Below are 72089 nucleotides of genomic sequence, written 5' to 3'. Positions count from 1 at the left end.
AGTATTCCCCATAGTCATCCTGCAAAAGAGCATGATTCCAGGAATCTGCACAAGATAGTTCCCCCTTATAAGGAGGGGGATGACATTAACAAGTGGTTTGCTGCACTTGAGAGGGCCTGTGTTGTACAGGATGTCCCTCAAAGGCAGTGGGCTGCTATCCTATGGCTATCATTTAGTGGAAAAGGTAGGGATAGGCTCCTTACTGTGAAAGAAAGTGATGCCAATAATTTTACAGTTCTTAAGAATGCACTCCTGGATGGTTATGGCTTAACCACTGAACAATACAGGATAAAGTTCAGAGAGACCAAAAAGGAGTCTTCACAAGACTGGGTTGATTTCATTGACCATTCAGTGAAGGCCTTGGAGGGGTGGTTACATGGCAGTAAAGTTACTGATTATGACAGCCTGTATAACTTGATCCTGAGAGAGCATATTCTTAATAATTGTGTGTCTGATTTGTTGCACCAGTACTTGGTGGACTCTGATCTGACCTCTCCCCAAGAATTGGGAAAGAAGGCAGACAAATGGGTCAGAACAAGGGTGAACAGAAAAGTTCATACAGGGGGTGACAAAGAGAACACTAAGAAGAAAGATGGTGAAAAGTCTCAAGATAAGCATGGGGATAAGGGTAAAACCAAAGATCCCACTTCAAATCTTAAACACTCTTCAGGGGGTGGGGATAAAACAAATTCTTCCTCTTCTTCTCAACCTACACAATTTAAAAAGCCTTGATGCTTTGTGTGTAAAAATAGAGGCCATAGGCCAGGGGATAAGTCCTGTCCAGGTAAACCCCCTGAGCCTACCACCACTAATACATCAAGCTCTAGTGCCCCTAGCAGTAGTGGTACTAGTGGTGGGACTGCTGGCAACAGTCAAGTTAAGGGTGTAGTTGGGTTCACTTATGGGTCAATAGTAGAAACTGGGGTAGTCAGTCCCAAGACAGTTTATGTCACACCTAGTGGCATTGGCCTTGCCACACTGGCTGCTTGTCCCCTTACAATGGATAAGTACAGGCAGACAGTTTCAATAAATGGTGTTGAGGCCTTGGCCTACAGGGACACAGGTGCCAGTATCACTTTGGTGACTGAAAACCTAGTGCACCCTGATCAACACATCATTGGACAACAGTATAAGATTATTGATGTCCATAACTCCACTAAGTTTCTTCCCTTAGCTATAATTCAGTTTAGTTGGGGTGGAGTTACTGGCCCTAAGCAGGTGGTGGCATCACCTAGCTTACCTGTAGACTGTCTCTTAGGTAATGACCTAGAGGCCTCAGGTTGGGCTGATGTAGAGTTTTATGCCCATGCAGCCATGCTGGGCATCCCAGAGCAATTGTTCCCTCTCATTTCTACTGAAATGAAAACACAAGGGAGAGAAGGCCTGAAAACTCAGGATCCCTCTCCAACAACAGGTAAAAGGGGTATCACAGTATCCCCTAACCACCCTACCATTCAGGATACCATTCCTGTGGTGGGAGAAACCTCTCCTGGGGTGGCACCTGTTCCAAGGGAATCATCAGTTGGCAAAACTGTACTCCCTGAGGTAGAAGTACCTCTCTGTGGGATAACTAACATTGGTGAGAAAAAGAACACCATTTTAGTTAACATGGAGCATCCCTCCAACCCTCCCAGAGAAACTCTAGTGCAGAAAACCTGCACTGCCTCACAACACTTAGGACAGTATCCCTGCCCTAGTGTGGAGCTCATAGGACAGCATCCCCGCCCTGCTCCAACTCAAGAGAAACAGCATCCCTGTTCTCTCTTCCAGCCATATGGACAAAACTTTTGCCCAGCTATGGCTTTATTGAGACAGCATCCCTGTCTGGCATTTCCGTCATTACATGTAGGTTCAGTGGACAATTCCCACTGCTCTAAACTAAAACTTACTGATAGAAACTCTGAAAATACATCTTCACTTTGTTGCTTAGCTAAAAAACTTCAAACAGGGTGGTTTACATCCCCAAAGGGAAGTAACCATATAGTGGATGATAAAGGGAGTAACCAGTCTATTGCAGAGCTACTCTCTACTTATCACCACTTAGACAATAAAGTCTCAACTGGCCAAGGTTAGCCTTATTGTCCTTCGTTTGGGGGGGGGGGTTGTGTGAGAAAGTAGCCTCTTTCTAGCCTGGTTACCCCCACTTTTGGCCTGTTTGTGAGTGCATGTCAGGGTCTTTTCACTGTCTCACTGGGATCCTGCTAGCCAGGGCCCAGTGCTCATAGTGAAAACCCTATGTTTTCAGTATGTTTGTTATGTGTCACTGGGATCCTGCTAGTCAGGACCCCAGTGCTCATAAGTTTGTGGCCTATATGTATCTGTTCCCTGTGTAGTGCCTAACTGTCTCATTGAGGCTCTGCCAATCAGAACCTCAGTGGTTATTGTGGTGTGTTACATTATTTCTTTATTGAGTTTATTACGGAAATGTTCCTTTTTTCTGTATAGTGTTTCTTTTAGTTATATCATTTTTCTTAGTTGGTTTCTCCCACTGCTTCTCCTCCTTTCTCTTGTGTCATGGACTCTCCGGAATGTTGACGGAGTGGTCTTGGAAGCACTAGGAGTGGAGACTGGATGCTCTGTGTCTTGGTGGTGGATGAAGTTTCTTTTATGGATCAAACTGGAAATAAAACTACATCAAATCATTCAACTGGTGTCAACTTGAATCTATGCTTGGATGACAGCCTTACTACATTTTTGGCGACGAAGATGGTTCAAGACCCATGAAACTGTGATCTTTGGAAACTTCAACACTCTCATTATTCTGTTTCTACCGTTAAAAAAAAAGGTACTGTGATATTTATTCCTGTGGCTCAATTTTTTTTTCCTCAAACTATTTCATGTGCCACATATTTCTTTTGTCGTTCGTGTTTATTTATAAATTTCATTAGCGTGTATGCCAACTGTCTCCTTATCTCGTGCCTCCGGAGACGCGCGCTTCATATGCCGTGTTTATTCTGTTTCCATAACAACGTGTACGCGAGCTCTTTCTCTTCGGCCGCGCTCAAAGGAAACACGCGCGGTTTGTTTATTCAGCCGCGCTCTAAGGAAACACACGCTGTTTGTTTATTCAGTACGTGTTCAAGGGTAACACGTACTGTCTACACAGTTGCACTCAGGACAACTCTATGTAATTGAAGTAGATTTTAACTAATGAAATTGCGCATATATAGATATATATATTTTTCTTCTTACATGTGCTCGTACAACATTTTTTGTATTCAACATATAAACAAAGAGTACAGTTTTAAACTGCCTGTTTAAAACTATTTTGTTCAACTTTTGGAAACATTTTTTATTTGCTCGTCATTGTTGCACTCCTGGATATTCTATTTTGTTTTGTGTGGCACGTTATATTTTGGTGTTCAACACTATTTCTCTGCAATAAGAAGATATAATGCAGAACATTACACCTCCACCATTTTTCCTTGCTCTTCCTGGAGAACCACCTATACCGTGGCAAAAATGGAAAAAGGTTTTTCTGACCTACATGCGCGTCTGTGGCAGCAACTTATCATCTGAAAGAAAGACTTCTGTTTTACAACATTGTCTTGGTGCGGAAGGTCAGGAAATCTTGGAAACTTTACCTACAATAACAACGTCAGATGGTGCTGAGGGTGACAACTCTCTGAATGAATTTGAATCTACGCTACTTAGACTAGACAAACACTTTCTACCTAAAGTTTCAATTATTTTACAACGCTACTACTTTGGGAAACGGAAGCAGACTGATGGTGAATCTATTGAAGATTTTGTGACAGCATTACGCAAACTAGCTTCATCATGTAATTTCGGAGAAAATCTAGAAGAGCGCATTAGAGACCAATTCATGCTTGAGTGTAAATGTGACAAAGTAAGAGAGGCGTTATGGGCCAAGAATGATCCATCATTGGATGAAGTGTTAATTATTGCGAAGCAAGTGGAACATTCAATGGCTTGTATTGAAAATTTGAGGAAATCGAGAAATGTTGCAATGGATGTGCAAGTTCTTGATACAAAAACTAATAACAAATTTCAAGCTAACTTTAGAACAAGACTTATGTGTTTTAGATGTGGATCTACAACTCATTTAGCTAATAGTAAAGACTGTCCTGCATTACTTGTTACCTGTAACAAATGTTCCAAGAAAGGACATTTTGCTAAATATTGTAAATCATCATCAAAGTTTAAAGTCAAGGTTCAAGAAATTGATTGTAATGATGATCGAGATTTTGTTTTACAGATTATTAATGATGTTAATTGTGTCGCTAATATCACTTGTCAGTATCCTTCAGATTTTGTGGATATCAACGGAACATCTATTTCAATGATGATGGATTCTGGTGCGAAACTTTCTCTAGTCTCAGTTTCAGATTTTTCTAAACATTTTATGGGGAAAGTTTCTCTACTAGATCCTGACATCATTCCTTATAGTTATGGTGGAAAACCTATTGAGCTGAAGGGTTACTTTGAAGCTACTATAGCCTTCAGAGGGAACACGATTACTGGGAAAATGTATGTTCCGGTTATTGGCGACACAATTCTAAGCTGGCCACATCAGAAGATGCTGGGCATTATATTGAATCCCAACTCTATTCCTCAGGTGTTGGTTCAAAATGTGTGCAGCATCAAAGATGACATTATGGGTGAATTTCCTGATGTATTTACCTCTAAAGGGGGGTGCATTACAGGATACAAACATCGCATTTGTCTTAAGAAGGATGTAAAACCAGTAGTGTGCAAAGTCAGGAAAATCCCTTTTACTTTGCAAGACAAAGTAAAATCTGAATTACAAAGGTTACAATCTGAGGGTGTTATTGAGGAAGTAGAGGCGGCACAATGGATCGCTCCCATTGTAGTTGCCGTGAAAAAATCGGGTGATTTTAGACTTTGTGTGGACCTTAGGCAACTCAACAAAGCTGTAATTGAGGACAGATTTCCATTACCTAACATCAATGAAATGTTCAGTCTTTTAGGGGAGGCTAAATATTTCACAACATTAGATTTGAGTTCAGCCTATCACCAAGTCCAATTGTGTGAAGAATCCAAATTGCTGACTTCATTTATCACTCCCTTTGGTGTGTTTAAATTTAATAGGATGCCGTTTGGTTTGTGCTCTGCTGCTTCTGTATTTCAAAGATTAATGTACCATATTCTTGGTAAAACTGATGGCGTTAGTTTTTTTCAAGATGATGTTCTCATTTTTTCTAACACTCTTGAACAACATCTTTCTAAGGTTAGAGAAGTCTTGAAAATTTTTCGTAGTAAAGGAATCACACTAAAGGGAGAGAAATGCAAGTTCGCATGTTCAGATATCACTTATTTAGGCCATGTAATTTCTGCTCAAGGTGTGAAACCAAAGGAAGACCTAGTCAAAACTGTTGTCAATTTTGCTGATCCTGAAAAAAAAGAAGATGTGCAAGTGTTCTTAAGCATGGCGGAATTCTATTCTAAGTATGTCCCCAATTTTGCCAGTAGGTCTTCCTGTATTAGAGAGTTGCTTAAGAAGAGTGTTGATTTTGTATGGTCGGAAGCGTGCAGGAAAGAATTTGAGGATTTAAAGTGTGCACTGTCCTCTGCTCAATGCCTCAGCAGCTTTCGTCCAGGATTTCCATGTTGTGTCGTAACTGATGCTTCAGATAAGGGTTTAGGAAGTGTTCTTAAGCAACAGTATGATGGTAAGGACGTAACAATTGCATTTGCTTCCAGAGCATTGAGGGGAGCGGAATCGAGGTATTCCACCATTGAAAAAGAAGCTTTGGCTATTTACTGGGCTATAAAGAAGTTTAAACAGTTTCTTTGGGGATCTCAGTTTGTTGTGCAATCAGATCATAAGCCTCTACAAGAAATTTTTGATAAGAAAGGGCTAGATTGTATCTCCTCACGTATTTGCAAATGGATTGTTGGTCTACAAGACTTTCAGTTTTCTGTCAGATATGTTCCTGGATGTGAGAACCGCACTGCTGACTGTTTGTCAAGACTAAGGTCACTGGGCTGGGACCATGATACAGATTGTGGCACATGGTGGATTGATGAGAATGTTAAAGTGTGCATTTTGACTGATGGTTGTATCACTGAAGATGAATGGTTAATGGAGTTTAGTAATGATTCAAGTTTAAAGCGGGTGAAGGATTTGATTGAATCTAATCGCATTCCAGCTGATTGTGACGAAGAGAATGTGTATAAAAAAGTTTGGAATTAACTTTCTGTTGAGGACGGTTTGATTTTCAGAAGTGGGAGACTAGTGCCTCCATCTGGTTTACGAGAGAGATTGTTACATTTAGCTCATTTGGGCCACCATGGTATTTGCAAGACAAAGGAACGTTTGAGAGAATTTTATTGGTGGCCGAGAATGGATTTAGCGTTAGAGAGAGTTGTTCGTGACTGTGTTGAATGCAAATTTGCAGATAAGACGCTCAAGTGTAGGTCTCGTCCTTTGGAAATCAGAACAATTCCTAAAGAAGTATGGGAGGATGTTGCAATGGATATTATGGGACCTGTGGTTTGTGGTTCTTCTTCTAAGTACATTGTAGTTGTAATGGACATGTTGTCTCGCTGGCCGGAGATTTTGATTACCTCTGACATAACATCTCAGTCTGTTACAAATTTTCTTGCAGGGGTATTTTCAAGAGAAGGATATCCCAAGTGCATCATAACGGACAATGGTGTTCAATTTACCTCTAAGCACATGTGTGAGTTTTTAGCATCTAGAGGCATATTACATAAGAAAAGTGCTCTATATCATCCTGAAACTAATGGTATGGTTGAGCGCTTTAATAGAACGTTGAAGGAAACCATTCAAATGGCTAAATTGACAGGACGTGGTTGGATAGAAGCTGTCAAATCTAAGGTTGAAAGTTATAGATATACACCACATTCCAGTACTGGTCAGTCCCCATTTGTATTGTTCAAAAAAAGGGTACCCAACACCAACATAAGTCCTTCATGGGTGAATAAATATATTGGGAAGGAGCTGAATCATGAGAAAGTGAAAGAACTAGCTATAGCCAAGGAGAAGACTTTGCAGGAGAAGAGGAAGTGGACACATGATCTTCGTAAAGCAGTCAAACCTCTTGTTGTTGCGGTTGGTGATTCTGTTAGGATTAAGTTACCGAAAAAAGATCGCACAAGCTTTTCTCAATACAGTAAAATATTTAAAGTTACGAAGGTGTTTAAAGGAGCAATCAAAGTGGATGATGGACGTATTTGGAATTTGAATAGAGTTGTCAAAGTGTGAAAGGAAAAAAAAAATCCTTTTCTTTTCATTTAGGGGGAAGATAGTGTGGTGTGTTACATTATTTCTTTATTGAGTTTATTACGGAAATGTTCCTTTTTTCTGTATAGTGTTTCTTTTAGTTATATCATTTTTCTTAGTTGGTTTCTCCCACTGCTTCTCCTCCTTTCTCTTGTGTCTTGGACTCTCCGGAATGTTGACAGAGTGGTCTTGGAAGCACTAGGAGTGGAGACTGGATGCTCTGTGTCTTGGTGGTGGATGAAGTTTCTTTTATGGATCAAACTGGAAATAAAACTACATCAAATCATTCAACTGGTGTCAACTTGAATCTATGCTTGGATGACAGCCTTACTACAGTTATGCTCTCTCATTTCTTTCAAATTGTCACTAACAGGCTAGTGACCAATTTTACCAATTTACTTTGGCTTACTGGAACACCCTTATAATTCCCTAGTATATGGTACTGAGGTACCCAGGGTATTGGGGTTCCAGGAGATCCCTATGGGCTGCAGCATTTCTTTTGCCACCCATAGGGAGCTCTGACAATTCTTACACAGGCCTGCCACAGCAGCCTGAGTGAAATAACGTCCACGTTATTTCACAGCCATTTTACACTGCACTTAAGTAACTTATAAGTCACCTATATGTCTAACCTTTACCTGGTAAAGGTTAGGTGCAAAGTTACTTAGTGTGAGGGCACCCTGGCACTAGCCAAGGTGCCCCCACATTGTTCAGGGCCAATTCCCCGGACTTTGTGAGTGCGGGGACACCATTACACGCGTGCACTACATATAGGTCACTACCTATATGTAGCTTCACAATGGTAACTCCGAATATGGCCATGTAACATGTCTATGATCATGGAATTGCCCCCTCTATGCCATCCTGGCATAGTTGGCACAATCCCATGATCCCAGTGGTCTGTAGCACAGACCCTGGTACTGCCAAACTGCCCTTCCTGGGGTTTCACTGCAGCTGCTGCTGCTGCCAACCCCTCAGACAGGCATCTGCCCTCCTGGGGTCCAGCCAGGCCTGGCCCAGGATGGCAGAACAAAGAACTTCCTCTGAGAGAGGGTGTTACACCCTCTCCCTTTGGAAAATGGTGTGAAGGAAGGGGAGGAGTAGCCTCCCCCAGCCTCTGGAAATGCTTTCTTGGGCACAGATGTGCCCAATTCTGCATAAGCCAGTCTACACCGGTTCAGGGGACCCCTTAGCCCTGCTCTGGCGCGAAACTGGACAAAGGAAAGGGGAGTGACCACTCCCCTGACCTGCACCTCCCCTGGGAGGTGTCCAGAGCTCCTCCAGTGTGCTCCAGACCTCTGCCATCTTGGAAACAGAGGTGCTGCTGGCACACTGGACTGCTCTGAGTGGCCAGTGCCACCAGGTGACGTCAGAGACTCCTTCTGATAGGCTCCTTCAGGTGTTGCTAGCCTATCCTCTCTCCTAGGTAGCCAAACCCTCTTTTCTGGCTATGTAGGGTCTCTGTCTCTGGGGAAACTTTAGATAACGAATGCAAGAGCTCAGCCGAGTTCCTCTGCATCTCTCTCTTCACCTTCTACCAAGGAATCGACTGCTGACCGCGCTGGAAGGCTGCAAAACTGCAACATAGTAGCAAAGACGACTACTGCAACTCTGTAACGCTGATCCTGCCGCCTTCTCGACTGTTTTCCTGGTGGTGCATGCTGTGGGAGTAGTCTGCCTCCTCTCTGCACTAGAAGCTCCGAAGAAATCTCCCATGGGTCGACGGAATCTTCCCCCTGCAACCGCAGGCACCAAAAAGCTGCATTACCGGTCCCTTGGGTCTCCTCTCAGCACGACGAGCGAGGTCCCTCGAATCCAGCAACCCTGTCCAAGTGACCCCCACAGTCCAGTGACTCTTCAGTCCAAGTTTGGTGGAGGTAAGTCCTTGCCTCACCTCGCTAGACTGCATTGCTGGGAACCGCGACTTTTGCAGCTACTCCGGCCCCTGTGCACTTCCGGCGGAAATCCTTTGTGCACAGCCAAGCCTGGGTCCACGGCACTCTAACCTGCATTTCACGACTTTCTAAGTTGGTCTCCGGCGACGTGGGACTCCTTTGTGCGACTTTGGGTGAGCACTGTTTCACGCATCCTCGTAGTGCCTGTTCCTGGAACTTCTATGGGTGCTACCTGCTTCTAAGAGGGCTCCTTGTCTTGCTCGACGTCCCCTCTACCTCCTGGTCCAATTTGAGACCTCCTGGTCCCTCCTGGGCCGCAGCAGCGTCCAAAAACGCTAACCGCACGATTTGCAGCTAGCAAGGCTTGTTGGCGTTCTTTCGGCGGGAAAACACTTCTGCACGACTCTCCATGGCGAGAGGGATCCGTCCACCAAAGGGGAAGTCTCTAGCCCTTTTCGTTCCTGCAGAAACCTCTGCTTCTTCTGTCCAGTAGAAGCTTCTTTGCATCCACAGCTGGCATTTCCTGGGCATATGCCCATCTCCGACTTGCTTGTGACTTTTGGACTTGGTCCCCTTGTTCCACAGGTACCCTAGATTGGAAATCCATCGTTGTTGCATTGTTGGTTTGTGTCTTTCCTGCATTATTCCTCTAACACGACTTCTTTGTCCTTAGGGGAACTTTAGTGCACTTTGCACTCACTTTTCAGGGTCTTGGGGAGGGTTATTTTTCTAACTCTCACTATTTTCTAATAGTCCCAGCGACCCTCTACAAGGTCACATAGGTTTGGGGTCCATTCGTGGTTCGCATTCCACTTTTGGAGTATATGGTTTGTGTTGCCCCTATCCCTATGTGTCCCCATTGCATCCTATTGTAACTATACATTGTTGCACTGTTTTCTAAGACTATACTGCATATTTTTGCTATTGTGTATATAAATCTTGTGTATATTTTCTATCCTCTCACTGAGGGTACACTCTAAGATACTTTGGCATATTGTCATAAAAATAAAGTACCTTTATTTTTAGTATAACTGTGTATTGTGTTTTCTTATGATATTGTGCATATGACACTAAGTGGTATTGTAGTAGCTTCACACGTCTCCTAGTTCAGCCTAAGCTGCTCTGCTAAGCTACCATTATCTATCAGCCTAAGCTGCTAGACACCCTATACACTAATAAGGGATAACTGGGCCTGGTTCAAGGTGCAAGTACCCCTTGGTACTCACTACAAGCCAGTCCAGGCTCCTACAAGAAGCACTTGAACAGGTGTTCAAGAAATCTGAGCATGGCGGTCATCTCCACACTACAAAAGAGGGTCGCACGAAGCCGGTGGTCAACTCAGTGAGTTGAGCAATGCAGGACGTAGTGCTGGAGACCTGGCCTATGCTGTGCACAAAGGATTCCTTGCAAAAGTGCACAGAAGCCCTAGCAGCTGCAGTTCACGCAGTACACAGGATTACTGTCTGGCGTAGGGAGGCAAGGACTTCCCTCCACCAAATTTGGACAGAAGGACCTCTGGACTGTCGGGGTCACTTGGATCCAGCTCCTGTGTTCCAGGGACCATGCTCATCAAGATGAGAGGGGACCCAGAGGACCGGTGATGCAGACGTTTGGTGCCTACGTTGGCAGGGGGAAGATTCCTTCGACCCACAGGAGATTTCTTCTTGGCTTCCAGTGCAGGATGAAGGCAGACAGCCCTCAGAGCATGCACTACCAGGAAACAGTTGAGAAAGCCAGCAGGATTAGGCGCTACAATGTTGCTGGTAGTCGTCTTGCTACTTTGTTGCGGTTTTGCAGGCGTCCTGGAGCAGTCAGCGGTCGATCCTTAGCAGAAGTCAAAAAGAGAGATGCAGCATAGGTGCAATGCCCAGGAAAGTCTTCTCAGCCCTCGTCCCACCGGAGCCATAAATGACCCTCGGCAAAAGCATTAAAGGGAACGGGGACCTCCCACCCCACCCCTTCAATCAGTGTACCCACTATTGCAGACCAAAACTCTTGAATCCTAGGATATAGCCATATCATACGATAGAAGTCGGCAGGAGCATCAACACAGCGGGGTCGGATGGGTTCAGGCAGGAGGCCGGCTCGGTACAGCCCAATCGGGGAGATGTAAGGAGTGTATAGGTAGTATGTATGGATCAGACGTCATTTGAAATGGTAGTGGTTCTCAGCGACATAAGAGTGTCCCTCCTTTCATCATCTTCAAGGGGATCTATCCAGCTCTTCCGTCTGGCTCGAAGGTACCAGGTACTGTGACAAAGGAGTGTTTGTTGCATGAGTATCATGTTCCAGTGAGTGTAGCATAGGACTGCTCTCAAAGCAAAGAGAGCTGTTTTAGTCATGGGGGTGTTTTCTGGGGGATTCTGGAGCTGTAGAGCATAATCAATATTTGGAGGAATCCTAATTGGAAAACCTCCAGTCGGTAGGTGGGATCTGACCATCCCCTGTTGAACCAATCGGGGATTGCTAGGAGGTGGGAAGCCTGGTAATAGAGGTGGAGGTTAACTATTCCCCGGCCTCCGTCATATGGGGCACGCTAACAGGCAGTGAGGACATGGCGGGGCCTAGATCCATACCAGAGGAAGGAGGTCGTAATCCTATCCATGGCTTGAAACCAAGGCTGAGGTATGAGCAGCGGTAAGTTTTGGAAGATGTACAAAAACCTCGACAGAATCCTCACTTTATATGGGCTATACAACCCATTACATTTAAAGGGAGGGACTGCAATTTGATGAGGTCGGACTTAGCCTTTCGCGTAGGCCTGTGTGGGTGAGCTCCGCTGGTGGGGCTAGCTGAGTTTTTGGTTTTACTCTGTGCTCCAAGCAGAGCGCGGAGTAAGTCCAAAAACTCTGCTAGCCCTGCCAGCGGAGCGGAACTCACCCGGTGCGCGCTGCAGCCAGTCTGCACTTGCGCTGTGCAGCCTATAACTGGACTGCAGCGTGTACCGGAGCACAGAGGGAGGCAGCTGCTGCAGGGAGACTCATCGCTGTTGAACGACAAGGAAAGGAGGACCCCCAGGAAGACCCAGGTAAGTCCTCGTCTCTTTTTATCATTGTTTGTGCACACTGGTGCACAAACAAGGACTGAAACTGCAGTTTTCGCTGCCCACGGCCCTGGCCTGAATTCAGGCCAGGGCCGTAGGCAGTGAGAGCTGCAATTTCAGGCCATTTGTGCACCAGCCTGCCCCATGTGAGGAGCAGGCCGGTGCACAAAAGGTCTGGCAGCTTTCACTGCCAATGGCCCCGGCCTGATTTGAGTCAACTTGTTGAGGTTCTTTATTTAATACACAGAGACTTGGTAGCAGTGCTATGATGAATGCCGCACCTCCCTCAAATTAACCCTGACGTCTGAACCACCTGCCATTGTGTACTAACACATTGTTATTGTGGATTTGACTTATAGAGGAGTTGTAATATATATATATATGTGTAAAAGAATGCATTTTTAATTTAATAAGGGGGAGATGTAGTTGTCATGGGTCTATTTTAGTTTACTTGGGTAAAGGAGTTTAACTTAGCTTCGGCTTGCAGGCCTGTGTCCTTTTACCTACATAACATGCTCTGTTTTATAATTCATTTTAGCATTTTTAGCATTGCTTGCACTTTCAGGAGAAATGTTTTTATCCATAATCAGTTGCCATTCCATGAAAGCGTTATTATAAGTAATGCACGCATTAGATTGTCATTGTGTTCTTTTACTTTATGCTGGACAAGAACAGAATGTGAACACGTCAGCCATTTTTTATGCTATTGCCGACACATGTTTGCGCACACAATCCAGCATTTAGGTACATACCCACGTCAGGATATCTGCACAAACAAGAACATGTGCTTTATAAAAACACCTTGTGAGACCAAGGCCATTGGGGGGGCTGGTACCCAGGATATTCCATCTATACTGCACCTCACTTTGCAGCAGACCTCAGCCTCTGTGTCTCTACATAGTCTGATTTGGAGACTGGAGGCCGACCTTGTCCAAAGGTAGCAGGGGTTGGGGCGCTTCTTATGGACAAGGCCTGGGCAGATTAGGTTTATCACACCTTGTTCTCTTCAGGGTAGAAAATACCCTTGAGGGAGGAATTTGCATACTCATGTTTATTGCAATATGTTGGGCTTGTTCTTATTTACATCCCTTATTTTCACAGTCCCGATTTTGTTACTCATCATTATCCTAATCATTGCAGCTCATGCATTTTATGGCACATTGCAGTCTTTTCAATCAATGTATTGAAAACTATCCTCCAACTTCTTTCTTGCCTGTACATCTGTAAGAGACTTATAGCTAACGAAAGAAAAGGGTAAGACTTGTTCCACCACGATTTTCCCTGAAAGGTTTTTAGGAGTCCATGCGCTTGGGCGCCAGAAAACACCTTTACTATTTGTGTTTTGGTGAGGTGCTGCTAGAGAGCCGGAAGGACTGGGCCGACAGCTGCCAACTGGTGCAGGAGTGACTCAGTCGCCTACAAACAGAGGTGTGGCCCCCCTAAGCCAGCAGCCTCGTAGGGATACAAGAGTCCTTACGGCATAGGGTCAGATTTACAAGACGTTTTGTGACGCTCTGGTGGCGCAATGCCTGCGCCATATTTACAGGGTGGCATTAGGAAGGTGCAACGAAGACAAATGCTTTCATTTCTCCTTGTTTTTTGCTCTTTTTATGTGTGTTGCATTCTGAAGCACACATAGAAAGAGCATATCACAATTTAAGATTGTTTTTGGGCAGGAGGGTGTCCCTTCCTGCACAAAAACAATCTCCCTCTCAACGCAGCCATCCTTACACCAAGCACAAGGGTGGCTGCATTGGCACTCGGCAGCAAATTTAGCACCAGCGCGTGGGGAAACACAGGGGTGCATCGTATTCTAGTAAATACAGCGCATCCCTGAATTTTGAAAATGACGGTGCACGGCGTTGCCAAATTTGGCCCATGGGACCCTTTTGGTTCCTGTGGCACTATGTAGAACTTGAGACAAGTGTTCAGGTGTGGTGAATCGATTTCATGTTTAGAATATTGAGTTTGCAGTTACAAGCAGAACAGTAAAGATGAGTAAGACCAAGCTCCGTGTGTGGCGTTGTCATTTACGACTACCCATGCTGGGGAAGGCTCTACAGCATGAGCCTCCAGAAAGGCGAACAGATGCTTATTCACGTACTTCTCCAGAATCTTCCTACCCCCTGGAAGTGGGGAAAATAGTTGATCGTCCTCTGCACGAGGGGGATTATGGGAAAGTAGCACCTTTTCGGCACTTTTTGCCTGGTGCAGTATGTTCAGTCTGTAGTATAGTGGGATCTTGCTAACCAGGTCTCCTGTGTCTGTGCTCTCTCCCATCAAATTTAGTTGTATGGTAACTTTTACACCCCACATGTGGCATACCGGTGCACCCATGTAAGCCCTTAGTACTTGGTACTCAGGTACCCAAGGCGATGGAACACCAGGGGTCCCCCATTAGCTGAAACATGTATTATGCCACCCATGGGAGCCCATGCAAACTCTAACTACAGGCCTGCAATTGGAGCCTGTGTGAAATGATGCATGCACCTTTCACTCCAGATATAGGACTTGCCTTATATCATGGTCTCTGCACTCTGATACTGTAAGTCACCCACAAGGGCAGAGTGCATGGTTCTAAGTGTGAGGGCACCCCTGCATGAGTAGAGCCCCTACAAACCCCAAACTCCATTTTCTGGGTTTTGTAAGTGCGGGGAAGGCATCTTAAGGTTTATAGTGGACACTGATCAAAACAAGTTGTCCCACTACATAATGGCTTCACCAACCATAAGCATGTTTGGTATCAAACATGTTGGAATCAAACAACTACACCGATTCCAGTGCGAGTTGCATGATACCATGTACTCTGGGGGTTCCCTGGGGATTCCCCAAAGTTTGCCTGTAGAGCCTTGCAGGGTCTACATGTAAGGCTATGTTACTGCCGACCCCAGACACTGTTCTACCCTTCTGCTGCTGAGCATAACTCGGGCAGGGGAAACAAAGCAAAGGATTTCCTGTAAGATAAACAAGTGACCATCTCTTCTTTAGAAATAGCTGTCTCTGGGTTGGGGTAGGTGGTGCTTCAGAGAGCCACCAGACTGCTTTGAAGGGCACATTTGATGCGCGCCTTGCATAAACGGGTTTGTACCAGTGCAGGAACCCCCGGTTCCCTCTCTGGTGTGAAACAGCACAAAGGACAGGGGAGTGACCACTCCCCTGCCCAGCTCCTCCCCTAGGGAGGTGCCTAGAGCTCTGCCAGGTGGCCACTTGATTCTGCCATCTTGGAAATAAGATGAGCGGATGCCCCTGAGAGCATCTGACTGGTTAGTCCAGCTGTTTGACGCCCCCTGTTAGTCCAGCTGTAGGTGGGTGACTGCAGTAAGTGTCCAACCCCCTTCCTGGATTTCTTAAGGGCTCACATGCAGGTGAGATCCTAGATTAATCTGCAACACTTCATGAACCATCTGCAAGTCTCCTCTGCAACATGGACACCGGAACCGCTCCTGTTCTTCACTGGAACCAAGAGCAAGAGTGTAAGCAGCGGGAGGGCTCCTACTGCAAATCTGTTTTCAAGTATTGCAAAGACTTCTGTAACCCCGTGGCCATTCATCCTCCAGAGTTACAGGGACTCTGCCTGCCCTAGGATAGCAAGAAGGAATTTCCCTTGGAGTGAAGGAGTCACTCCCCTGCATCCGCAGGCATCTCATCGACGAAGACCAGCTTGTGGATCCTGCTGTCCCACGAACTCTTCGAGGCTCTACAACACAGGTCATAGTTCTATGGGTTTCCAGGAGTCTGATCTATTTTCCTTGCAACTTGGAAGCCTTGGGTCCCTCACTGGAGCTGCTTCACTGAAACCCCTTTGCACTGCGTCTACTTGTTGTTACCAAGACTTGTTGGCTCTTCAGTCCAAAGACCTCCTAGCTCCAAGAAGCCCTGGCCTCCAGCACTCTCCAGCTCCAAGAACAACATTCTCTCTGCAACTCCTGCAAAGTGGGCATCCCTCTTTGCTGTGCTGCTGAGGCCCCTCTGCGACTCCCTGTGCCTACTGCCAGAGGGTCCTGCTGGCTCTCCTGCATGCTGTGGGCTGGCCCTGACCTACCTGCTTAGGTTGGGTCACCTGGACCTTGCTGGTCCCATAAATCCTGCAAACCCTGTGCAATGCTTCCCTGCATTTGCCAAGGCTTGTTGGTGATCTTACTGACCCCTCTGAAATTTGACGACCAGTGTGTGACAGCTCACGGATGACTCCTGCGATGTTTCTGCATCACCTGGACTCCACAGGGGTACTTCTTTGTCCACATGGAAAGAATCTCCGAGAAAGGTGGGCATTGCCCTCCTGCACTGTTCCATGTTTTTTTTGGGCCTCTCTGCGCCGGACCGCCCCCCCTTGCAGACATTATGCCTGACGCAAGCATAATGTGGTGCAATGGGTCGCAAAGCGGTCGTTGTCATTTACGAGTACCCGTGCTGGGAGAGGCTCTACAGCATGAGTCTCCAAAAAGGCAAACAGATGCTTACTCACGTACTTCTCCGGGATCTCCCTAACCCCTGGAAGTGGGGAGATTGGCCGCTAGTCCTCTGCATGAAGGGGATCTGCTGTGGGCTTTTTTCGGAGGGGCTTAACCATGGCATGTTTCCGCACTGAGGGGACTGTACTGCTTGGCAGTGAGTGGTTGAATATGTCCATCATTGTGGCCGAGATTGTGTTTCTCTTTTTTTATATGGGGTGGCTGGGTCAAGCGGGGACCCTGACTTGATGGTCCCAAGAATCTCCTCCATGGCTCCCCTGTTTGCTGGAGGGAAGGCCGACCGTGTGCTTTCGCCAGTATCACTGCGACTGGTGTTGGATTTAGGGTGACATCTTTGGGTAGGGCTAGCAGAATGTTGTTCACCTTTCCTAGAAAGACATTTGCGAGCATGTTACAGCGCTCCTCCGAGGGAGTAGGACCTATTCGATTCTTAAATGGTTTCATAAAGCTATTTACCAGTTTGAATAATTCTTTTGAGGAGTTGGGGTATTTTCTGTTTTGGCTCTGAGGTAAGAGACTCCTGCTTCTCTTGCTGCGTATTGATATTTTTTCATGGATTTCTTATACGATGGCTTCCTGGGCCCATCATACGCTTTTCTCTATTCTCTTTCTAATTTCTTTGCTTTGTTTAGTTTTATAAGCTTTGCTGAGAACCACGGAGCATGTTGTTCCCATTGATCTGGCGTTAGGAGCTTCATAGGGACCAGAGTGACCTCAGAGCCTCTAAGCCAGTTCCCAAAACGTGTTATATCTCTCTCCAATGTCCCCTTCCATGCTGGGGATGGATTCTACTAGAGAACTTTCCCAACTAGTGGTATGTAGTTTCGACCAGCATCGCCTTAACTTGGTGGGGAGGGCAGGTTTAGTTTTTTTGCATTAGTGTGCGCAATGAGAAGGGCACCAAGTGGTGGTCCAACTGGGACACCAGGATGGGAGCATCTGCCGTGAGCCCATTGGTATTAGGTCCAGTAGGTGGCCCATTTAGTGGATGGGCTGTTTACAAGTTGAGTCATCTGGATGGCTGCCAAAACATGAATAAGGCTTTTTATGCTTTCATTGCTATCATTCTCAAAAGATAGAGTGAGATCACCCAGTAATGTGAAAGTACACTTCTGTAGGTTCAGCTCTAAGCTCTGGGAACCCTGAAATCTGAGACTGGGCCTGGAGTACGATGTATCAATATACCCGAGAAGATTGAGGAAGCTGAGAGCTTAAAAGAGAAAAGTAGACATTCGCTTGTGGGAACCTTTATGGGAGTGTACTGTCCTTCTAGTGTTTCTTTAGAGATCATGGCTACCCCACAGTCCCGCCTATGCTTGTGGTTCCACCTTGCTCAAGCATAACCTTGTGGGAGAGCCATGGTTACATCTCTCATGGGGTGATCACTTAGCCATGTCTCAGTGATGGATGCTACTTCTGGTCGTTTATCTTCCAGTAGTACCAACAATTCTGTGCTGTGTTTTGGCGAGGACCGTCAATTCAGCAGCAACATCTGCCATTCATGAATGTCCTTGTCCTTCTCGCAATTGTTACAAATATAATGGGACCCATCAGGCATAACTGAGTGCTGGAGAGCCTACTTGTTGATTGATAGTTTGAGTAGAGCTGGGCTCGAGAGTAGGTGATCAGTGCTGATGGTGGGCGGGCAGGGGATCTGGGCCCTGGCCTCAGCCAGCGCAGATGGGCTTGCCTTTGGAGTGCCAGTGACACACCTGTTGCGCATGTCCATGCTCCGGGCTTCATTAAGTCCCAGGCCAGATTTCAATCAATTCAGCAACTAGAGCGCAGACCTAAAATGGCAGATCTAGTAGTAGAAATGGTGCCGAACACGGCCAATTAGGTGACAATTTTTACTACTGGCCTTGCCATCCCACTATTATAGGATCAGTTTTTGTAATCACTTTTTAAAACTTGTAAAACATATACAAAAGTGCAACAGTGCGAGCTATGCAGAACAATGAGGCATGAGATAAAAACGGCCCTGGCCTCCCCCAGCAATGTAAACTCTTCTACTTGGACATGGCCTTTTGGACTTAGCACACTTGTCATCCAAGAGAGAGGTCCCAGTGGAGATACCAGTCCCTCCCCTCTCCCTACTATGCACAACCCTCATCCAAGAGAGAGATCTCAGCGGAGGGGCCATTCCCTCCCCACTCCCTACTATGCACAACCCTCATCCAAGAGAGAGGTCCCAGTGGAGATACCAGTCCCTCCCCACTCCCTACTATGCACAACCCTCATCCAAGAGAGAGATCTCAGCGGAGGGGCCATTCCCTCCCCACTCCCTACTATGCACAACCCTCATCCAAGAGAGAGGTCTCAGTGGAGATACCAGTCCCTCCCCTCTCCCTACTATGCACAACCCTCATCCAAGAGAGAGGTCTCAGTGGAGATACCAGTCCCTCCCCACTCCCTACTATGCACAACCCTCATCCAAGAGAGAGGTCTCAGTGGAGATACCAGTCCCTCCCCTCTCCCTACTATGCACAACCCTCATCCAAGAGAGAGGTCTCAGTGGAGATACCAGTCCCTCCCCACTCCCTACTATGCACAACCCTCATCCAAGAGAGAGGTCTCAGCGGAGATACCAGTCCCTCCCCACTCCCTACTATGCACAACCCTCATCCAAGAGAGAGGTCTCAGCGGAGGGGCCATTCCCTCCCCATGCTCTAGTAGGCACTCCTCTCATCCAAGAGAAAGGTCTCAGGAGAGGTGAGTCCCTCCCCAAACACCAAAACACATATTGTCATCCTGTGGAGGGTGTTACTGGAGAGGCCAATCCCTCCCCACATCCTACTATGTACACCTTATGGCCTGTGGAAAGCTCTCAGTGAAGAGGTCAGTACCTCCCCCACCCTACTACGCACATCCTTCATCCCGGAAAGCACAGCAGAGAGGCCATCCTTCCCCACACTCTACTATTCAACCCTGTCATCCAAGACAGAGAGGCCAGTTCCTCCACACACTACAATGCATGCTGGCCCCTTGTGGAGGAGTGTTACTGGAGAGGCCAGTCCCTACCCATACTCTTCTCTATTACTTACATTTTAAGACGAGGTATGCTGTGACTATATACTTAAAGTGGATTTATTGTGTGTAGGAGGCTGGACTGGCTTCTAGTGAGTACCAAGGGGTACTTGCACCTTGCACCAGGCCCAGTTATCCCTTATTAGTGTATAGGGTGTCTAGCAGCTTAGGCTGATAGATAATGGTAGCTTAGCAGAGCAGGTTAGGCTGAACTAGGAGACGTATGAAGCTACTACAGTACCACTTAGTGTCATATGCACAATATCATAAGAAAACACAATACACAGTTATACTAAAAATAAAGGTACTTTATTTTTATGACAATATGCCAAAGTATCTTAGAGTGTACCCTCAGTGAGAGGATAGGAACTATACACAAGATATATATACACAATAGCAAAAATATGCAGTATAGTCTTAGAAAACAGTGCAAACAATGTATAGTTACAATAGGATGCAATGGGGACACATAGGGATAGAGGCAACACAAACCATATACTCCAAAAGTGGAATGCGAACCACGAATGGACCCCAAACCTATGTGACCTTGTAGAGGGTCGCTGGGACTATTAGAAAATAGTGAGAGTTAGAAAAATAACCCTCCCCAAGACCCTGAAAAGTGAGTGCAAAGTGCACTAAAGTTCCCCAAAGGACATAGAAGTCGTGTTAGAGGAATAATGCAGGAAAGACACAAACCAACAATGCAACAACTGTGGATTTCCAATCTAGGGTACCTGTGGAACAAGGGGACCAAGTCCAAAAGTCACAAGCAAGTCGGAGATGGGCAGATGCCCAGGAAATGCCAGCTGCGGGTGCAAAGAAGCTTCTACTGGACAGAAGAAGCTGAGGTTTCTGCAGGAACGAAAAGGGCTAGAGACTCCCCTTTGGTGGACGGATCCCTCTCGCCGTGGAGAGTCATGCAGAAGTGTTTTCCCGCCGAAAGAACGCCAACAAGTCTTGCTAGCTGCAAATCGTGCGGTTAGCGTTTTTGGATGCTGCTGTGGCCCAGGAGGGACCAGGAGGTCGCAAATTGGACCAGGAGGTAGAGGGGACGTCGAGCAAGACAAGGAGCCCTCTCAGCAGCAGGTAGCACCCGGAGAAGTGCCAGAAACAGGCACTACAAGGATGCGTGAAACGGTGCTCACCCGAAGTCGCACAAAGAAGTCCCACGTCGCCGGAGAACAACTTAGGAGGTCGTGCAATGCAGGTTAGAGTGCCATGGACCCAGGCTGGACTGTGCCCAAAGGATTTCCGCCGGAAGTGCACGGAGGCCGGAGTAGCTGCAAAAGTCACGGTTCCCAGCAATGCAGTCTAGCGAGGTGAGGCAAAGACTTACCTCCACCAAACTTGGACTGAAGAGTCACTGGACTGTGGGGGCCACTTGGACAGAGTTGCTGGATTCGAGGGACCTCGCTCGTCGTGCTGAGAGGAGACCCAAGGGACCGGTAATGCAGCTTTTTGGTGCCTGCGGTTGCAGGGGGAAGATTCCGTCGACCCACGGGAGATTTCTTCGGAGCTTCTAGTGCAGAGAGGAGGCAGACTACCCCCACAGCATGCACCACCAGGAAAACAGTCGAGAAGGCGGCAGGATCAGCGTTACAGAGTTGCAGTAGTCGTCTTTGCTACTTTGTTGCAGTGTTGCAGGCTTCCAGCGCAGTCAGCAGTCGATTCCTTGGCAGAAGGTGAAGAGAGAGATGCAGAGGAACTCGGATGAGCTCTTGCATTTGTTATCTAAAGTTTCCCCAGAGACAGAGACCCTAAATAGCCAGAAAAGAGGGTTTGGCTACCTAGGAGAGAGGATAGGCTAGCAACACCTGAAGGAGCCTATCAGAAGGAGTCTCTGACGTCACCTGGTGGCACTGGCCACTCAGAGCAGCCCAGTGTGCCAGCAGCACCTCTGTTTCCAAGATGGCAGAGGTCTGGAGCACACTGGAGGAGCTCTGGACACCTCCCAGGGGAGGTGCAGGTCAGGGGAGTGGTCACTCCCCTTTCCTTTGTCCAGTTTCGCGCCAGAGCAGGGCTAAGGGGTCCCCTGAACCGGTGTAGTCTGGCTTATGCAGAATTGGGCACATCTGTGCCCAACAAAGCATTTCCAGAGGCTGGGGGAGGCTACTCCTCCCCTGCCTTCACACCATTTTCCAAAGGGAGAGGGTGTCACACCCTCTCTCAGAGGAAGTTCTTTGTTCTGCCATCCTGGGCCAGGCCTGGCTGGACCCCAGGAGGGCAGATGCCTGTCTGAGGGGTTGGCAGCAGCAGCAGCTGCAGTGAAACCCCAGGAAGGGCAGTTTGGCAGTACCAGGGTCTGTGCTACAGACCACTGGGATCATGGGATTGTGCCAACTATGCCAGGATGGCATAGAGGGGGCAATTCCATGATCATAGACATGTTACATGGCCATATTTGGAGTTACCATTGTGAAGCTACATATAGGTAGTGACCTATATGTAGTGCACGCGTGTAATGGTGTCCCCGCACTCACAAAGTTCAGGGAATTGGCTCTGAACAATGTGGGGGCACCTTGGCTAGTGCCAGGGTGCCCTCACACTAAGTAACTTTGCACCTAACCTTTACCAGGTAAAGGTTAGACATATAGGTGACTTATAAGTTACTTAAGTGCAGTGTAAAATGGCTGTGAAATAACGTGGACGTTATTTCACTCAGGCTGCAGTGGCAGGCCTGTGTAAGAATTGTCAGAGCTCCCTATGGGTGGCAAAAGAAATGCTGCAGCCCATAGGGATCTCCTGGAACCCCAATACCCTGGGTACCTCAGTACCATATACTAGGGAATTATAAGGGTGTTCCAGTAAGCCAATGTAAATTGGTAAAATGGTCACTAGCCTGTTAGTGACAATTTGGAAAGAAATGAGAGAGCATAACCACTGAGGTTCTGATTAGCAGAGCCTCAGTGAGACAGTTAGTCACTACACAGGTAACACATTCAGGCACACTTATGAGCACTGGGGCCCTGGGTTACCAGGGTCCCAGTGACACATACAACTCAAACAACATATATACAGTGAAAAATGGGGGTAACATGCCAGGCACGATGGTACTTTCCTACATTGTGCTAAATTGAACTTTCTAACAAAATGACACCCTTTCCGGGTAGCCTGCGAGAGCAGAAACTGGAAGCTCCGCGCCCTCGTACTGCGCACGAGAGATTGGCTGACTAGCTCTTGTGGGCCTCTCGCTGGCCTCTCATGGGAGTTACAAACAAAGTTAAGAATCACAATTATTTAAATAAAACCGTAACCTTATAAAGTGTATGAATTTTGAGAGAACTGCAGAAGTAGCAGTTGGCATTCAGCGTACCCTCTTCCATCCCCTTTAATTGAGCACATATATTCCTGGATGCTTGTTTGTTATATGTTTGGTGAAAAAAAAAAAAAACTTAGAAATTCACTGAAAAAAACAGGCTAATGTGACGTTATAGTTATGTATGGTAAATATACCTTGCAGGAGGGCCCCCTCAAATTTCGTTATGCCACTGGCTACCAGGTTTGCCAATGCTTGTATATACACAGGGGCCATATTACTATGGGGTTCCCCTTCTTTATTATTAATAAAGTATTGTAAAAATCGTGTTAGTTTTTTTGATAATTTATAATTGGCTGACCCGTTGAAAGCATGTTGGCCACCTTAAAATGATAAAAAGTGATAAAGTATTGCAAACATCATTCAAGGCTGGCCGCAGGGGCACTTTTTTGAATACTTTATTACAAATAAAGAACATGAAACCCATTCTAAGATGGATGCCGTATTAGTGTCTGGGCACAATAAGCATCAGCGATTGGCCAAGTGGCAGTGTGTGAGAGTAGTCGAGTCATTGAAAAGATTAAATAAGAAAATCACGTTTCTTAAAAGAAAAAGTAAATTTTATTTAAAAAAAAAAAAGAAATACAAATTGGACCATCTGCCCTGGCACTGAAGAGGGCTATTTCTAAACCGGATGTCCACATAGTGGGCAAGTGATATGTCTTCGGTCACAGAGGGGCTGACCCATTGCCCATCCTGTATGCCGTGATAGGAGGAAACATGTGAATGACAATATAACAGACCAATGAATAAACACTTCTATCCCAAGGTCCATCTAGGAGTCTATGTATATTTTTATTTAAGAATTTTTTTTTTTAAAGCATGGATTTTGTGCAGTCTCTAAAGCTCTTTCAAAGGCTGGACCTAAAAAGCAGTGTAAATCTGTAGGGACCAGGTGACGAAATCCAGCAAACTAAAGCGGTCCCATGAGAAGGGGCGTGCAATGGTCCTCTTCGTCTAGTTCTTTGGTCGTTGAAAAATCTTGGGGTCTACAGTTGTGTCCCAAAATGAACTACACCCTGTGGAATTAGCAGGCTTGTAAATGAGACAGAATCTAGCGCCTTGTGTAGGGTGCTCCTTGGCGCCAGACTGCCAGAGAATGGAGCCTTGCTTCTTTTTGTGCAGGGAGGTGCCCCTTCCTGCACATGAGCAATCCTGCATGTCACGGAGACACCCTTGCACCATGTCGCAAAGGTGCCTATGTTGGCGCTAGGCTGCCGAAACCACACCAGAGCAGGGGGAAAGCACTGGAATGCCTCGTATTGTGTAGATACGACGCATTCCTGCACTTTCACTTGGCGTAGGGCAGCACAGCATGGTGACTAGTTGCTCTGCCCTACTCTGAAACTCATAAATGAGGAACCTATATGCCTGCTCCACAAAGATAGACTTACAGTTTTGTGTAAGTTTATGATTGTTTGCTATTCACTATGGGCCAAATCCACAAAGGTAAAGTTACAATTTTGTGTAAGTTTACAATTTATTGGTATTCACAAACTGCAAGTTTAACTTGACTAACAGTACTTTAATGACTCCCAAGACTCAGCACTCATGGGGGAGAGCTCCGCACATAAAAAGATAGGGCAGGCCTATATTTTTATGTGCCGGTTTCTCAGCCCTTACTGCGGAGTCTCTGCAGTTGTAAAATTACTATTAGTAAATTAACCTTGCAGTTTGTGAATACCCAAAAATTGTAAACTTACACAAAAGTGTAACTTTATGTTTCTGAATCAGGCCCAAAAGTATTTTGCTAGTAGTATCTTTATGACTGTGGAGTCGCCGTACATAAAAAGATAGCGCTGTCCGCTACAGTCGTAAAGGTAACAGTAGTAACTATTGGGACTTTTTCACCTCCCCAAGCAGGCGGTGGTAACTAACCCCTTCATTGCTTTAATTATAGACAGAGGAGCCATCGCTATGAGCTGGAAGTCACCCACACTCCCGACACTTGCCCACTGGAGTGCTGCATTGATGAAATGGGGTAAAGCTGAGGCGGGAAGAAGCCAGAGGGTTGCGTAAGGTCCCAATCGCAAGCGGCTGGGACAGATACATGCAGGAGTTGCATATCTGTCAAGAACTAATGCAGCCCTAATGGTTGCGCCATAGCGACTAAGCTAAGCGGTATTTAGCGTACCTTAACAAAGATCCTGCCCCCGCCCCGGCGTTCTCATTCCAGAGTCACATTCCAATTCTCCATAGCAGAAAACATTGGTGGCGACTAGTCCACCATTGCAGGTTGTCAGACGAGATCTCAGAGACACTGGGATGTAATACATAGATATCTGACCAGTAATGACACAATGTTTATGCTGTGGGCTGATGTACTACACCTTTAATGAAGTGAAGCACTGTGCTTGTCTGTAATCCTCTCACCATTTATTGACGAGCGACTTCAAGTTTTGTTTGATATTTGAATTAAGTTTTGGTTAGAATTTGAAATGATTGAATGATTGAACCAGTAACTCCTGTCTGACCACTGAAGCATATGTATAATGTTACCTCCTGGACAATGTGATAACCTGTTGTATGATGTGCACAGTAATAACGTAGCTGATTTGTAAGTATAAATTAAAAAGCTAATAAAATTGGTTGAAAAAAAAGATAGCAGTAGTAAAATACATTTGTGAATAACAAACTATTGTAAGCTTAAGGTCTAAAGTCTAAGTTTACCTTATTGAATCAGGCCCTGAGAGTAATGCCAACTTGGGAACACGATGCACTTCTGTAGGCCTCTGAAAGAATGTAGTAGACTTTAAGCCTGAGAAGGGTGCTGTGAATTTTGTGTGGCCTTGCGGCAAGATATACCTTACAATTTCTCAGATCCCCAAGGGTATGAGTTAGCGAACACTAACCTGATTGTCTCCATCCATCTTTGCTCACTCAAGTCTACAAAGACATCTCGGGGGCCTCTACTGCCTGACACAGAGCTGCTGGGACACACCAGGTCCACTCTTGAACCATTGCTGACAAACCTTGACTTTCTGCATGTGTTGTGATCCAACAAATGTAACTCTGTCTACCCTGGCATAAACAGACACGAGCCTGCATGCACAGTGCTGATTTCTATCTACCTCTGTCCACCTCATGCACAAAGAAACATGTTTTTTCTCTTCCATCTCCTGTACGGTCTCTAAACTTTTCAGCCCTCCCTCCTTGCCTGCAGTCTGTGAGATAGAAACAGAAATTGCTGACTGGTACCAGCCAGCACCACTCCTGAAGAAGCCTCCAATCCCCTGTGCATCAATGTGTAGCATATACTTAGGTAACGTAGGCTGCCAAGGAGTAACTCTTTACAAATGAAGAAGTCTGATCTGTAATTTGGAGAAAAGAGTAGTCAATCAGTGACAAAGACTTTGACTTAGCCAGAGTGGAGCCCAGCCAGCTGGACAAAAGATCACATGACTGATTACCGGACAGACCTTCAACATGTTTCGGCTAGTTGTAAAATGGATCATGTTAAAGGTTCTCCTGCCATCTGCTAGTCTGGGCTACAAGATGCAAAACTTGTGATCGGACGGTTGAGAGATGTGTAACTCATCTTTTTGAAAACAATATTTAATATCACATATTGCTAAATATTACAAATACAAAAAGATAATAACTACTGGAATGTAGCAGAGAGATCAACACGGATGCAGGAGGGGGTTTCAGGATCCAACAAGGTGAAGGATTTGCACCGTTTGACAGCCATAAATTGTCCTTCAGCACAAATAGACCAAAAATGGGTCTCACATTCATAGCTAAGTGGCAATGCTGTCACTGGTGTGTTGTGTTAGTCCTCAGTCTCTTTCTAGAGTCCCTTGTTCAAAAGAAAAGCTTGTTGAGCCTTCCACGTCCTCGCTGTCTTCATCGTCTGAGATATCGTATACTCCAACCCGATAGGCTTGCACCTCGGCCGCTAGTGGAGAATCTAGGAGAAACGAAAGACGAGGTTAACTTTTTGATAAACAATCATGAAACCAACACAGCAAAGCCTTGTAAAATCAAAGACATTGCTGTCACCACTCTATCCCAATCAGCAGGACGTACAAGGTAGCCAAGTCATCGCCCACACCTGCCTGCCGGAGGAGCCCACCTGCCTGTGATTTCTTTTCTTTCTGCTGTAGTGTGTCCTGTTGGATGGAGTTTCATGGCACCTTTGTTTCATTCTGGCACTCCATTCACCATATGTGGCTGGTAATTTACTTCCTTGCCTCCTAATGTTGGAAGTGAGACAGGCTGGCCCAGCACCATGTGTGTGTTTGGTGGCCCTGCCCTAGTGGTTCATATGCGAGCACTAATGTCTGCTTGTCCGAAGGGTGGGTGGCACTTCAGCGCCCCTTGTCGTTGTATTGTAACATGTGTGTATTTCAACACGCCTCTTTCACCAATTACATGTAGAGTAACTTTGAGAGCTGTATTTTTCTCCTCTTCCGTCTCACTACACTCCTCCACCTCCTTGGAATTACCAAACCTCGGACACCAGCCCTGACCGGCCATTGCGAATCAGCCCAGAGGTTGTTCTGGGAATGTCCGTTTCTAAAGAAGTGCGTGGGTGGCGCCTGCGGAGTCCGCAGACCATTATGCACATTCACTTTATGGGGCCGTTCTCTCAATGTTTTTACATGATGTCTGTTTTTAAAGATTTTATGTGACACTTTGTTGAATATCTTATTTAATGCTATAAAATGAATTTCAAACTAGCAGTGACTGTTCATCCTCTGTTTAATATTTAGGGCCTGATTTAGATTTCAGCTGATAGGCTACTCGTCCCAACAGTGATGGGCATCCCAGACGCCACAATACAGATCCATGGGACAGCGGTTCCCAACCTTTTGACTTCGGTGGACTCATTACTGGATCCCAGGGACCCCACTGAATCATTATTGGAATCTGCCACCCCCCTACTGAGTCAGTGCTAAAAGCTGGGGACCTAATATTATTCAGTTTTCTAAGTAGTCGTGGACCCCCTGAGAAGGCTTCACAGACCCCGAGGGGTTCCCAAACCACTGGTTGGAACCACTGCCATCCGATATAATGGAATTTTTATTTCGGTGAACAGGATATCAGTCACTGTTGTGACTGAGTAACCAGTCCACTGGAAAATAAATCAGGCCCTTAATTCTTAATTTCGCAAGTTTTCTAAACAGTTGATTTAGTACACTGTATTACTTATATATTCAATAAAGCAATCTGAATTAACATCACACACTTATGGACAAGTTACACATCTAGACACCTTGATGGGCAGATGTGATGAAAGATACTCAAGCCAGATGGCTGCTAAGAGGAACATATATATCGGGGTGAACTGACCTGGATCTGCTCAATATTAGCTCCCAGGAAATGAATGCACCACATTGGCAATCAAATCACTGAACTAAAACAAATTTCATATTAATGACAAGCCCGAACAACAGGATTCGGTCTATGGCAGAAAAGACGCCTACGCCCCTCTGTATATGCCACACGCTCCTTACCCAGGGGCACTACGCGTAGGCGGGCAGAAGACGACGTCTCCCCAAACTGGTTGCGGGTGTAGCAGGTGTACAGCCCCTCGTCCACTTTCTGAACTGTCCGGATCTGAAGCCAGCTGGTGATCTCATAGCGCTGAGGGCCTCCTCTGGACTGGTGGGGAGAAAACAAAAGGTGAGTCTCCATGAGAAGGAACAGCCAATCAGAGAACCTGACAGGATGGACTGCCACTCAACCAATCAGAGAGCCTGGTATTCAAAGGTTTTACAGGGTGGAAATCCAATCACAAAACCTCACATTCAGATGTTAAAGTGTATGGAATGACACTCAGCTAATCAGAGGGCTATGCTTGATACCTGTCCTCTTTTAAAATCAACAGCATCTGCTATGAAATCTCATAAATTATCAAGAATATGGCGGCATGTCATTTTACTAAAGGTGGGCGAGCCACTGAAAGTTTGAGGCAAAATGCCTATCTCTGGCTCAGCTTGAGATCCTCTTGGAACCTCAAGACGAAAACGAGCCATGGGAGATGATGTGGTTTAGTGGCTACAGACAGTGGTGTAACCTCAGCTCCCGCAGCCCCCGAGGTGCAAGGGACCCCGAGCTACAAGTGGCCCCCTCATCAAAAGTGGAAGGTGGTGGGCCGGGGAAGGGGAGGCCTCCATGTACTTTGCAAAGGGGCGGTTGTAGGAAGCTGGCCTGGTGTGTGGTGAACACCTATGGTGTTATCACTATATACCAGGTCCAGGTATCCCCTATTAGTGAGGTGCAGGCAGTGTCTAGGAAGCCAGGGCTCTCTACAGGTAGCTGTGGATGAGCAGCCAAGACTTATCTAGGAGACATGCAAAACTTATGCAATACCGCTGTAGTCACACAACACTTACACACATAAAAGAACTACACATGCTAAAATACTATATGGGCAATACTCTGCTAGCAGATGACTGAACACACAATTATATACACATTACAAGTCAGGAATTGGCATAGAAAGCAATAAAAAACAGTGAAATAACAGAAAATAATGGAGACCCTTGGGAGAAAACAAACCATATACTAAGTGGAATGCAAAAGTCTGTCCCACACCCAAGGAAAAGGGGATCTGTAGAGGGGAGCTAAAGGAACTAGGAACCCCAAAAGATAAGTACCAGTGTGCCCCCAGCGACCAGGAGAAAGGAGGTAGGTACCTGTTTTTTCCCGAAACCCACAGGTAAACTTTGTAAAAGGACTGTGCAAGACCCAAGCAAGACTGGAAGAAGTCAAAGGTGGATCCTGACAGAAAAGGTCCTGCAAAGGAAGGGGACCAAGTCCAGTTTGAGTTGGAGTGTCCGATTGGGGCAGGAGCCACTACCCACTTTCTGGAGATGCAGGACCAGGTCGACAGTGAAGACAAGGAGTCGGCTGTGCAGCAATGGAGCAGAAGAAGAGTTCCAGGAGTGACGCAGTCAATGTCCCACGTCAGAAGAAGGGTTGCAGTCAGTCAGTGGGGTAGAAAAAACACCAACAAGCCTTGGCAAAGGCAAGGGTCGCACGTGAAGAGTTGCATTCCACAATTTCTCCTTCTGGGGACAAGGAAGGTCCAGGGGGACTTAACCCACAGAGGGGAGTCCCAGGTGACCCTCAGCAGTGAGGAGAGACAGAAGTCGAGGATGCAGCCCCCACAGGCAACTCACAGGCAGCAGGCACAGGAGTCTCAGTGAGGCCCACTCATCACACCTGGAGAGGGGTCCCACATCGATGGAGCAGCAGGCAGGAGACTGTGCTTTGCAGGGAAGACTGCTAGAGGCTGAAGATCCCTTGGAGGAAAAGCCAACAAGTCATGGCAGCTGCAAGATGTGCAGTGCACAGGGGTACTGTCCTGCAAGGAGAGGCAAGGGCTTACCATCTCCCAAGTTTGGTAGAGAGGACCACAGGGACCACTCCATACCACCACCTGTGTTGCAGGACCCACGCGGATCTGCAGGAGAGAAGATTCATGCAGCCGGTCGTTGGTGCAGTTGGTGTCTGCGGATGCAGGGAAGTGACTCCTTCACTCCAAGGGAGATTCCTTCCTGCTTCTTGTGCAGGCTGAAGACTCAGTCACTCTCAGAGGATGCACAGCCAGGGAAATGTTGCAGTTTCTTAAAGGAGCTGGGGAAACAATGTTGCAAAACAGAGTCGTCGCTGGAGTTGCAGATTGTCGGTTCCTTGAGGGTCGAATTGTAGTCCCGGTGGCCAGAAGATGAAGTAAACGATGCAGAGGAGTCCTGCTGGAATCTTGACCGTCAAATCTGAGGACCCACATAAGAGGGAGACCCTAAATAGCCCTGAAGGGGGATTGGTCACCTAGCAGGGTGACCACCTAACAGGAGGGGGATGTGATGTTACGTGCCTGACCTGGCCACTCAGATGCTCCCAGGGGCCTCTGGACCTCCTGGTTTCAAGATGGCAGAACCAAGAGGCCACCTGGTGGAGCTCTGGGCACCACTCCTGGGGTGGTGATGGGCAGGGGAGTGGTCACTCTCCTTTCCATTGTCCAGTTTCACGCCAGAACAGGGACCGGGGATCCCTGGACTGGTGCAAACCGGTTTATGCAAGGAGGGCAACAAATGTGCCCTTCAAAGCACTTGGCTTGGGGAGGCTACCCCTCCCAAGCCATGTAGCACCTCTTTCCAAAGGGAGATGGTGTTGCCTCCCACTCCTAAAGGAAATACTTTGTTCTGCATTCCTGGGTTTGAGCTGGTCAAGCAGGAGGAGGGTAGAAACCTATCTGTAGGACGGTAGCAGTGCGGCTACCCCAGACAACCCTGCAAACTGATAGGAGCAAAGCTGGGGGTCCTCTATGGAGCCCCCCGGAGTGCATGGAATCATACAACCAGTACTGGCAACAGTATTGAGGTATGATTCTGACATGTTTGATTCCACACATGCCAAGGTTCGGAGTTACCATTATGTAGCTGGACACAGGTAGTGACCTATGTCCAGTACTCGGTTAAAATGGCTTTCCCGCACCTACGATGTCCAGGAAAATGGCACTGGAGTTTGTGGGGACACCTCTGCTAGTGCAAGGGTGCCCTCACACACAGGTACTTGCACCCTGACCTCTGGACTAGGAGGGCCTGCCATAGGGGTGAATTACAGTGACCTGGTGCAGTGACCTGTAGTGAAAGGGTGAATGTACCTTTTCATGCAGGCTGCACTGTCAGGCCTGCAGACACATTTTGCATGGTCTCCCATGGGTGACACAATACATTCTTCAGCCCATGGGGCACAGCTGGTGCCCCAATGCCCTGGGTTCCTAAGTACCATATACTAGAGACTTAGATGGGGGCACCAGTATGCCAATTGTGGGGTGTCTTAAGACAGGAACAATCAAATTTAGAGGGAGAGAGCGCAGTCACTGTGGTCCTAGTTAGCAGGATCCCAGTGAACACAGTCAAAACACACAGACAGCAGGCAAAAAGTGAGGGTAGCCATGCCAAAGAGAGAATCACTTTCCTACAGGGGGCTAAAATTTTGTTGTGCCACTGACTACAGCTGCCTTCTATGTAAAATGGTGAACAAAGTTTGAATCATGTCAAAGTGCTCTGTACCAACAAAATGTGTAACATAGCCTGAGTCTGTTGTGAAGCTACTTCTGTGAAGTTCACGCTGTGTAAAACTGCCAAAAAAGAGTGGATCTTGCCTGCCATCCATGCACGAATCTCATACCCTAAGAATACATACAACACATGTTGGATGTCAGGAAAAGATACAATGATGTCAGAAAGAGATACCCATCTAGTGGCTGGAATGCACACCGTGAAACTAGAAAATCTAGGACCAATCCTGGCTTCCCTATTTGACAAATTGTGTGATCCTAGGCAAATACTTTATTTTGCAGAGCCTCCTTTGTGATCATCATCATGTGTGAGAGTATATTCAAATATGCTAATTCCAGATGTGTGCTGTGCAAAAACCTCTCTTTTTGCTTCAATGGACTAAAACGTTGCCCCACCTATAATGATAAAGGCCATGTATAATGCTCACATGTCCTTTCGCTTGCCTCTTAGTTCACTGATAGCGCTATCATCAGGGCAGGGATGTTTCTCAGATCATACTTAAAAACTCTCATTCTAATGAATATTACTCGAGTAATCTGCTCCACTAAGGTGAAACACTTCCCTTGGTAAAGAGACACACTTTGTTGTTTCAAATCTTAAGAAAGCTTATAACATTGTAACATGATGTTTGTTGCATGATTTACATTCCAAATATTTTCAAGGCTTGGCTCGTTCGCAGGCTCTTAGAGCCAGAGCCTGCATTCTGCCTTGGTGGGTGGGAGAGGAGATCTGCATTTTAACATAACTGGGTTGACAGCCAGGACCAGCACAACCAGAAGGCCAGTCAAAGTTCAAGTGAAACTGCTTTAGTCTGCCACTTAGTGGTAAGACCAATTTAGTACAAAAGACCTATAAATAGCCTTTTCAGTCTTTGGGAGTCCTCCAAGATGCAAAATTGTATTTTGCCTGAAGCACTAGAGATCCCTTCACTGCTTCAAGTGATAACTGTGCTTTTGTTGCCTGTTTCTGGTTACATGTAACTGTAGCTCCTCTGACTAGCAGGGGCTTGGTCTCTCAGCCATCTTCCCACAACTTTGGGCTTTCCACAGAGTCTATGCTAACATGCCTGGCTCAGCTGAAGGTCCTCTTGGCCCCCGAGCCCAAAATGAGCCGAGCTTTCATGTGTGTCCGCCACCCACACTCTAGCCTCATGCACCAACAAGTAAAGAACAAGCATTTGCAATGCAACAGGTCTCGCATTTGCTTGAGTTAGAGCTATTAGCCTTGGAAACTCCTAACCGGACATTTCTTGACACACAAATTGAATGAAAAAAAAACTAAAGCAATCGCGGTCTGTAAAACGCAGCACGATCGTGCTGAAACTGAAAAACAAGTGTGATTGCGCTATGTAAAACCCAGTGCGATCGCGCTGCATGGAAGAAAAAAAGATAAAGTAGTGCAGGAACCAGGCTGAAAACATGAAGCCTCGTAAGTTTTCAGTAGTTGGCCGGTGCGCTCGAGGAGGGCTTAATACCAGAAAAGGCACCAACGTATGCATGCCTTTCACTAATGAAATCAAGCGGATTTTAAAAGGCAAGCCTGTGAACCAATGAAAGTGACAGGCGTGGCATGGACGTGGTTACAAGACGAAAGAGAGATTAGAACAGGGACGGAGCGCTTGTGCATCCGACCCTAAAAAGCATTAACCCTTGATGGCAGAAAGGGAGAACCTTCTAGTGGCTGAATCAGGCAAGCTGAAACCAGAAAAACCTGGGATCGATTCCCACCCGACCAAGTTGTGTGACCCTAGACAGTTATTTTTCTGAGCCTCCTCTTTCTTAATCTCACATATCAGAGCGCAGACACCTAGAGCTCTGTACCTGACCCACTTATATTGGATTTAATAGATCACAGTAGTGCTCTGTCTATAATAGGAACCCAGTCCTATTGGGCGGGAGCAGGAAAGTTCCAAGTTCATGTTTAAAAACTATCACTTTTAATAAATGTCTATCACTGGAGGTATATAAAAAAGCACGCACATCCCTGGCGCTTTGTGCGGGGCTCCTCGGCGCTATAGCTAGTTACCTTCACAGACAGTAATAGATTTGATGACCCTAAAGCTGACCGTGCTCGGGAAACGTAATCCTGAAGAAACGTGTGTACGCTGCGCCCTCCAGTGGGAGCTGTGCTAATTGCAGATGTAAGGTTTATTGGTTGCTGCAAAGAAGATTGGAGGGGCGTGGGTGGTTGCTAGAAATTACGTAATATATTCTGGAAGGTTCGAAAAAAGCTGAACATACAACTTGGAAAAGCGTGTTTTACAAATGCTGATAAAATAACAGATATTGTGTGCTATGAGAGACCTTTTTGCACAGCTGTTAGTACTAGCGCAGTTACCTTGACTTTGAGGCGCTATGAAAACCATGGTAGTCATGATACCATGGGAGTTACATACATGCCAAAATTTTAAAAGAGAAAAGTGTGATTTCATAGAGAAAAAAAAACAGGGAGATATTAGATAGGCAAAAATTATGTTTTTTTCTCCTTCCCTGTCAGAAGCATGGAGAAAGTGTTATAGCAGGCATAGAGTGCTGTGCACCGGCCTGCAGAAGCAGGTCACTGGCAGTGCATGCAGAGAGAGTAGTGCATGCGCTGTGCACCGGCCTGCAGGAGCAGGTCACTGGCGGTGCATACAGAGAGAGTGATGCAAGTGCTGTGCACCGGCCTGCAGGAGCAGGTTACTGGTGGTGCATTCAGAGAGAGAGTGATGCAAGCGCTGTGCACTGGCCTGCAGGAGCAGGTTACTGGCAGTGCATACAGAGAGAAGGTGATCCAAGCACTGTGCACCGGCCTGCAGGAGCAGGTTACTGGCAGTGCATGCAGAGAGAGTGATGCAAGTGATGTGGACCGGCCTGCAGGAGCAAGTTACTGGCAGTGCATACAGAGAGAGTGATGCAAGTGCTGTGCACTGGCTGCAGGAGCAGGTCACTGGCGGTGCATGCAGAGAGAGTAGTGCATGCGCTGTGCACCGGCCTGCAGGAGCAGGTCACTGGCGGTGCATACAGAGAGAGTGATGCAAGTGCTGTGCACTGGCCTGCAGGAGCAGGTTACTGGCAGTGCAGGGCATACAGAGAGTGAGTGATGCAAGTGCTGTGCACTGGCCGGCAGGAGCAGGTTACTGGCAGTGCATGCAGAGAGAGTGATGCAAGCGCTGTGCACCGGCCTGCAGGAGCAGGTTACTGGCAGTGCATACAGAGAGAGTGATGCAAGTGCTGTGCACTGGCCTGCAGGAGCAGGTTACTAGCAGTGCAGGGCATACAGAGAGTGAGTGATGCAAGTGCTGTGCACTGGCCGGCAGGAGCAGGTTACTGGCAGTGCATGCAGAGAGAGTGATGCAAGCGCTGTGCACCGGCCTGCAGGAGCAGGTTACTGGCAGTGCATACAGAGAGAGTGATGTGAGTACTGTGCACCGGACTGCAGGAGCAGGTTACTGGCGGTGCATACAGAGAGAGTGTGCATACAGAGAGAGAGTGATGCAACACTGTGCACCGGCCTGCAGGAGCAGGTTACTGGCAGTGCATACAGAGAGAGAGTGATGCAAGCGCTGTGCACTGGCCTGCAGGAGCAGGTTACTGGTGGTGCATTCAGAGAGAGAGTGATGCAAGCGCTGTGCACTGGCCTGCAGGAGCAGGTTACTGGCAGTGCATACAGAGAGAAGGTGATCCAAGCACTGTGCACCGGCCTGCAGGAGCAGGTTACTGGCAGTGCATGCAGAGAGAGTGATGCAAGTGATGTGGACCGGCCTGCAGGAGCAAGTTACTGGCAGTGCATACAGAGAGAGTGATGCAAGTGCTGTGCACTGGCTGCAGGAGCAGGTCACTGGCAGTGCATGCAGAGAGAGTGATGCAAGCACTGTGCACTGGCCGGCAGGAGCTGGTCACTGGCAGCGCCTACACAGAGAGTGATGCAAGCACTGTGCACTGGCCGGCAGGAGATGGTCACTGGCAGCGCCTACACAGAGAGTCATGCAAGCACTGTGCACTTGCCGGCAGGAGCTGGTCGCTGGCAGGACATACTCCGAGTTACACAAGACCAGACCCTGTCAGCTGAAGTCAGCAGAGGAATCAGGTTTTTATATGCCGGAATTGGGAGGTGGGAGAATAGCCTTGAAATCGGTCATCTCCCGCCCACCTGAAGTGAGAGGGTTGGCATTTATGATGATACCCTGGGAGTATTTGCACCCAGGCCTGGACACGGTACGAAATAGGGCTTTAAACAAAATCAAACGTATTCATTTGCAACATGACTTTTCTGACTTTGTTTATGTAAATGATTAGTCATGGGTCGTTAGCGCAGTTCTATAACACGTTTAAAAGTGCTCGCTATTTATATCTGCTGCTTGAAGTGTGTACAGGTAAGGGCTAAAAATACCAGCTTTAGGTGATTTTGTTTTTTTCTGTACCGGCCGGAGCACTAAAATACAGGTGGTGGCGGTAGAAAACCAACCAGGCAGCAACCCTACCTGGGAGTGAAAGGCGGCAGAGAACGGGTGACTCAGCAGCAATCTCGCCCTCCCATCCCAGCCTGTCCTGGGTGTGATTCCTACTGCAAGGTTGTAGTTGTTGTCTAAGAGGACACTGTGGTAAGCATACATCCATGCGTACTCACTGGTACACAGTCACAGAATGGGAAAGACATGACAATGATGTGTAGATAGCAACAACAGACAATGATCACCAAGGCACCCTAGTCTAACCCCATGCACAAGACACACTCAACCAGCTCACCATTGCGGCCTTGGCCACGCAATGCTTAATTTGTAAATAACAAAGTGCCGGTGCTCAAAGCCCTCCTCTTAAACACGCAGCTGTTGCAATTAAATGTGCGAACATGGAATACTGAGGCAGTGTAATCCTGAAGCCATCTCGGGTCACTTCATTCCATTTACAGCCACTCCCTGCCCCTTCAGCTCACTCTTGCAGCTTTCTCCCTTTGTGGCGCTTTTTCATTTTTCTCTTCCTCCGTCTTTCCCATGTGTGTCTTTTGCCCGCAGCAAATGCTTGGGGGCAATGAATAAGCGCCGGCCCTAAACAATAGGTGCCAGTGCTCAGCACCGGAAACAACAAGCACAAATTAAGCACTGTGGCCACGGCACGCCACATATAGCCTAACAGGGTTATTTTGATGAATATTTTTCCAAAGGCACACCAATTGCCATGTAAATCAAAACGGGGGGTGGAGGGACCGGGAGGTTATATGGTCCAGTGTACAGTCTCCCAATTGTAATCCTATAAATTTGAGTACACTGTTCCAAGCTAATCTGACGTCCTAGGAGACCTGGGGTCTCAGGAGCAAGAGCCCTCAAGCATCACACTGGATGACTGGCATCATCATCGGGAGATGCTCCTCGCCAGGCAGGCACTGCAACGCCTGACAGGCTCCCCGAGGGGGGCTCTTCCGCCGTACTGTTCTGGTAGTGAACTGATGCGTTCTACTGATTAAGCGTGAGAGCCTACAAGCCGGGGATCCCCACTGAATCACTACAGGAAGCCGGGGACCCCCACTGAATCACTTATAAGAAGCCGGGGATCCCCACTGAATCACTAAAGGAAGCCAGGGGCCCCCGCTGAATCACTATAAGAAGCCGGAGACTGCAACTGAATCACTATAGGAAGCCGGGGACCCCACTGAATTGCTATAGGAAGCCGGGGACCCTACAAATTACAGAAAGTTACTTAATTCACAAACAAAAAATATACAAAAATGAAGGACATCAATTTCATTTTTAGCCTCCAATTTCAAATTCCTTCAGATTTACAGAGTATTTTTTTTTTTATTACATTTGCCTTTTCATGTGTTAACGTTATTAATCTATTAATAATATTTATTTTTCGAAACAGTCACACACCTTCTGAGTAAGAGTTCTTGGACCCCCACATTAAGAACCACTGCTCCAGATGAAAGAGTATTTGGTGATAATTGTAATTCAATCATTTCAGCCACTGATCATTCTGAGTGACAAACTGAGAGCAGTCAGCTTTTTAGACAGGCAATAATGACAACCCAATTATTTCAACTCTGGTTAAATGAAATTCAACCGTCTGCCTCATCCACTAGCAAATAGGCCTGGGAGTAATTTTAATTGTGCTGGTGTAATCAGAGTCATTTTGGTAATTCAGCATTACTCTTTCCTGCTGAATTACAGATAATAACGTGATTACACCTGCTCATGTAATTAAGAGTAATTTGAGGGAAAAATCCTACTGCAAGAGCATATTTAGTGGGCGCAAGCCTTGCGCTGCTGTTACGTTCTGTTGCATTTAGCGCTATTTCTTCACACAGATTGCATTATCACGTCCATTGTGGCTAAGAGAGAGCATTTGTGGGTACAGAAAATAGCACTAAATGCAGAATTACCCTTCTGATGTAATTCCGTGTAATCTCATGGAATTTTTAAGTCAGTTCACATGATTCTACTACACAGAAGTTTCACCCACCCTGAGTGCTAGTCCCTAACCTGAAGAATAAGTCATTAATAAAGTCTAAAGAAACATATTTTTCCAAAAAAAAGCATTCAAACCAGTTCTCAAAAACACAGACGTTTAAAATGTTGAGGTAGATCAAAATTAATACAGGATCTAATTTTGTGGGGAGGTGTCTGATAGAAGGCGGACTGAGATGGCACTCTGGCTAAGAGGGCACAAGTTTAAAAATCAGAAGAGAAATCTTAAAAAGTTACACGATCCAGGTGTTTCACAACACCCACCATGAGCCAGACTTCAAGAAACACCTGGTCTGTCATCGATGAGAAACCTCCAGACTGCTCCGGTCTCAAGGACTGTACTAATAGGTATCGCACCGTCCTCAGACCTGTGCACGATTGTGAATTGTCAACCTCCCCCCACCACACAAACTGCAGTAGTGTGTAAAGCTCAGTGCGGTCATAGGTGTTGCAGGACTTGGGTCAAAACCTGACGGTGGGACCACTGGAACCTTCCTTTGTTCTACCAGGTGTCATAAGCAATGAATTCTAAGGGGCCTCTGAACGAGCCCCGTGCGCTGCTGATGTGTCTTGCATTTTGAAGCTCTGGCGGGGCAGACTTCAGAATCACATCCATGAGGCCACACAGAGCCTCTTTGCGTGGCTTTCCATACCTTCGTAGATATGGAGTAAGGCAAGGCAGAACAAGTTGCCGAGGTGCCTGACTGCACTAGCGGGCGTTCCATGTGCTTTGAGGTGGGTTTTACCACACAACACCCATGGACTTTGATGGTCCCCCAGATTTACAAGACCATGTAAACCTGGGGAAGCGCCAAACCTTACTCCTCCCAAAGTGAGGTGTGATGAGTAGAAACATTTGTATTTCTCCTAATTTTTTCCTCTTTTCCTGTGTGCTCCCCGTGTGTTGCAATCTGCAGCGCACACAGATAGAGGTAAATGCTTTTTGGGTTTCTTTTTGTGAAGCAAGGTCCCCCTTCCTGCGCAAAAACAATCCTGCATGCAACACAGGCACCCTTGCACCATGGTGCAAAGGAGCTTGCATTGGTGCTAGGCAGCCAAGTGTGCACCCCCACAGGGGGAAAGGACAGGAATGCATCTTATGCCATAGATAAGGCACATTCCGGCCCTTTCACTGTTGCGTAGGGCAGCAAGGAGACGTGTGGCACTGCGCTATGCCAAATCCCCATAAATATTGCACTAAGTATGAAGACATACCCTCCATATAAAGAGAAATAACGCTACAATACGCCACCTCATTATTAATAAACGGTAGCAGGTTCACGCTCCATAGATAGCAGCACACGCATGCATCCTCACGCTCTATAGGCACCAGCACACCCATGCACCCTCACGCTCTATAGGGCCCAGAACAGCCATGCACCCTCACGCTCTATGGGGCCCAGAACTCCCAAGCTTCGTCAAGCACTATAGGGTCCACCACACCTATGCACCCTCACACTCTATAGGTACCACCACACCTATGCACCCTCATGCTCTATAGGTACCAGCACACCCCTGCATCCTCACCCTCTACAGGAACCAGCACACCCATGCACCCGCACGCTCTATAGGGCCCAGAACACCCATGCATCCTCAAGCTTTATAGGGTCCACCACACCTATGCACCCTCACACTCTATAGGTACCACCACACCTATGCACCCTCACCCTCTATAGGTACCAGCAAACCCATGCATCCTCACGCTCTATAGGGCCCAGAACACCCATGCATCCTCATGCTCTATAGGTACCAACACACCTATGCACCCTCACACTCTATAGGTACCAGTACACCCATGCACCCTCATGCTCTATAGGTACCAGCACACTGATTGATCATCACACTCTATAGGGCCCAGAACACCCATGCATCCTCACGCTCTATAGGTACTTGCACACCCATGCATCCTCATACTCTGTAGGTACCAGTACACCCATGCATCCTCATACTCTGTAGGTACCAGCACACCCATGCATCCTCACGCTCTATAGGTACCAGCACACCCATGCATCCTCACGCTCTATAGGGCCCAGAACACCCATGTATCCTTGCACTCTATAGGTACCACCACACCTATGCACCCCCACACTCTATAGGTACCAGCACACCCTTGCACCCTCACGCTCTATAGGTACTTGCACACCTATGCATCCTCTTACTCTGTAGGTACCAGTACACCCATGCACCCTCACTCTCTGTAGGTACCAGTACACCCATGCACCCGCACGCTCTATAGGTACCAGTACACCCATGCATCCTCACGCTCTATAGGTACCAGCACACCCATGCACCCTCACACTCTATAGGTACCAGCACACCCATGCACCCTCACCTGCACTGTGATGTGACTACTGCCGCCCCCCCCCCCCCCCCACTGTGACAGCCCTGGACATTGCTCAGTTCACATTCTATAGGTACCAGTACACCCATGCACCCTCACCAACACTGTGATGTGAGCCCTGCCCCCCCTCCTGTGACAGCTCTGGACATAGGTACCAGTACACCCATGCACCCTCACACTCTATAGGTACCAGCACACCCATGCATCCTCACGACCTATAGGTACCAGCACACCCATCCACCCTCACGCTCTATAGGTACCAGCACACCCATGCATCCTCACGCTCTGTAGGTACCAGTACACCCATGCATCCTCACGCTCTATAGGTACCAGCACACCCATGCACCCTCACAGTATGTAGGTACCAGCACACCCATGCATCCTCACGCTCTGTAGGTACCAGCACACCCATGCATCCTCACACTCTGTAGGTACCAGCACACCGTGCACCCTCACACTCTGTAGGTACCCGCACACCGTGCAACCTCACACTCTGTAGGTACCAGCACACCGTGCACCCTCACCTGCACTGTGATGTGAGTACTGTCCCCCGGCAGGGCGCCTCGCTCCCCTCCTTTCCTCCACTCTATAAACACCACAGGGAAGGAAGACACCTCACAGCCAAACATGACGTCATTTCCTTCCAGGCTCAAGATGTCACGAGGAGCCTTGACGATGACTGGAGCTGCAGAGAGTGGAACCAAGAAGGAAATGACTGTTAGACAGGTAGTGTGAGAGCACCCCAAAAAGTCATTCTTATGCCACCCCAAAACAAGGAGAAATACACCAGCACGCAAGAGCCCCAGACAGGGGTGGTTTTAGGGGGACCGGGATGTGAGGGTGATGGGTCCGGTCCAGGGACTCTCCAAAGCCTGAATAAATCACAAACTACTCATCACAAAGGAAAGAGACTTTTAAATATTTAGACTCAACCTGAAAGTTTAAAATATGCCCAAACATAACATATAGCAGTGTCTGCCCGAGAAAAAAAAATAGTGTAGCGCACCACCCCGCGCTTCCGCCGTTTCTAAGCACTGTAAAAAGTAGCTTTATTGATCACACATTAATGGCACTTCATTCGTCAGCCTGGAAAGGAGGGAAAGCTGCGTTTACTCTCCTGGCCAGCAGGTCCCAGCAGAAATCAGCGGCGAGCATTCACTCACTGAGCAGCTATATGGGTTCATTAACAAATTTACCGCGTTTGTAGGGACAGCTTTATTTCAGGATCTATGCACAGAAAAATTCTACAAAATGGGGTCGATGTGTTCTTTGAATTTTGCTGATGCTGGAGTCACTGAATTTCAATAGCAAGATTAGGAATCTTACAAAAATGACAATAGCGGCAGCGTGCGCTGTAATATTATTTCTGCACATTTACGGGCGTTGCCCAGTGCTGTGAGTGGGCATCCATGAAGCCAGCTGAACATGGGGGTAGACGCAAGGAATCTGATGATGCGAAACAGAAGGGCGCTTTCAAAGCAAGGGCAGGCCAAGAAAACCGGGGGACACATTTATGGGAAATTGGTGCAGGGACGCAAAAGTGAAATGGAAGGAATGCGCAATATTGAAGAAATACTGTGCATTCCTGTCCTTCTCCCCACACCCCCCCCGCTCTGATGCACAACTGGCTGCCTAGCGCCAATGTACGCACTTGTGCACCGTGGTGCAAGGGTGCCTGGGTTGCATGCAGGATTGTTGCACCTTCCTGCACAAAAACAATCCAGAGAGGTGTTTTCATCTTTCCATTGTGAAGCGTCAAAATCCATGAGTGTTGCATGCAGTGCTTAATTTGTAAATAAAAATGTGCCAGTACCTAAAGCCCTCCTCTAAAACACACGGCTGCTGCATTTAATTTGCGAGCACGGAATACAGAGGCAGCGTAATCCTGAAGCCATCTCGGGCCTCTTCAATCCATTTACAGCCACTCCCTGCCCCTCCAGCACACTCCTGCAACTTTCTGCTTTCTCCCTTTGTGAGGCTTTTTCGTTTTTCTCTTTCTTTGTCTTTCCAATGTGTGGCTTTTGCTCGCAGCAAATGCTTGAGGCAGAAGAACAAGCGCCGGCCCTCAAAAATAAGTGCTGGTGCTCAGCACCGGAAACAACAAGCACAAATTAACCACTGGTTGCATGGAAAACCCACTGCAACACCCATGAAACTCCTCCCAGGTGCAGATTAAGGCAACGCAGAGGCTTGCGCTGTTTTGTCTTACTCCATATATATAAGGCGGTGAAAGACCCCACAAAGTGGCTTTGCGTGGTCTCATAGGTATGGGTGAGAGACTTGCGCGGCCAAGACATCAAAAAAAGTAACGCTCCGATGGCGGAAGCCTCTCATAAATGTACCCCTAGACACCCTCAAGGCTTAAAAAAAGAGGGCACAACCTGCCATTGCCAGCTCTCCAATGAGAACCACAGAGGTAGGACTTCAGATGGTACAATATACCCTGCGCAGTCTCCTCCGTCCTTGCCCAGAGCTGGCCTGGGGCACTCAGTTAAGAGACTAGCTGTATCTCAGTAACTGAGGGCACTTCCTCCATAGGGCAAGAAAATGGCTGCCTGTCCCCATGTCAGGACCTTTGCCCCCTGAACCCCAAAGATTCATTCCAACTCACTGACAAAATAAAAGTGGAAGTGGGATCCGCCATGTCCTTGACACCAGGCGGGTCCAGGTGTCCCATCTTAAGGTGAGAAGAGTGACCGTGAGGTGATCCCGCCCTGTCCCATATGGCCAGAAAGTGGAGTTTGCATCCTGAAGGCGCTGCAGCAAGCCACTTACACGTATGTGCACGGGTACTCAACGCCTCTAGGCGCTATTCTCAGGTGGGAGATGTGAGGGGAGAAAAGTGTTAATGCAGGGTTTTAGGAAACAACCCTGGCTATTCGGGGTACTTTTTTACAGTGTCACAAAATCCAACAACCCTGCCAGCCAATCATAAACCCTCAAGATACAATTATCCCTCCTATGCTGAGACTACATAAAAAAATATATTTTGTATTGTTCTCAGCACTCGTGCAAAGTTTCTGTAATATGGCCCCTGGAAGTGTGCTTACTATCAGGTCCATACCACACTGTGGCACCTACAGTCCACATGCATGACTCACTTTTCACGAGGCACATTTTCTTCTGTGTGTTCAACTTTTTAGCGGTGCTTTGAAATCCTAAATCATATTTTTTGTCACCAACGCTATATCTGTACATCCATCCCCTCTGCTCAGGATATCTGCCCCTTGTGGGATTAATTATGTCTTCGAACCGGGATTCGAAATTCTCCCCACCCCTCTTATACCAGTCATATTCTGATTTTTATTGCTAAAAAAATGTAATTTCCTAAAATCCAGACTCTGCAATGAGGAGCATCAGAACACTGCGAAGTAAAACGCAATAAATTGCGCTGCGCACCGCAAAATAATCACAATTTAATAAAACAAAAACGATAAAATAAAGTGCATAGGCAAGGGAGTATACTGGATTCATGCAAAAATAACCAAGAAACCACAGAATGCTGAAAAGGCATTTGAGCTGGTGGACTGGAAGTTTCAGTTCAGAGTTTCGGAGACCATGGGCTTCCCTGTCCAGGGATGATTAGTCAGTGGTCAGTCAGTAGGTGCAAGGGGTCCTCTGCCCTGCTGGTGTTGGATGGGAGAGTCGCTGAGCCATGGCACAGCTCTTCCCCAGTGCTTAATTTGTGCCAGTGTTTGCAGTGGCTTAGCACCGGCACGTATTTCTAAATACCGGCACAAATTTATAAGCACCCACCATTTTTGGTGATGTGTGTGAGTGTCTGACACATGGGGCTGGAGCTGCCGTTTAGTGCCTAGCACCAACCCAGGCGCCCTTGCACCGGGGTGAAAGGGTGCTTGTGTTGTTGGCAAGATTGTTTTTGTGCAGGAAAGGGCACCTTCCTGCACAAAAACAATACTGAAAGGCGAGTTCCTCTTTCTATGCTGCAGAATGCAGCACACATGGAAAGAGGAAAAAACAAGGAAAAATAAAAATCTCTTCGTTATGTCTCACCTCAGGAGGTGTAAGGTTTTGGCTTTTCCCCAGGTTTACATGCTTTTGTAAATCTGATGATGCGTCAAAATCGATTTGTACTGCGTGCGAAAACCAACCGCAACGCCCATGAAATGACTCCCTAGTGCAGAGTAAGGTAATGCAGTGATTTGCGTTACCATGTCTTATTCCATATCTACGAGGCCATTCAAAGCCACAACAAACACGTGAGAAGAGCCTGGACCAACCAGAGCCACTCAAGCAGGTTATAGAGCACAATGACTGCACCAGCGTAAAACACCCCGAGCACCCTCAAATCACTAACGGAGTAGAAGAAACCTAAGAACAAGCCAAGATGTGCAAAAGGCAAACACCCACCAGGACCTCAACACACCATGGAACCCTCACCAACCAACTCAGATGAAGAAAAAGGCATCTTTCAATCCTCATTCATTGCAGGCATGTGAAGATGTAAAGAATGCAACAGGTGTGTATCAACCCCTGCTCAGCCAAAGCAGGCATTTTATGAACAATGCAACAGGTGTCTGTCAACCCTTGCTCAACCTGAGCAGGGATTCTGTGAACAATGCAACAGGTGTCTATCAACCCCTGCTCATCCCAACCAGACATCCTGTGAAGAATGCAACAGGCGTCTGTCAACCTTTGCTCATTCCAACCAGGCATCCAGTGAAGAATGCAACAGGCGTCTGTCAACCCCTGCCCATCCCAACCAGGCATCTTGTGAACAGTACAGCAGGTGTCTGTCAACCCCTGCTCATCCCAACCAGACATCCTGTGAAGAATGCAACAGGCGTCTGTCAACCCCTGCTCATCCCAACCAGACATCCTGTGGACAATGCAACAGGCATCTGTCAACCATTGCTCATCCGAACAAGGCATCCTGTGAACAATGCAACAGGCATCTGTCAACCATTGCTCATTCCAACCAGGCATCTTGTGAACAATACAACAGGTGTCTGTCAACCCCTTCTCATCCCAACTAGGCATTTTGTGAACAATGCAACAGGTGTCTGTCAACCATTGCTCATGCCAACCAGGCATCTTGAGAAGAATGCAACAGGCGTCTGCCAACCCCTGCTCATCCGAACCAGGCATCTTGTGAACAATGCAATAGGCGTCTGTCAACCCCTGCAGATCCCAACCAGGCATCTTGAGAAGAATGCAACAGGCGTCTGTCAACCCTGCTCATCCCAATCAGGCATCTTGTGAACAATGCAACAGGCATCTGTCAACCCCTGCAGATCCCAACCAGGCATCTTGAGAAGAATGCAACAAGCGTCTGTCAACCATTGCTCATCCCAACCAGGCATCTTGAGAAGAATGTAAGAGGCGTCCGTCAACCCCTGCTCACCTGAGCCAGGCATCCTGTGAACAATGCAACAGGCATCTGTCAACCATTGCTCATCCCAATCGGGCATCTTGTGAACAATGCAACAGGTATCTGTCAACCCCTGCTCATCCGAACCAGGCATCTTGTGAACAATGCAACAGGCGTCTGTCAACCATTGCTCATCCCAATCAGGCATCTTGTGAATAATACAAAAGGCGTCTGTCAACCATTGCTCATCCCAAACAGGCATCCTGTGAACAATGCAACAGGCGTCTGTCAACCATTGCTAGTTCCAACCAGGCATCCAGTGAACAATGCAACAGACGTCTGCCAACCCCTGCTCACCCCCAGCAGGCATCTTGTGAAGAATGCAACAGGCGTCTGTCAACCCTTGCTCAACCTGAGCAGGCATTCTGTGAACTATGCAACAGGCGTCTATCAACCCCTGTTCATCCCAACCAGGCATCCAGTGAAGAATGCAACAGGTGTCTGTCAACCCCTGCTCATCCCAACCAGGCATCTTGTGAAAAATGCAACAGGCATCTCTCATCCCCTGCTCATCACAATCAGGCATCCAGTGAACAATGCAACAGGCGTCTTAACCCTCTGCTCACCCCCAGCAGGCATCCTGTGAAGAATGCAACGGGTATCTGTTCTCCGAGTCTGAGTGGCACCTGTTCATCTGGCGGCAGAGGACAACTGTTCTCTGAGTTAGGGTGGCATCTATTCACTTGGAGGATGGGGACAAATGTACTCCTGGAGTAAGGGTGGCACCTATTCACCTGGAGGCAGGGGTGACAGATGTACTCCTGGAGTCAAGATGGGTAAATATTCAGCTGGGGCAGGTACTGCCTCTGTTCACCTGTAGGCCAAGGGGGCAACTGTTCACCTGGAGTCATTTGTGGCAACAGTTCACCTAGAAGTTGGGGGCCATTGTTCACTAGGAGGCAGGTGGGCAAATCTTCACCTTTGTGGGCAGATCTGTATTAGTGTTAGTGGTGGCAACGAACACAGAAGGAGACTTCCAACAGACTGTTCCAAATGAGCTTCCTCCCTCCCTCTCAGGGGCACCCGGCATCCCCCGCCTCTCATGGGCACCCAGGCCCTCCCTGCCTCTCACGGGCAACCAGCATCCCCCGCCTCTCACAGGCACCCAGCTCACCTGCCTTTCATTGCCACCCAACCCTCCCTACCTCTCATAGGCACCCATCCCTCCCAGCCTCTTATAGGCACCCAGCCCTCCCTGCCTCTCACGGGCACCCGGCTCTCACCGCCTCTCATGGGCACCCAACACCCCCCATCTCTCATAGGCACCCAGCCCTCCCTGCCTCTCATGGGCACCCAGCATCCCCGCGCCTCTCATGGGCACCCGGCCCTACCTGCCTCTCATGGGCACCCAGCCCTCCCTGCCTTTCATTGCCGCCCAACTCTCCCTGCCTCTCATGGGCACCCAGCCCACCCTGCCTTTTATTGCCACCCAACCCTCTCTTCCTCTCATGGGCACCCGGCTCTCACCGCCTCTCATGGGCACCCAGCCCTCCGCGCCTCTCATGGACACCCAGCCCCCCCCGTCTTTCATTGCCGCCCAACCCTCCCTGCCTTTCATGGGCACCCAGCCCTCCCAGCCTTTCATTGCCACCCAACCCTCACTGCCTCTCACGGGCACCCGGCTCTCACCGCCTCTCATGGGCACTAGCCCTCCCTGCCTCTCATGGGCACCCAGCCCTTGCTGCCTCTCATGGGCACCCGACCCTCCCTGCCTCTCATGGGCACCCGACCCTCCCTGCCTCTCATGGGCACCCGGCCCTCCCTGCCTCTCATGGGTACCCAGCGTCCCCGCGCCTCTCATGGGCACCCGGCCCTCCCTCTCTCTCATGGGCACCCGACCCTCCCTGCCTCTCATGGGCACCCAGCCCTCGCTGCCTCTCATGGGCACCCAGCCCTCGCTGCCTCTCATGGGCACCCGGCTCTCACCGCCTCTCATGGGCACCCGGCCCTCCCCGCCTCTCATGGGCACCCAGCCCTCCCTCCCTCTCACGGGAACCCGGCTCTCACCGCCTCTCATGGGCACCCGGCCCTCCCCGCCTCTCATGGGCACCCAGCCCTCCCTCCCTCTCACGGGCACCCGGCTCTCACCGCCTCTCATGGGCACTAGCCCTCCCTGCCACTTATGTGCACCCAGGATCCCCCGCCTCTCATGGGCACCCAGTCCTCCCTCCCTCTCAGGGGCACCCAGCAGTGTGAGTATTTGCATTGTATGTGAGTACTTGCAGTGTATGTTAATATTTGCTGTGCGTGTGAGTACGTGCAGTGTGTGAGTACTGACACTGTATGTGAGTATTTGCAGCATGTGAGAGTGCCCGCAGCGCATGCAAGTACTTGCAGTGTGCGTGAGTACTTGCATTGTATGTGAGTACTTGCAGTCTCTCTTGCAGTGTCTCATCCCATCCTGCAGCACCGCTGTCCTTTGTAGTGCCAAGTGTAGCGTGAGAGGAGCATTTCATACCAGCAGGGTCGGCTCATCCTTTCATCCTTCTGATGACACGAGTATGGCTGACTTGGGTAGCAGAATCAACCAGGAAGAATGAGGTTTGTGGAATGAGCCCCTTAAGGGCTAAGAAATGATTCTGGTCAAAGCAAGGACATTTTAAGCATGTTGGGGGCTCTGGGACAAAAGTATTTTTGGGTCCCTGTTTAGATCCGCTTTGATGTATGATCCAGTTGCAGCTCCTCCGCGCCCTACTAGCCCAGGAGGACACGGTCCAACTTCCAAATGTGTTTTTCATTAATATTCAGGGTTAGTGACCTGTGTTTTAATATTGCAACACAGCAGCAGCTCAGTAATATTACTGCAAATAATCTCTGTGACCCCTCCCATGTCTCAAATGTGACGTCCTGTTTATCTAAAATTGAACAAACACATTTCTCAGCAAAATGTCTGTAATAGACTCAAACATCAACCACATTACAAATAAATGAAAGGAAAACGGTATTTAAAACAATATGTTTAAGAATGATGGAAGTTCATGTAGGCAAGAGTCTCTGCAGAACAGAGCTGCCTCCATCAGGGCCCTCCTGAAAGTCTGGGGCCCGGGGCAGAACCCGCTTTACCCATGCCCTAAAACGCCTCTGAGGTCAGAGGTCGGGCATCTCATCCTGCCATGGTCCCCTGCCGCCCCCTGCGGAGCTGGGAGGTACTGCACACACCCTATACCCAGGGAATGAAGCAAGGACACCTGCCGCTTCCGTGCAGGGCATTGACATGGGGCTGATGCTGTGAAGTGGTCCAGGCAGGGGGCTAATGAGGCCCTGGCCCCCGCGGCGCTCCCTGATTGGCTGGGCGTGCAGCGTGTGTTAAAGGGATTCAGGAGTGATCTCATCCCCATGTGGCCTGCTGTGGTGGCACAACAGAGTCCGGGTGACAATAAAACACCAGAGTGTAGTGGATTAAACGCCCCCGCCCCCCCGGCCTCCTTGTAATGGTTTATTTACATCTCAGTGAGACACCAGAGCGCTGCTGTGAACACAACTCACCAAACAGGCTTTTGAGGGGAGCCTTCTGGTTACCCTGGGTCAGGGAGGGGCCAAGTGGGGCTCCAGGGTGTGAATGCAAAGGCCACGGGGAATAATCATGTAACCAACAATGAGAATGAGGGGTGCGACCCCTGCCAGACTCCTGCCCTCCCTGGACAAACAAGAGGTGAGAGACGAGATTAGCAGGTGTGAGAAGCACTGAACCCCCCCCCCCCCCCCCCGGAGGGGGAGGGGGGATCAAAGCCATGTTTAGCTCTCGAGGGACGAGATAAACAGGTCTGAGGGGCGGATGTAAACACTGAATTAAGTGAACATACAGCTGGTGTGTGGGCACTCAAAAGTGGGGGTGAAATGGGGGCCAGGCAGGCTTGGGGGGCAGAAAGAGGCCCGAATCTCACCGGCCCCCGCGTTCCTGTCTGTCTGTCCTTCTCTGCGCAACACTTCCAGTGATGGGAAGCGGGCTTCGGGGCGCTACGTTGTGACAGAAGGCTGCATTCGTTAGTTTATTAGTGTTTATAAAGCGCACAGAACGCACAGGGGGTATTAACGAGGCACTATAAAGACTAACTCAACTTTTAAGCGATTTTAAAAGTTTATTTTCGAGTGTCTCTTTAAGTCCTGATAGCTTTAGTGATGTCAGTGCTATTGCTCATTCGGGTGGCCACCAACTTAGGGGCACATTGGCCACACCTTTAAGCCCTGGCGGCCGGGCTCATGCTTTCATGTTCACAAAGACGGTGCGACGGGTACTATCTGCTCGAGTATTTTTAACACCTAAAAACCATAAACAATGTAGTATGCGCTATATGAAACCACTGCTCTTGTGCGTGTTTCGCATATAAAGCGCTTCATGGACTATTAGGCGCTTCAGTGTAGTGAAAAGTGGGGCTTACAGAGGGGTCTGTTTCCAAGCCCCCCTTCTTTATCCCTCAACCGCCCCCTTCCATCGTAACCTATAGGCGCAAGTAAAAACATTGATTATCTTTGGACACTGGAAACTTACAATTGCAGGCAAAATGCTGCCCCCAGGAGTCCCGTGGGTGTCTATTTGTCATGTACAGCCCCAGTCGCCTAGGGCTTTACCACCTAGGGTCTCATTTACAAGAATCTGACGCATTGGTGGAGCGGTCCTGACCGAGGGTTGCCATAAAGATGCGCAGATCACGCAGACTCCCACGTTTGTGCAAATTCACAAACACATTGTGAAAGGCGTTCCCCACCTTTCCAACACAAGTACGTGTATTCCTGCAAAAAGCAGGAGTAAATGCATTGCAAGGAGATATCGCAGTGAGGCTCCCCACGAGGAAACGAGCATTAAAAAAATAAAAAGACGAGCATTGGGTAAACTCCCCGGAGTGTACCCGCTGCGGACAGTCCTGTGTGGACAGTCCCCTGCGGACAGGCCGTAGGAATAGGCGTGGACATCTACCTACCCAAAACATGGTGCAGACTTCTGTCTACTCCTGATCCAGGTCCGTAGTGCCAAGTGCCCCTGTTTGAAGCGCCCCGAGTCGCTGAACAAGGTGTCTGAGGCACAGTGAGAAACAAGGCAAGTGCCTAGAAGCACACGGCTTGGCAGGTGGCGGAGCCGATCCCCGTACCCTATCTTGGAGCTCCGTAAACACGAGTGGGTATTCAGTTGGTAATGAAAGAGATTTGGGGCAGAATGATTCAATGTGGGGAGCGAGCCCTTTGTCGAATAGAGGGCTGGACAGACATACAGTGTCACCATGTTAAAAAAAAATGCTGAAAAATTAAGAGCTAATTAAGTAATACTATTACAAAATGCGCCGCACTGTGCCGCATAATTTGCCTTTTCTTGCCGCACAACCCTGCTAACTTCATAACTTGACCTTCTCCTGTCGTAGAATTCCAGTGACGCTGACCACGGCTTGTCGTTAGGGTATTATGCAAATCTGCCCCTCATCTTGCCCCCCTCTCCCACCCAGTGGGCTCTCTCTTGGTCACCAGAAGTCACGACTGGGCCTCCGTGGGGGTTCTACGTGCACGAGGCGGCCTTAATCCGGAGCACGGACAGAGCTGTGTAGGAAGGGTGCCGTGGGCCCCGGGGCAGAAAAAGAACAGCCTCCCCCACCAAAGCTAGGGCCCCGGTGCCACTGAACCTGTCGCTCATTAATAACTACGCTTCTGGACACAGGACTGATGATGTTAGCAAAGCACATATAGAAGTCATTGTGTGGGGGCGCGGGAGGGGGGGGGGGTGTATTGTGCTCGTTACGACGTAACACAAGGGTGCCGTTTATCCCCAGGCATGTCCTTGCATGTCCTTGACATGTCCCGACAGAAGGTGCAGGTCCTCGACTTGTCCAAGCGCCCTCTCCGGACAAGACCGTACATCACTTACCAGTGAAAGGGCTCATTGATGTATATAGTACCCGACACGCACACCCATCACTCGTGTAACACTGACAGACGTCATTCACAGTGCCTAGAAGTACCAGAAATGCAGCATGACGCGCTATGTAAACTATGATCTGTATTTCGCTCTCATGATGTCGTACACTTCCCCTGCCTTCCATTTACAACTGCATCACCCCAAACCTTCACTCTCTCCCTTCCCTGCCCCCCCCCGTTCACAAACATCACCCCGAACCGGCTCCCTCTCCTTTCCCTGCCCCCCACTTACAAACGTATCACCCCAAACCTGCTCTCTCTCCCTTCCCTGTCCTCCATTTATAACCGCATCACCCCAAACCTGCTCTCTCTCCCTTCTCTGTCCCCCATTTACAAACGTATCACCCCAAACCTGCTATCTCCCCATCCCCTGCCCCCCATTTACAACTGCATCACCCCAAACATTGACTCTCTCCCTTCCCTGCCCCCCGTTCACAAACATCACCCCAAACCGGTTCTCTCTCCTCCCTGCCCCCCCGTTTACAAACGTATCACCCCAAATCTTCACTCACTCCCTTCCCTGCCCCCTCGTTTACAAACGCATGACCCCAAACCTGCTCTCTCTACCCAGACCCAAGGGCAGTGAGGCTTGAGTGTGAATCTTCCCCCTCCCCGGCCTGGACAGGCGCTTTCATGCCCCGAAATACATTCCACTGCGGCCTCTTACGCCTCTCAGCGCTGCCAGCGACCACCCGGAGCTTGGCCTCTCGGCACTGACTGCCATGATCCTCCGGAGCTTGGCCTCTCAGCGCTGCCAGCGACCACCCGGAGCTTGGCCTCTCGGCACTGACTGCCATGATCCTCCGGAGCTTGGCCTCTCAGCGCTGCCAGCGACCACCCGGAGCTTTGCCTCTCGGCACTGACTGCCATGATCCTCCGGAGCTTGGCCTCTCAGCGCTGCCTGCGACCACCCGGAGCTTTTGCCTCTTGGCACTGACTGCCATGAGGCCTCTTGGATTTACAATTGCCTCTTCCCTGTACCCTAGGCCACTGGAATTATCCGAGTGTGCCGCTGCCGCGTTTTACGCATAAATATATAATTGCCACATAATCCATCATCTGACGCATAATCTACAGATTTGAGCACAAAACGTGTTTCCAGCTCAAACGGTTCAAAAGTTACTGAAAACGCAGCGACGCTGTTGCCGCGCAGCGGAAGGCTCGTTGTATAGTTTGACTGGTCACATTTTTGTTGTTTATTGCTAAATATGGATGTTAAACCGGTGCAACTAATGCCAAGACAGAGTTAACAAGTGGAAAAGTGACAAAGCACTAAAACCATCATACAACGTGCCGCGTTCTGACGCATAATATGCCCATGCTTGCCGCATAATCCACGGAACCTTGCCGCATAATGTGTCCCCCTCTGCAGCATAATTCCAGCGGCCCTGTCCGTACCTTGCTAGAGGGAAGCTCACTCTTTCGCATGAGTGCGCATGGCCTGCGCCTGGATATTTAGAAGTAAATCAGGTTTAAGTTAGGAGTGGGCCATAAAGGCTCACAGAAAAAAGCACACTGAAACGGACACTACAGATTTAGGCACACGGTGCTTTAGTTAGCTCAAAAAGTTAGCATTTACCACTAACGTATTAACCCTGTATAGAGACTTTTGTAATAGGCAGCATGCGGTTTACGCAGCACGTTGTAATTCTGACGCGCATGTAGTACATACTCTCGCATTACACCATATAAACGGAGTAGATTCGAGGCTCTCTTACCAGCCTTGCAGGGGCCCCTGTGCGCCAGAGCCAGGCCCGGCTCTCCCTGCCTGTTCCGCGCCTCCCGGAGGTGGCAACTGTGCCGATAGGTCTTCTTGTCCGTGCCACACAGGACCTCCTTCTTGGCGCAGACGCAGCGCGGTTCTGGACTCCTGGCAACGGGGCTCTGGAGGTCGGGTGCCCGGCAGACCAGGCCCTCGCCACACAGGCCGTAGACCCGGTCAGCCCTGGGGTTGGCATCGCAGAGCCAGCCTTCGGCCTTGGCGCACTCCCAGCAGCACCCGCAGAGGTCCCGCACCCTGCCAGCCGGGCAGGACGGTGGCAGGGCAGGGCAGAGCTCTTCCTGGCACACCGGGCACTCCTCTGGCACCAAGATCTGGTTCTGCCATCCCTGGAAGGGCCACTGTCGGGGGAAAGATGCCGCAAAGCCGGCAAGAAGCAACATGGCAAGGCACAGCATGGCCGTCGCTGGGTCCCACAGCAAAGGTTCCCGGGGGTTCTTCTTGGCACCAAAACAGCTCTTATGTCTCTGCCAGGTGAAAAGTTCAAATAACGCTGCGACTTTGTAGAAGGACTCTCTTCAGTAGACCAGAGCTGTGCAGGTGGCCGGTGCCACACTACAGGGCTTCTCTGCCAGGCCCTGTGCCAAAATAGGGACAGAATGGGATAACACGATTACAAGATGGATCGAAGGGTCAGGAGGCTTTGGAGCTGGGCACCTGGATTGGACACCAGGGTGAGATGATGGTGCTGCTGGGCGCGCGGGTGTGGCGCCAGGGAGAGAGTTCCCTGCAGCTGGAGACACGGAGGGGGCACAAGGCTGAGAGGACCCTGCAGCTGGGGGCGCCAGGGAGAGAGGACCCTGCAGCTGGAGACACGGAGGGGGCACAAGGCTGAGAGGACCCTGCAGCTGGGGGCACCAGGGAGAGAGGACCCTGCAGCTGGAGACACGGAGGGGGCACAAGGCTGAGAGGACCCTGCAGCTGGGGGCACCAGGGAGAGAGGACCCTGCAGCTGGAGACACGGAGGGGGTACAAGGCTGAGAGGACCCTGCAGCTGGGGGCACCAGGGAGAGAGGTCCCTGCAGAGTGGCCACAGGTGGCAGAGGGCCGCGGAGCTGGTCACAAGGCCGAGAGGCCCCTTCAGCAGTAGAATCGGAGGTTTTGGGTCACAGGGGGAGTCTGGCCCTACCTCAGGTAAGGGGGAAGCTGGCGCAGATATACCCGAGGCCTCCCGGGGGATGGGGGCGGCTCAGAAAAGAGGGGTGGGGAGGAGGAGGAGCTTCCAGCCCCCACCCCAACAAAGACAAACATGACTTTCAAATTAAGCTCTTTTGCCGAGTGGCAAGGAAGCCTCGAGCTGTGGCTTGTGAAAGCCCAGGGCCAGTGTCTGATTCACCCTCTTCCGGTTATTGAAGATTAAAACCCATCTGCTGGAAGGTGTTAATCAGAGGGTGCGCCCCTGTCCTGTCTGTGGGAGGCGCCGGGATCACACGATGGATGGATCAAGGCCAGAGTGGGCCCGTCCCACGAGCGGACACAGGAGGAGGCTGGATCTGGCCAGAGTGGGCCTGTCCCAGGAGTGGACACGGGAGGGGGCTGGGTCAGGCGAGAGCCACAGTGAGATTGTCCCACGAGTGGATACAGGATTGATGGATGAGGCGACAGTGGGCCTGTCCCACGAGTGGACACAGAATGGATGAGGCCAGAGTGGGCCTGTCCCAGGAGTGGACACAGGAGGGGGCTGGATCAGGCCTGAGCCACAGTGGGCCTGTCCCAGGAGTGGACACAGAATGGATGAGGCCAGAGTGGGCCTGTCCCAGGAGTGGACACAGGAGGGGGCTGGATCAAGCCAGAGCCACAGTGGGCATGTCCCACGAGTGGACACAGAATGGATGAGGCCAGAGTGGGCCTGTCCCAGGAGTGGACACAGGAGGGGGCTGGATCAGGCCTGAGCCACAGTGGGCCTGTGCCAGGAGTGGATACAGGATTGATGGATGAGGCCAGAGTGGGCCCATCCCAGGAGTGGACACAGAGGAATGGGCTGGATCCGGCGTGAACCACAGTGGGCATGTCCCACCAGTGGATACAGGATTGATTGGACAGGCCAGAGTGGGCCTGTCCCTCGAGTGGACACGGGGGGGGGCTGGATCAGGCCAGAGCCACAGAGGGCATGTCCCACGAGTGGACACAGGATTGATGGATGAGGCTAGAGTGGGGCTGTCCCAGGAGTGGACACGGGAGGGGGTTGGATCAGGCCAGAGCCACAGCGTGCCTGTCCCACAAGTGGGTACAGGATTGATGGATGAGGCCAGAGTGAGCCTGTCCCAGGAGTGGACAGAGGAGGGGGCTGGATCAGGCCAGAGCCACAGAGGGCATGTCCCATGAGTGGATAAAGGATTGATGGATAAGGCCTGAGTGGGCCTGTTCTACGAGGGGGTACAGGATTGATTGATGAGGCCAGAGTGAGCCTGTCCCACGAGTAGACCGGGGGGGGGGGGGGGGGGATGGATCAGTCCAGAGCCACAGTGGGTACAGGATTGATGAATGAGGCCAGAGTGAGCCTGTCCCAGGAGTGGACACAGGAGGGGGCTGGATGAAGCCAGAGCCACAGTGGGCCTGTCCCACGAGTGGACACCGGATGGCTGGATGGGGCCACAGTGGGCATGTCCCAGGAGTGGACACGGGGCGGGGGCTGGATAAGGCCAGAGCCACAGTGGGCATGTCCCACGAGTGGACACAGGATTGATGGATGAGGCTAGAGTGAGCCTGTCCCAGGAGTGGACACAGGAGGGGGCTGGATCAGGCCAGAGCCACAGTGGACCTGTCCCACGAGTGGGTACAGGATTGATGGATGAGGCTAGAGTGGGCCTGTCCCACGAATGGACACGGGGGGGCTGGATCAGTCCAGAGCCACAGTGGGCCTGTCCCACGAGTGGATACAGGATTGATGGATGAGGCCAGAGTGGGCCTGTCCCACGAATGGACACGGGGGAGACTGGATCAGTCCAGAGCCACAGTGGGCCTGTCCCACGAGTGGATACAGGATTGATGGATGAGGCCAGAGTGAGCCTGTCCCACAAGTGGACACGGGGGAGACTGGATGAGGCCAGAGTGGGCCTGTCCCACGAGTGGACACAGGAGGAGGGTAGATGAGGCCAGAGTGGCCTGTTCCAGGAGTGGCCGCAGGATGGATGGATCAGGCCAGAGTGGGTTTGTCCCACGAGTGGACACAGAATGGATGAGGCCAGAGTCGGCCTGTCCCACGAGTGGACACGGGAGGAGACTGGATGAGGCCAGAGTGAGCCTGTCCCACGAGTGGACACCGGATGGCTGGATGGTGCCACAGTGGGCATGTCCCAGGAGTGGACACGGGGCGGGGGGTGGATAAGGCCAGAGCCACAGTGGGCATGTCCCACGAGTGGGTACAGGATTGATGGATGAGGACAGAGTGGGCCTGTCTCAGGGGTGGACACAGGAGGGGGCTGGTACAGTGGGCCTGTACCACGATTGGACACAGGATGGCTGGATGGGGCCACAGTGGGCATGTCCCAGGAGTGGACACGGGGGGGGGGGCGGGGGTTGGATCAGGCCAGAACCACCGTGGGCCTGTCCCACGAGTGGATAGAGGATTGATGGATGAGGCCAGAGTGAGCCTGTCCCTCGAGTGGACACAGAGGAAGGCGAAAGAACCGCCAACCTGCCCAGAGAGGAGGCAGCGAGGAGTCACTGAGCACAAAGAACAGAAGACGGAGGGGTACTGAGGAAACAGTACAGGGCGGGAGGTGGTACTGGTGGTACAGGACAGGACAGGAGGTGGCACTGGAGGAACAGCACAGGACGTGAGGTGGTACTGGAGGTACAGTACAGGACGGGAGGTGGTACTGGAGGTACAGTACAGGGCTGGAAGTGGTACTGGAGGTACAGTACAGGACGGGAGGTGGCACTGGAGGTACAGTACAGGGCGGGAGGTTGTACTGGAGGTACAGCACTGGGCGGGAGGTGGTACTGGAGGAGCAGCACAGGACGGGAGGTGGTACTGGAGGACCAGCACAGGACGGGAGGAGGTACTGGAGGTGCAGTACAGGACGGGAGGTGGTACTGGAGGAGCAGCACAGGACGGGAGGAGGTACTGGAGGTGCAGTACAGGATGGGAGGTGGTACTGGAGGAACAGTACAGGGCGGGAGGTGGCACTGGAGGTACAGTACAGGGCGGGAGATGGCACTGGAGGTACAGTACAGGACGGGAGGTGGTACTGCAGGAACTGTACAGGGCGGGAGGTGGTACTGGAGGAACTGTACAGGGCCCTGAGGTACTACTGGAGTTACAGCACAGGCGGGAGGTGGTACTGGAGGTACAGCACAGGACGGGAGGTGATACTGGAGGAACAGTAAAGGGCGGGAGGTGGTACTGGAGGTACAGTACAGGGTGGGAGGTGGCACTGGAGGAACAGTACAGGAGGAGAGGGGGGCACTGGAGGTACAGCACAGGATGGGAGGTGGTACTGCAGAACAGCGCAGGACGGGAGTTGGTACTGGAGGAACAGCACAGGACGGGAGGTGGCACTGGAGGTACAGTACAGGACGTGAAGTGGCACTGGATGTACAGTACAGGGCGGGAGGTGGTACTGGAGGTACAGCACAGGGCGGGAGGTGGTACTGGAGGTACAGTACAGGGCGGGAGGTGGTACTGGAGGTACAGCACGGGGGGAGGTGGTACTGGAGGAGCAACACAGGACGGGAGGTGGCACTGGAGGTACAGTACAGGACGGGAGGTGGTACTGTAGGAACAGCACAGGACGGGAGGTGGTACTGGAGGAACAGCACAGGACGGGAGGTGGTACTGGAAGGTACAGTACTGGCCGAGAGGTGGTACTGGAGGAATAGTACAGGCCGAGAGGTTGTACTGGAGGTACAGTACAGGACGGGAGGTGGTACTGGAGGAACAGTGGATGCCGAGAGGTGGTACAGGAGGTACAGTACAGGACGGGAGGTGGTACTGGAGGTACAGCACAGCATGGGAGGTGGTACTGGAAGGTACAGTTCTGGCCGAGAGGTGGTACTGGAGGAACAGTACAGGCCGAGAGGTGGTACTGGAGGTACAGTACAGGACGGGAGGTGGTACTGGAGGAACAGTGGAGGCCGAGAGGTGGCACAGGAGGTACAGTACAGGACAGGCAATGGTACTGGAGGAACAGTGGAGGCCGAGAGGTGGTACAGGAGGTACAGTACAGGACGGGAGGTGGTACTGGAGGTACAGCACAGGACGGGAGGTGGTACTGGAAGGTACAGTACTGGCCGAGAGGTGGTACTGGAGGAACAGTACAGGCCGAGAGGTGGTACTCGAGGTACAGTACAGGACGGGAGGTGGTACTGGAGGAACAGTGGAGGCCGAGAGGTGGTACAGGAGGTACAGTACAGGACAGGCAATGGTACTGGAGGTACAGTACAGGCCAAGATGTGGTACTGGAGGAACAGTACAGGACGGAAGATGGTACTGGAGGTGCAGTACAGGACGGTAGGTGGTACTGGAGGTACAGCACAGGCGGGAGGTGGTACTGGAGGTACAGCACAGGACGGGAGGTGATACTGGAGGAACAGTAAAGGGCGGGAGGTGGTACTGGAGGTACAGTACAGGGTGGGAGGTGGCACTGGAGGAACAGTACAGGAGGAGAGGGGGGCACTGGAGGTACAGCACAGGATGGGAGGTGGTACTGCAGAACAGCGCAGGACGGGAGTTGGTACTGGAGGAACAGCACAGGACGGGAGGTGGCACTGGAGGTACAGTACAGGACGTGAAGTGGCACTGGAGGTACAGTACAGGGCGGGAGGTGGTACTGGAGGTACAGCACAGGGCGGGAGGTGGTACTGGAGGTACAGTACAGGGCGGGAGGTGGTACTGGAGGTACAGCACGGGGGAGGTGGTACTGGAGGAGCAACACAGGACGGGAGGTGGCACTGGAGGTACAGTACAGGACGGGAGGTGGTACTGTAGGAACAGCACAGGACGGGAGGTGGTACTGGAGGAACAGCACAGGACGGGAGGTGGTACTGGAAGGTACAGTACTGGCCGAGAGGTGGTACTGGAGGAATAGTACAGGCCGAGAGGTTGTACTGGAGGTACAGTACAGGACGGGAGGTGGTACTGGAGGAACAGTGGATGCCGAGAGGTGGTACAGGAGGTACAGTACAGGACGGGAGGTGGTACTGGAGGTACAGCACAGCATGGGAGGTGGTACTGGAAGGTACAGTTCTGGCCGAGAGGTGGTACTGGAGGAACAGTACAGGCCGAGAGGTGGTACTGGAGGTACAGTACAGGACGGGAGGTGGTACTGGAGGAACAGTGGAGGCCGAGAGGTGGCACAGGAGGTACAGTACAGGACAGGCAATGGTACTGGAGGAACAGTGGAGGCCGAGAGGTGGTACAGGAGGTACAGTACAGGACGGGAGGTGGTACTGGAGGTACAGCACAGGACGGGAGGTGGTACTGGAAGGTACAGTACTGGCCGAGAGGTGGTACTGGAGGAACAGTACAGGCCGAGAGGTGGTACTCGAGGTACAGTACAGGACGGGAGGTGGTACTGGAGGAACAGTGGAGGCCGAGAGGTGGTACAGGAGGTACAGTACAGGACAGGCAATGGTACTGGAGGTACAGTACAGGCCAAGATGTGGTACTGGAGGAACAGTACAGGACGGAAGATGGTACTGGAGGTGCAGTACAGGACGGTAGGTGGTACTGGAGGTACAGCACAGGACGGGAGGTGGTACTGGAGGTACAGCACAGGACGGGAGGTGGTACTGGAGGAACAGTACAGGATGGGAGGTGGCACTGGAGGAACAGTACCGGGCGGGAGGTGGTACTGGAGGAACAGTACAGGGCGGGAGGTGGTACTGGAGGTACAGTAGCGGGCGGGAGGTGGTAATGGAGGAACAGTACAGGGCGGGAGGTGGTCCTGGAGGAACAGCACAGGGCGGGAGGTGGTACTGGAGGTACAGCACAGGGCGGGAGGTGGTACTGTAGGTACAGCACAGGGCGGGAGGTGGTACTGGAGGTACAGCACAGGGCGGGAGGTGGTACTGGCGGTACAGCACAGGACGGGAGGTGGTACTGGAGGAGCAGCACAGGACGGGAGGTGGTACTGGAGGTGCAGTACAGGAGGGGAGGTGGTACTGGAGGTACAGGACAGGATGGGAGGTGGTAATGGAGGTCCAGTACAGGGCGGGAGGTGGCACTGGAGGTTCAGCACAGGACGGAGGTGGCACTGGAGGTACAGCAGAGGACGGGAGGTGGTACTGGAGGTACAGCACAGGACGGGAGGTGGTACTGGAGGTACAGTACAGGACGGGAGGAGGTACAGGAGGTAAGAGTACAGGACGGAGGTGGTACTGGAGGTACAGCACAGGATGAGAGGTGGTACTGGAGGTACAGCACAGGACGGACGGTGGTACTGGAGGTGCAGTACAGGACGGGAGATGGTACTGGAGGTGCAGTACAGGGCGGGAGGTGGCACTGGAGGTACAGCACAGGATGGGAGGTGGTACTGGAGGTACAGTACAGGGCGGTAAGTGGTACTGGAAGTACAGTACAGGACGGGAGGTGGTACTGGAGGAACAGTACAGGGCGGGAGGTGGCACTGAAGGGACAGTACAGGGAGGGAGGTGGCACTGGAGGTACAGTACATGACGGGAGGTGGTACTGGAGGAACAGCACAGGACGGGAGGTGGTACTGGAGGTACAGCACAGGACGGGAGGTGGTACTGTAGGAACAGCACAGGACAGGAGGTGGTACTGGTGGTACAGTACAGGGTGGTAGGTGGTACTGGAAGTACAGTACAGGACGGGAGGTGGCACTGGAGGAACAGTACAGGACGGGAGGTGGTACTGGAGGAACAGCACAGGACGGGAGGTGGTACTGGAGGTACAGGACAGGAGGTGGTACTGGAGGAACAGCACGGGAGGTGGTACTGGAGGTCCAGCACAGGACGGGAGGTGGTACTGGAAGGTACAGTACTGGCCGAGAGGTGGTACTGGAGGAACAGTACAGGGCGGGAGGTGGTACTGGAGGTACAGTACAGGCCGGGAGGTGGTACTTGAGGAACAGTGGGGGCCGAGAGTTGTTACAGGAGGTACAGTACAGGACAGGCGATGGTACTGGAGGTACAGTACAGGCCGAGAGGTGGAGGTACAGTACAGGTCGGGAGGTGGTACTGGAGGAACAGTACAGGACGGGAAGTGGTACTGGAGGTACAGTACAGGTCGGGAGGCGGTACTGGAGGTACAGTACAGGACGGGAGGCGGTACTGGAGGTACAGTACAGGTCGGGAGGTGGTACTGGATGAACAGTACAGGACGGGAAGTGGTACTGGAGGTACAGTACAGGTCGGGAGGTGGTACTGGAGGTACAGTACAGGTCGGGAGGTGGCACTGGAGGTACAGCACAGGACGGGAGGTGGTACTGGAGGAACAGCACAGGACGGGAGGTGGCACTGGAGGTACAGCACAGGACGGGAGGTGGTACTGGAGGAACAGCACAGGACGGGAGGTGGTACTGGAGGTACAGTACAGGGCGGTAGGTGGTACTGGAGGTACAGTACAGGAGAGGCGATGGTACTGGAGGTACAGTACAGGCCGAGAGGTGGTACTGGAGGTACAGTACAGGATGGGAAGTGGTACTGGAGGTACAGTACAGGTCGGGAGGTGGTACTGGAGGTACAGTACAGGTCGGGAGGTGGTACTGGAGGAACAGTACAGGACGGGAAGTGGTACTGGAGGAACAGTGGAGGCCGAGAGGTGGTACTGGAGGTACAGTACAGGACAGGCGATGGTACTGGAGGTACAGTACAGGCCGAGAGGTGGTACTGGAGGTACAGTACAGGTCGGGAAGTGGTACTGGAGGAACAGTACAGGCCGAGAGGTGGTACTGGAGGTACAGTACAGGTCGGATGGAGGTACTGGAGGTACAGTACAGGACGGGAGGCGGTTCTGGAGGAACTGTACAGGCCCTGGGCAGTTGCCCACTTGGTCCATGTCTGAACATAGCTCCGCTGTCGCGCCACTTCCCAACCAATGGTCCGGCTCTTCCCTAAGTGCCAAAGAACATGCAGAACCTTCAGGATATTTGGAATTCAAATTAAAAACACAAATAAAATATAATATAAAGACTTTAAAATGTATAAAGTGTTTCTTTAGCACTTGCAAGTGTTTCAGTTTAATGTATTAGATCCCAACATCGCATTGCCAATTATTTGAATTGGAAGTTTCTAAACATGAACTTTAAAACATCTATTAACCCTCCATCCTCACAAGCCTTGAGCGAACCAAGGATACGAATTGTCAGGCATCCCTTATCTCATGGTCAATATTATTTTTATGGATGGTGGAATATTACAGGCCATTAAAGCATATAGAAGTGAGGTTTTTACACAGCATACATCTTGAAATAAATTACTTGAATGTGCTCTCAAATGTCACTATCAAGCCAACTAGGCACATGAAGTAACTTGATTTGACTTAAATCACACACTTTAGTCATGTGGGTGAGCCGGGATTTGAACTCAGGTTTCCCGGTCACACGTAGTGCAACTAAGCAACGGACTAGGGGCCAGATGTAGGAAACACTTTGCGAGTCGCAAACGGCAAAATCTGCCGTTTGCGACTCGCAAATGCGTGTTTCCTATGCAGAAATGCATTTTGCGAGTCGTTACCGACTCGCAAAATGCATTTCCGAATCGCAAATAGGAAGGGGTGTCCCCATCCTATTTGCGAGTCGCAGTGGTATGCAACCCCATTTGCGACCGCGTACGCGGTCGCAAATGGAGTCGCAGTTACCATCCACTTCAAGTGGATGGTAACCCACTCGCAAATTGGAAGGGGTCCCCATGGGACCCCTTCCAGTTTGAGACTGGACCCCAAAACATTTTTTCAGGGCAGGGAGTGGTCCAAGGGACCACTCCCTGCCCTGAAAAAACCGAAACAAAAGGTTTCGGATTTTTTTGAAATGCAGCTCGTTTTCCCTTAGGGAAAACGGGCTACATTTAAAAAAAAAAAAACTGCTTTATTTAAAAGCAGGTCGCTAACATGGAGGTCTGCTGACGTCAGCAGGCCTCCATGTTAGCGAGTGCCTATACTCGCAATGGGGCCGCAATTTGCGACCCACCTCATGAATATTCATGAGGTGGGTCATTGCGACCCCATTGCGAGTCGCAGTCGGTGTCTGAGACACCGTACTGCATAGCAATTTGCGACTTGCAAATTGCAAGTCGCAGGGACTCGCAATTTGCAAGTCGCAAATTGCTTTTTTGCTACATCTGGCCCTAGATTACTTTCTTTTTCCCAATCCCTTTTAGCACCAGAGGACCATGTTTTATACAACTCTGTCAGATGAATAGTACATTGTGTTAAGTACATACAGATCCCAGGTTAGTGTGACGCAATGTTTTAAAAAAGAAGGTACATAGTCAAGGCGAGGGACTACAGGGCACCACACAGTATCATCTCTGGCCTTCTCAGTGGTTGAAGGGCATCAAAAAGGCTACTGTGGTCTTGGATGCAATGGGGACAGGGTCAGGGGGCATGGAACCGGAATCAAAGATGTGGCTGAAAAGAACAAAATATTCTGTCATCATTTTTTGATCTTTCTCCATCAGGTAACTGAATATAGAATAATGCTCACATTAAATAAAAAATAAATGAAAGTTGAAACAAGCATTTGCAATGCAGCGGGTCTTGCATTTCGCCGCAGTAGAGCTATTAGCATTGTAAACTCCTAACTTGACTTTTCTTGCCACAATAAATGGGAAAAGTAGTCCATAAACTATACGGAAAACATGGAGCCTCGTATGTTTCCAGTAGTTGGCCGGTGCGCTCGAGGAGGGCTAAACATCAGAAAAGGCATGACGTATGCATGCCTTTCATGAATGAAAACAAGTGGATTTTAAAAGGCAAGCCCACGAACCAATGTAAGGGACTGACGTGAGATGGGCGTGGTTAGAAGCCCAAAGAGAGATTACATCAGGGGACGGAGCGCTTTGCTCTCGCCCCTAAAAAGGTGGCAAAACCACCATTACACACATCAGAAGAACGGGTGTCACAAAATGGGGACACAAATTTAGGTTAAAGACCAAAAGGTGTTTTTAATGTGTAGATTTTAGTAATTTGGAAATTGTAACCAGTGCAAAGAGTTTTACAAGTGCCCATTAAAAGCGCACACTCCACAGCTCAGCTTGGAGCATCCCTAGGATACATCTCAACAAGAATACATCTTTTTCTTCAGGGAGATTAAAGTGTCCCCATCAAATAACACTACCGGCTCCCAAGCAGCCTTTAAATTTACAGAGTCATTTAGGAGTCACCTGGCTGCCCCTCGCGACCCCTGGCTTCAGAGGTGGCAAACTCAGTGCCTGGACCTCAGGGGCACCTTGTCCTAAAGGACTTTGGTTGGGGCTAAACTTTACCAGCTTTCTGTCAGTTTTTAATGACAGAAATAGTGAGTAATATTATCCAATATTAGTGTAATAAAAATGGAATACAAATAGCTGGAATATGACACAATCTGGCAGCTAAGTTAAGTAAAAATGCTTTTAGTTGTATGTTGTGTACGTGTTTGCGGGTGAGAGCGTGTTTATGAGTGACAGTGCATGTATGTGTGAGCATATGTGCGTGTGCGTAATTAAAGACCAGATGGCGTGTGATGATGCCCTGGCATTTTGGTGAGTTGATGCCCATGACCGGCACCCTGGGGTGCTGGACCCCCTGTAGTGTGGTTAGTTTTACGTATTCATTGCGCTTTAGCTTCAGGCTTTAGGCCTTTGTGCACTTTGCCCTGAATATATTTTATTCATTTGCTGACAGCTTAGAGCCTCTGTGTACTTTGCTCTACTTGCTTTTTATTAGGCTTCGTACTGTTATTTTTCAAATAGCCAGTTCTACGGTGTTGTTTTTTATTCATATCACACTGTTTTGCCTACTTCAGCACTGGAGTTCTCCATAACATATTTACTCTGTGCTTCAGTCAAGGATACAGTCTGGTACATTGCCGATAGACGTGGTAAGAGTTTAGACTTGGCATTCCTGCGTAGGGACATTTTGTGATCACGCTGACATGTTAGTTATAAAATCACTTCCTTGTCCCAATACACGCAAGAGGGAGATTCCGACCAGGGAACCACAACTTGACGCTGACTGCCTAGTTGCAGATGCTGAACTAAGATCACAGGTCTTTGCTCAGGTATGAGGGCTGATGTCTCCACAGTGATTCTAATAGGCAAGCTAGAAGCTTAACATGCTGTGCTCTAGATAGAACAAGCAGAGGGAGAGTAGAAACTGTTTGACAATATGATAGCTTTGTTTTTATGTTTTACTCTCCTGGTAACTATTACAATCCTACTGTGTTGTATCGTTCTGGTTATTGCGGCTCACGCCTTAATATCTAAAATACAGTCGTTTTATTAAAACATTATATAAAACTTATACTGTCTTTGTCATTTGTATATGAGATCATATTGGAAATAAGAGAGTTGGTTTGGATCTGATTAACCACGACTTCCCTGAGAAGTTCCAAAGATGTCATGCGCTCGGCTGCCAAATCATTCCTTCCACATGGGAGAAATGAGGCACTGCTAGTTAGCCGGAGCAAAAACCGGATTTAGGGTGACAGAGTTCTTTACACGTGGGTCAGACTCAGTCCCCCACACCTTCATAGATCCTGCTACCTAGAAATCCAGTAGTCTCATTTAGAATAATGAGAGCCCACGCGACACCCCCAGCACAGGGACCTTCGCTTCAGACGAGGCATTTAAACTGTAACACAAAGGCTAGAATTAGTGATAAATGGCACCTGTTCAAATCTCCACCACGGACACTAGGATCAATGATGGACGGTCCGTGAAAATGAGTGGTCACCCTAGACGGAGGTCCAATGCAGGACGTGTGAGCAGTACTGGAAGAATAGTAAAGGGCAGAGAGTGGGTACTGGAGGAGCAGTACGGGCCCTGGAGAGGGTACTGGAGGAACAGGACCGAGAGTGGGTACTGGAGGAACAGTACGGGCCCTGGAGAGGGTACTGGAGGAACAGGACCGAGAGTGGGTACTGGAGGAACAGTACGGGGCAGAGAGGGTGGAGCAGTGCAGCACGGGGAGGGGGTACCGAACGAACAGTACTGGGCGGGCAGGGTGTACTGGTGTAGCAGTACAGCATGGGAAGGGGGTACTGGAGGAACAGGACAGGGAGGGCAGGGTGTGCTGAAAGAGAAGTGCAGGGCGGGTAGGGGGTACTGGAGGAACAGCACGGGCTCTGGGAAGGGTACTAGAGGAACAGGACAGGGTAGGGGTACTGGAGGAACAGTACAGGGCATGCAGGGTGTACTGGAGGAGCAGTGCAGGGCGGGTAGGGGGTACTATGGGAACAGTACAGGAAGAACAAGGGAGTGCAGAAGGTCCTGGAGGAAAAGTACAGGGTGGGGTTCGGTACAGGGCCGGTACCAGCACAGCATCAGATGGGCTGCAGGAGGTACTGTAGGACTACTGGAGGACAGAGAGTGGCAATGAAGGAACAATACACGGTTGGGATAGGTACTGGAGGGCCAGTACAGGGTCAGACGAGGTGCAGAAGATGCTGGAGGAACAGTACAGGTTGGGGGTGGGTAAGGGGGGACCAGCAGAGGGTTGGATGAACTGCAGAAGGTACTGGAGGACTACTGCAGGACAGAGAGTGGGTATGAAGGAACATCAGACAATGGGGATAGTTCCTGGAGGGCCAGTACAAGGTCGGACGAGGTGCAGAAGGTACTGGAGGAAGAGTGCTGGACAAAAAGGGGTCCAAGAGCACCATCACAGGGTGGGGATGAGTACTGGAGGGCCAGTACAGGGTCGGACGAGGTTCAGAAAGTACTGGAGGAAGAGTGCTGGATAAAAAGGGGTCCAAGAGCACCATCACAGGGTGGCATGGGTCCAGGGGACCAGTACAGGGTCCGGCGAGGTGCAGGAGGTACTGGAGGGCCAGTACAGGGTCGGACAGGGTGCAGGAGGTACTGGAGGAACAGTGCTGGATAAAAAGGTGCCCAAGAGCACCATCACAGGGTGGGATGGGTACTGGAGGACCAGTACAGGGTCGGATGGGGTACTGAAGGTACAGGAGGTACGGTTCAGGTTGGGGGTGGGTAAGGGGGTCCCAGCACAGGGTTGGATGAGGTGCCGAAGGTACTGGAGGACTACTGGAGGACAGAGAGTGGGTATGAAGGAACAGTACATGATGGGGATTGGTACTGGAGGGCCAGTACAGGGTCGGACGAGGTGCAGAAGGTACCGGAGGAACAGTGCTGGATAAAAAGGGGTCCAAGAGCACCATCACACGGTGGGGATGGGTACTGGGGACCAGTAAGGCGTGGGGATGAGTGCAGAAGGATCAGTTCAGGGTCTGGATGGGGTGCAGAGGGTACTGGAGGAACAGTTCAGGGTGGGGATGGGTGCAGAAGGAACAGTGCAGGGTCTGGATGGGGTGCAGAAGGTACTGGAGGAACAGTTCAGGGTCTGGATGGGGAGCTGAGGGAACTGGAGGAACAGTTCAGGGTCTGGATAGGGTGCTGAGGGTACTGGAGGAACAGTTCAGGGTGGGGATGGGGTGCTGAGGGTACTGGAGGAACAGTGTAGGGTCTGGATGGGGAGCTGAGGGTACTGGTGGAACAGTTCAGGTTGGGGATGGGGTGCTGAGGGTACTGGAGGAACAGTTCAGGGTGTGGTTGGTGTGCAGAGGGTACTGGAGGAACAGTTCAGGGTGGGGATGGGTACCGGGGACCAGGACGGCCTGGGGATGGGTGCAGAAGGATCAGTGCAGGGTCTGGATGGGGTGAAGAGGGTACTGGAGGAACAGTTCAGGGTGGGGATGGGTACCGGGGACCAGTACGGCCTGGGGATGAGTGCAGAAGGAACAGTGCAGGGTCTGGATGGGGTGCAGAGGGTACTGGAGGAACAGTTCAGGGTGGGGATGGGGTGCAGAGGGTACTGGAGGAACAGTTCAGGGTGGGGATGGGTACCGGGGACCAGTACAGCGTGGGGATGGGTGCAGAAGGATCAGTTCAGGGTCTGGATGGGGTGCAGAGGGTACTGGAGGAACAGTTCAGGGTGGGGATGGGGTGCTGATGGTACTGGAGGAACAGTTCAGGGTGGGGATGGGTACCGGGGACCAGTACGGCGTGGGGATGAGTGCAGAAGGAACAGTTCAGGGTGGGGATGGGGTGCTGAGGGTACTGGAGGAACAGTTCAGGGTGGGGATGGGTACCGGGGACCAGGACGGCCTGGGGATGGGTGCAGAAGGATCAGTGCAGGGTCTGGATGGAGTGCTGAGGGTACTGGAGGAACAGTTCAGGGTGGGGATGGGTACCGGGGACCAGTACAGACCAGGGATGGGTGCAGAAGGAACAGTGCAGGGTCTGGATGGGGTGCAGAGGGTACTGGAGGAACAGTTCAGGGTGGGGATGGGTACCGGGGACCAGTACGGCGTGGGGAGGGGTGCAGAAGGATCAGTGCAGGGTCTGGATGGGGTGCAGAGGGTACTGGAGGATCAGTGCAGGGTCTGGATGGGGTGCAGAGGGTACTGGAGGAACAGTTCAGGGTGGGGATGGGTACCGGGGACCAGTACGGCGTGGGGATGGGTGCAGAAGGATCAGTGCAGGGTCTGGATGGGGTACTGAGGGTACTGGAGGAACAGTTCAGGGTGGGGTTGGGGTGCAGAGGGTACTGGAGGATCAGTGCAGGGTCTGGATGGGGTGCAGAGGGTACTGGATATCATACACAAAAGATGACAGAAGGAATCCCTGCTATAATTCCAACCACGGGCACTCACTTGGGGTGGCATTCCAACCCATTGTTCCTTTGCCCACCATGCCACCTTATTAGGACCAGCCACAGACAAACAGCTCTCAGCTCTGCTCCAATAGGATGGCTCCACCACGATCGGCCATTACAGGTCCTCCCCAAACCGGAACCCAAGCAACCCAAGACCTGATTGGGGCTCGTCAACAGGGTATAGCTTGGTTCCAGTGGCATAGCAAGCACGTGACCCACCCAAGGCGCCAAGGGATGGCTTTTGCCAGGCCCGAACCTCCCTATGTATGGGCTGGCTTGACAATTATGTGAGGATCCCTAAAAAGGGGCTTTGGCTCTGCCCACATGTTGGGAGCATGTTTTGATTGGGCAGAAGTTGTGTGCTTCCTCAAAAAAGTGCTTGCCCGCCACGCAGCTGTGACCATTTGGTTTATTTATCCAGCTTCCTAAGATTGAACTTTTAGGGGCACATACATGACATTGCTATGTTACTAGGGGCCATATGTACGAACACTTTTTCCAATAGACACAGAATGGGTAAAAACCTTTGCTACATCTGGCCCTAGACAACTTATGTTCTTTTCCGTTGGCAGCAGCACAGATGGGAGGCTGGCTTCACTTTACCATAAAGCTTTCCTTTAAAGCAGACCTATTGGCATTATCAATGCTTGTTGCGACAAATGTCACAAATAAGGAATGCCCTAAACAGCCTGTGCGGCAGGCATGGATGTCATCTAGGAGTCGCCAGGGGTCGCGGGTGCAACCCCTGGCTTGCCCCTTGCTACCCCTGACTCTGTCTTTGCACCCCTGGCCCCCCAGGCTGCAGAAACAGCACTAAAGATACAAAGAAAACAGCTGTGGGACCTTTGTTTACCCTTTACAGAGCCTACACAGCCCCTTCTTGTGACTCAACACCAAGGCACAATAGTAACAACGGTGAATGACAACACTAAGGCCCATATTTATACTTTTTTAGCACCGCATTTGCGTCATTTTTTGATGCAAAAGCATCTCAAACTTGCAAAATACAATTGTTTTTTGTGAGTGTGCACTGTTTTTGCGTCAAAAAGTGGCGCAAATGCAGCGCTAAAAAAGGATAAATATGGGCCTACATTTCTGAGCAAGAGGTGCCTGGAGGAGGTTGTGTGTTATTAAAAAAAGTTATCAGGATAAGACCCAGGCAGGGGTTATTTCATGTCAAGCAGAGAAAACGTGTTTCTCTGGCAATTAAGTTTTAAGGCCCTCAGTGTTAGATTATAACATGTAATACTTTTAAATGCACAAACATTCTAAGGGTTCCAGCAGCCACCCCCGAAGTAAAAAGTGTGGGAGGACAGCATTCTCCTCTTTTGGGCAAGGTGAGTACTGCAGGGTATGAGTAGAGGGAATATGTGTACATAGTGGCAGAAGGGAAAGATTGTTTCATTAAATCAAAATCACAAGCCTGTAAAAGTAATTTCTGGGATTTTTATTGATGCAAACAGAAATATCTTCCAAATTGAAGAGCAGTTCAGGGAGACATTGTAATTGGATCACTTACTACCCTGACGGGGGGTTGAAGCCCGCTACTCCGGAACCCAAAAGACTAGTGGTAGATTAGTGCAGAGAAATATGAGTAAATTTGATCGGTGGACATGTGAGTCTGTTAGTTGGAATGAATAGAGTAATGGAGGGATAGAGGAGGGAAGAATCTAGAAAGTGTCAATTGGGAGCTCATAGTAGTAAAATGAGGTCTGGGATGAGTAAAGGCGAGACGGAGGAGTCTGTAGAAAGGGATTAGGGGGATCATAGTGGTAAAATTAGGTTTGTGGGTGAGTCAAAGGAGAGACACATGAGGGAAGAATTCAGTAGGGTTGTTTGGGAGATCACATGCAGGCCTCAGTTTCACTTCTGGAACATGAGGGAGTGCCACAGCCCAAGAGTGAAATGTCTTCGGAAAGCTCTTTTATGTACAGCAATGGCATAACATTGGTTACTGCGGGTCAAGAGTACCGTGCAAGGGTTAACAACTTAACTCACAATCACAAGGACATAACTTTTCCAATACTAGATTTTCCTTTGACAAATCATTATTTTCAGGAGAGACTGTAATAGAAGCAATTAAATTAAAGCTGTACTACTTGACACCAGTGGCGGCAGCAGCTGAACAAAATAAGTGTTGGGCAGCGCAAGGGGAAGAGGGGAGTAGCGTGGGGGGGAATAAAAAATGAATAAAAAACCACTTACCTGCTGGCCGCCGCCTCGGTGCTGTTCTGCACCTCTTCTCTCGACTACTGGTAGTCTAGAGCAAGGCTCCCAGTCTGCAACACCAATCCACATGCTGCTCTGATGCTGGTGATACTATTTACCAGCATGAGAGCAGCGCTGTGATTGGCCTGAGCTGTCTGGTTTAATGCTCAGTCAGGCCCTGGGAGCCTGTGCTTGGTCTCAACCCAGCTGTGCACCACAGCTCAC

At 49.8% G+C, this 72089-nt stretch overlaps 1 protein-coding gene across 1 annotated transcript; it reads right to left on the bottom strand.

Annotated features, from left to right (window-relative positions):
- Positions 1–26523: 26523 nt before the first annotated feature.
- On the bottom strand, positions 26524–55137 carry LOC138254630 (kazal-type serine protease inhibitor domain-containing protein 1-like). The gene is made up of 4 exons (XM_069205819.1): positions 53817–55137; positions 41330–41490; positions 28444–28591; positions 26524–26894 (listed from the first exon to the last, which is right to left on the bottom strand). The coding sequence occupies exons 1-4, from the start codon at positions 54274–54276 to the stop codon at positions 26764–26766; spliced, it is 900 nt and encodes a 299-aa protein (XP_069061920.1). The 5' UTR covers positions 54277–55137; the 3' UTR covers positions 26524–26763.
- Positions 55138–72089: the final 16952 nt, after the last annotated feature.

The sequence above is a fragment of the Pleurodeles waltl genome, chromosome 1_1 (genome assembly GCF_031143425.1).
Source record: "Pleurodeles waltl isolate 20211129_DDA chromosome 1_1, aPleWal1.hap1.20221129, whole genome shotgun sequence".
Lineage (NCBI taxonomy): Eukaryota > Metazoa > Chordata > Amphibia > Caudata > Salamandridae > Pleurodeles > Pleurodeles waltl.
Note: the sequence above shows the minus strand (reverse complement) of the source record. Positions and strands in the feature narration are given on the sequence as shown.

Bases quoted from the DNA above. Each gene is read 5' to 3' on its own strand.
- LOC138254630 (XM_069205819.1), bottom strand. From the start codon at position 54,276: ATGCTGTGCCTTGCCATGTTGCTTCTTGCCGGCTTTGCGGCATCTTTC. The intron at 28,592-41,329 runs GTGAGGGTGCAC...TCTCCCCACCAG, and splicing joins GTACTCACATCACAGTGCAG to TCCAGAGGAGGCCCTCAGCG. The intron at 26,895-28,443 runs GTAAGGAGCGTG...CGTTTCTCCTAG, and splicing joins CCTACGCGTAGTGCCCCTGG to ATTCTCCACTAGCGGCCGAG.